The sequence below is a fragment of the Acipenser ruthenus genome, chromosome 34, assembly GCF_902713425.1.
Source record: "Acipenser ruthenus chromosome 34, fAciRut3.2 maternal haplotype, whole genome shotgun sequence".
Lineage (NCBI taxonomy): Eukaryota > Metazoa > Chordata > Actinopteri > Acipenseriformes > Acipenseridae > Acipenser > Acipenser ruthenus.
This window is the reverse complement of record NC_081222.1, coordinates 9,770,077-9,842,165: the sequence shown is the minus strand read 5'-3', so window position 1 is coordinate 9,842,165 and position 72,089 is coordinate 9,770,077. Positions and strand designations below refer to the sequence as shown.

The 72,089-nt window shown below is 44.4% G+C and overlaps 1 long non-coding RNA gene across 1 annotated transcript; it reads left to right on the top strand.

Moving 5' to 3' along the window:
• The first annotated feature begins 30,478 nt into the window (after positions 1–30,478).
• Positions 30,479–57,823, top strand: LOC131705063 (uncharacterized). Its single transcript, XR_009310153.1, has 3 exons — positions 30,479–30,518; positions 43,276–43,314; positions 57,566–57,823. It is a non-coding gene; the product is annotated as an uncharacterized LOC131705063 (long non-coding RNA).
• The last annotated feature ends 14,266 nt before the right edge of the window (positions 57,824–72,089 follow it).

Genomic DNA, 72,089 nt, shown 5'->3' with positions numbered 1-72,089 from the left:
TGATGCAATTGCAGCTTTAGGGCAGAGGGATGTTGAATGAGCTGTTGAAGCGCAGACCCCACATGCGTTAGCTCTTAGACCACCACAAATTCTGTTAAATAGATCTGTGTCAGGTTTAGCCCAATTGATGATGTGATTATCTGCTGCCAATATCGCTGCTGCTTTTGCAGAGAATGCTTTATGATACTCAAAAAACATAGTCCCCCCGTATCTGACAGACAGTTCCACGGTGTAGTATTCGTAGGAGTCCAATTCAGCTCTGCGGTTAGGATATACCGAGCATAACACATCTCTGAATATGGAGAAAGCAAGGACAAACTCCCCTAATGTAAGATTTTTAAGCAGTCTGGGATCTCTGGATTTTAGAGTTACCGCCAATTCTCCACAATCGACTACTCTATGGTCCAAGAATTCCGAAGTCGTCATTAATAGTGAAACAAGATTAATGTCCTTACCTTCGAGAATATTACGTCTGATTTGTGGAGATATAGTGTGACGTCTAGCTGCAGTTGGAGAGGAGGATCCGTATGTAGATGCAGTAGCGAGGTTGTATTTTGGAGGATCTGCTTCGCTGGCTGAAATTAGGGCTGGACCGGAAGAAGTTATAGGCGCCGCTGCAGTGTTTGATGCTGGAATTAATGACAGCGCTGTAGATTGTTTTCCCTGATCCATAATAGACACCCTTTTTTCTAGATCCAACAGTTGAGAACTGACCGAAGATAGAGTATTGGCAAATGGCTGCATAAATGATTTAAACTCGTTAAATATTTGCGAATGTTGGATTTCAATGGCTGGCTGCTGGTTAGCGATGCTAGTTGTGGGGGTGGTTAGGTCTGGAATAGACTGCCTGCTGTCTGTTTTAGGACGCTGAATGGCTGGGCGCGGCTGGTTATGTTTTTTCGGAGGAAAGACTGGTTCTGCTGAGACTGAATTGCAATAGAGAGTAAAAAGAGACTCTCTATCACTCCCTGCTGGAATCGCATTACCATTTTTAAGGAGAGTTTTTATCAATTTATTCATGGGCCAGTCCTTCCAAAACAATTGATCCGGAGGGGCGTCCTGAGGCTGAAGACGCTTGGATTGGCGCAGATTCGATGTTTGGGTGGCAGGAACGGTAGGCAACATTTGAACTGGAACCTGGTCGAGAGCCTGATCAGATGTAACTGAAATACCAGAAGGGGAGAAAAAACAGAGACTGGATGGACCCTGGATTGAAGCTGGAGAAGAATAATCTGGTTATGACAGAAAATCCTGGGAATCCTCTGAATCCGATGACAACTGCTGTAAGTACTCCATTACTGAGGTATACAAAAGTTGATGGGTCTTGAAATCGCTTAGGTTTATGCCAAAATGAAAAAAACACAAGACAGCTAGGTAGAGGTGACTAATGTTTAAATAAAGTAGATTTAATTGATGACAGCAAATGATAGGTTGTTGGTGCCTAGCTCCGCCCCTGAACCCCACATATAGGTTAACATTTAATTGAAATTATCAGTCACAGCCTGCATTCTCTTTATTGTGCATTTACACAACGCTTCCTTGAGTTTCACCTGATGAAAATGCAGTCAAAGCAAAGAGAATGAGACCAGCGTATGGCGCGCCATTTGTGCCAAAACTATCCAGCCATTAATTTGTCCATTTGTTTGTCAATTCAATTGTCAATTCATGAATTGGTCAATTTGTCCAGCAATCCATCCACAAATTTGTCAATTCATACAGTAATTCATAAACGTATTTGTTAATTCATCTAACCAGACAAACTTCCAACTGTCAATCTGGCACTGTGCCGAAAACACTGCAACCTTTCTAGCCAATGGGAACAAACACTAATATTTTAACCAATGAAAATCCAGACTCACTAAAAACTTTCAGCCAATAATTTTGCAGTTTATTAGAAGGGCGTTTCAGAAGATATTCTATTGAGCAAGATACTCGACTCCGCTGATTTTCAATGGAGACTTCCATCTCACTGTGCGCAAAGCATGGTGGTATGTACACCTTATTCACGCCAGACTCTAAACGAGGCTTGGAGTGCAGCTGCTAGCTTCCGGCTGCTGATGTCTCCAACTGCAGTGGAGAGAAGTTATGGTGTTGCACTGTTGTGTTCCGTTTTGTGGTTCTGATTTAAGAAATAACCCAGTGCACATTGCCCTTTTTAGATGTTAAAACTCCAGATTCTGTACTATGCTGTATTATTTAATTGTATATATATATATATATATATATATATATATATATATATATATATATATATATATATATATATATATTTTCTGAAGAGAAATCTCAACTTATTCTTAAACTACAGATTCTTCATTATAGTCACAAATTTGATTACATTTCAGTTATACTGTCCAGGAGCCAATTTAGCATTTCCAATCAGTCCTAATCAATAGATAAGTAAGTTGCAGAAGCTTGAGATTATGCATGGGTACTAAAGGGAATGTGTCTTGTGGGATGCAATGCCCAGTTTGTATTAAAAAAATGTATATGACGCACCGAGTGTACTAAAAGAGTCTTTATTAAGCACAACTGAACAAAATTACAAAAACGCTTAGTAACGCGAGTTAACAAAAAATATGCTTGAGTTACACAATACTTGATTAGAAAGGAGATCCTTAACGTTACATTAACTCCAAATAAACTGTACAGGAATAACAGAAAGAGGGACGTTTGATTCTTGTTTTTAAAATGTCTTTATTACCTTCTTATTATTATACTTACACTTGTTCTACACAAAACACTGAATGTGCTAATAGAGCAGCGGATTAGTATACAACTGAACAGAATCTTAATAATGGGATTAATAACTGAACAGAACTAAGCCTAGGTTTTCTGAACCCTGTAAGGTGATTCATTCTTTTTCATTGACCGGAACGCCTTATCCCTAACGCTACAAACATCAATTTTAATTAAAGTAAACGTTCTCTAATTAAAACTGAGAGATCTAAACATATTTTATGAATCTAGTATAGGTTAGTAGCTTATTCACTTTCCGATCACAAATACGCTTGCTAATTTACCTTCTACTTCATGAATATAACCCTCGATCCAATTGCTGTACCCTTTCCGCTGTATGTTTTTTGGAATCCTCGCATTATTATCTGCCCAATTATCAATTTCTTCAACTTATTTGAGGAACACATATTGTAGAATACTTTAATAACGCGTGTCCTACTTAGTTTGTAATGTATAGGACACCGTACTTTATACTGGATACATACGGGTACTGAGAGACTAAATAAATAAATAAATAAATAAATAAATATTGCGAATGACTGCATACAGTATAATTGAAACCTGCTATAGAGAACGAAAATAAATCACAAACTAACAATAATGGCAGACGGATTTCACAGACCAGATGCTCTTGTTTTAGGTGGTATCATTGCGGAAAATTGTCGAGTTTTTGAACTGGAATATGACATTTTCATAGCGGCGGCACTCAGTGACAAACCCGCTAGAACGCAAGCGAACATACTTCTCAATCTTGCGAGGCCTGAGGCTATTGAACGAGAACGTTCCTTTGTTTATGCTCCAGCGGTACTAGCTGAAAATGGCACAGAAATTATCATACCTGCTGAATCCAGGGAAGATCCTATATGTCTCTGTGGCAGGAATGGCTGACTGGTCTGACGTCACGGCAGAAGAAGGGACAACAAAATCAAAAAGGTATTGTGCAGTGGCGCGGGCGCCGTTTTATTTAAAGCAACCAAAAATAAAATAAATATTTAAACAAAAGAACACTTGCTCACAGAGCAAAATAAAAGGGTAAACAAAAACAAATCACGAACACAAAATCCAAAATAAATAAACCATGAACCATACAGGTCAGGCTGGGCAGTCGCTGTCACTGTTCCTGTATGCTATGATTTAGTTTCATTTTAAGTAACTCCGTCTCCTCTCACACACTCTCTCCTTCTGACACCCACCCCGAGTGCCGAGAGCTGCAGGCTTTTATTAACAGGTGACCATCTCCCGATTAGCAACAAATTAAACCACTTAATTCATTCGGGAGATGGCCACCTTCTGCACGAGTTTTAATTAATTACTCCTGGCAGAGGACGAGCACCGATCTCGCCTCTGCCAGGACACGTTTTAAAAATAAACAAAACACGGCGCTACGCCATCATAAATATAATACAATAAAACCAAATAAATAATACAAAACACTCTGCACAGGGGCGGAGGGGGAGACCCCGATCTAAAAATAAACAAACAATGTACAGGGCTGCTCGCCCTGTTACATATCCCCCCCCTTGTGCGAAGCACACATGGCCCCAACGGCCACCTCCCCCCTCAGTCTCAATGTCCCGGAAGAGGGGGAAGCAAGTTGTTTCCGGGGGGTGGCCATGGTGGAATCTCCGGCACTCCCCAATTTTTCGTGGCCGGCAGCTCCCTCTTCCGGGGCTCCCTCCACACTCTCTCCTGCCGCGAAAGTGCGGCTGGGGGAGCTGGTCTCCTGACCTTCCCCCTCCTCTTCATGGCCAGCAGTTCCCCTCCGTGGGGCTCTGACCACCCAAACTCCTGCCGCGAAAGTGCGGCTGGGGGATCTGGTCTCCTGACCTCCCCCCCTTTCTTGTTGGCCGGCAGCTCCCCTCCGTGGGGCTCCGACCACATGACCTCTGGCCGCAAAAGTGCGGCTGTGGGAGCTGGTCTCCTGACCCCCCCTTTCTTGATGGCCGGCAGCTCCCCTCCGTGGGGCTCCGACCACAGTGTAGGGACCTCAGGTGAAGCAGGATCCCTGGCGACCCCAGGCGACGGCAGCGGACCCTCGGGAGGCGGCGGCAGCGGCAGCGGACCCTCGGGAGGCGACGGCAGCGGACCCTCGGGAGGCGACGGCAGCGGCAGCGGACCCTCGGGAGGCGACGGCAGCGGACCCTCGGGAGGCGACGGCAGCGGACCCTCGGGAGGCGACGGCAGCGGACCCTCGGGAGGCGACGGCAGCGGACCCTCGGGAGGCGACGCAGGACCGGCAGCAACCCTAGGAGATGCAAGGGAGACACAGGCGACCCTAGGCGATGCCGACGGCGGGAGGGGAGCCCCTGGCCATGAAGGCGGCAGCAGGAGCTCCACTTCTCCCAATGGTGGTGGTGGAGGTAGAGGTAGCTCCTGCTCCTCTCCTCCTGACGGTAAAGGCGGCAGGGGCTCCTCCTCTTCTGGCGGCCAAGGCGGCAGGGGCTCCTCCCCTTCTGGCGGCCAAGGCTCCTCCCCTTCTGGCTGCCAAGGCAGCAGGGGCTCCTCCCCTTCAGGCGGCCAAGGCGGCAGGGACTCCTCCCCTTCAGGCGGCCAAGGCGGCAGGGCTTCCTCCCCATCAGGCGGCCAAGGCGGCAGGGCTTCCTCCCCTTCAGGCGGCCAAGGCGGCAGGGTTTCCTCCCCTTCAGGCTGCGAAGGTGGCAGGGCTTCCTCCCCTTCAGGCGGCCAAGGCGGCAGGGCTTCCTCCCCTTCAGGCGGCCAAGGCGGCAGGGCTTCCTCCCCTTCAGGCGGCCAAGGCGGCAGGGCTTCCTCCCCTTCAGGCGGCCAAGGCGGCAGGGCTTCCTCCCCTTCAGGCGGCCAAGGCGGCAGGGCTTCCTCCCCTTCAGGCGGCCAAGGCGGCAGGGCTTCCTCCCCTTCAGGCTGCAACAGGGAAACCAGCAGGCATGTTCCCTCTGCTGGCGGTGGTGGTGGGAGCGACATGTCGTCCTCCCATGGAGACGGAGGTGGCACCAGCAGGTATTCTCCCTCTGCTGGTGGTGGGAGCGACACGTCGTTCTCCCACGGCGGTGGAACCAGCAGGTATGCTCCCTCTGCTGGCGGAGGTGGGAGCGACACACAGTCCTCCCACGGAGACGGAGGTGGAACCAGCAGGAATGCTCCCTCTGCTGGCGGAGGTGGGAGCGACTCACAGTCCTCCCAGGGCGGTGGAGGTGGAACCAGCAGGAACTCTCCCTCTGCTGGCGGAGGTGGGAGCGACTCACAGTCCTCCCAGGGCGGTGGAGGTGGAACCAGCAGGAACTCTCCCTCTGCTGGAGGAGGTGGAAGCGACTCACAGTCCTCCCAGGGCGGTGGAGGTGGAACCAGCAGGAATGCTCCCTCTGCTGGCGGAGGTGGGAGCGACTCACAGTCCTCCCATGGAGATGGAGGCGGCACCAGCAGGTATTCCCCCTCTGCTGGCAGGTACCTGGGCTGTGGACCTTCGGCCTTCCCCTTCTTGGGCCGTGGACGCACTGACTCCCCCCTCTCGGGACGTGGACGCACCGACTCCCCCCTCTCGGGCCGTGGACGCACCGACTCCCCCCTCTCGGTCCGTGGACGCACCGACTCCTCCCTTTTAGGCGCAGGACGTTCGGGCTCCTCCCTTTTAGGCGCAGGACGTTCGGGCTCCTCCCTTTTAGGCGCAGGACGTTCGGGCTCCTCCCACTCAGGCGCAGGACGTTCGGGCTCCTCCCATTCCAGGTCCGTGTTCCCTCTCTGCCGCCTCCTCCTCACCTTCCGCGCTCTCCCCTCTCGCTCCTGGTAGACCCAGTCGACCATCTGGGTCATCCTCTCCAAGGCCTCTATGAGCCCTGGATATCCTCTGGTGATGGCTTTTTCCTGAACTTCTGGCTCCAGCCTAACGAAGTCCAAGAGGATATCCAGGTTGCTGTCCCCCAGCAGATGTCTCCCCTCTGTTTTTAACCACAGCGGGGCGCTGGGGTCCCTCAGCCAGCTCTCATACCTCTCCATCCTTCTCTGGAGAGGTGGCCTCTGTGGAGCACTTTCCCTCCGGTAGTGCCTCACCTCTGTGAAGTGCAGGCACCACGAAGCTTCCTCCCACCTCTTTCCTCCCATCTTCCTTCCTCCTCTTCACTCCACACAATCAAAAAAATGAAAAAAAACGAAAAAGCTGCAGTACCCTACTTCTGCCTGCGTCCTGGAGGCGCTGCGATCCCACGCAGGACACCACGTGTGGCAGGAATGGCTGACTGGTCTGACGTCACGGCAGAAGAAGGGACAACAAAATCAAAAAGGTATTGTGCAGTGGCTCGGGCGCCGTTTTATTTAAAGCAACCAAAAATAAAATAAATATTTAAACAAAAGAACACTTGCTCACAGAGCAAAATAAAAGGGTAAACAAAAACAAATCACGAACACAAAATCCAAAATAAATAAACCATGAACCATACAGGTCAGGCTGGGCAGTCGCTGTCACTGTTCCTGTATGCTATGATTTAGTTTCGTTTTAAGTAACTCCGTCTCCTCTCACACACTCTCTCCTTCTGACACCCACCCCGAGTGCCGAGAGCTGCAGGCTTTTATTAACAGGTGACCATCTCCCGATTAGCAACAAATTAAACCACTCAATTCATTCGGGAGATGGCCACCTTCTGCACGAGTTTTAATTAATTACTCCTGGCAGAGGACGAGCACCGATCTCGCCTCTGCCAGGACACGTTTTAAAAATAAACAAAACACGGCGCTACGCCGTCATAAATATAATACAATAAAACTAAATAAATAATACAAAACACTCTGCACAGGGGCGGAGGGGGAGACCCCGATCTAAAAATAAACAAACAATGTACAGGGCTGCTCGCCCTGTTACAGTCTCAAAAACAAGTTTCGTGAGCTCTGCAATCCACAAACAAACATAACAATGGAGAGTCATAAATTCAATACACACAGTCAAAAAACAAGGAGAAACAATTGAAGCATATGTGAGTGACCTGCCAAATAAAGCAAAAAGCTGCAATTTCAGCCATCTCCAAGAGGAATTAATCAGAGATAGACTTGTTTGTGGAATCATCAGTGATAGTGTCAGAAAAATACACCTATGTGAAAACGACCTCACTTCAGCAAAGGCAATAAGGGTATGTCAAGTAAATGAGCTTACTGAACAGCACTCCAAAACACTGGCAACTCCAAAGCACACCTCAACCAATGTTGATAGTGTACAGCATAAAGATACAAGATATATAAATGAAATGAAACAAGGCCAAAGCCAGAGCAAGAGCGGTATACACCAAAAATCCATTGTAAACTGCAACAACTGTGGAGGCAGCCACCCTGCAAAACGAGACAATTGCCTAGCATATAGACAGCAGTGCCACACATGCAAGAAATGGAATCATTTCAAAAAATGCTGCAGATCTTCGCAGTATACACAGAAACACACAAAAGGCCAAAGATCTGTCAACCAGCTGGAACCAGTGTATCTCTCAAGTGACAGTGATGGGTCATTTTATGTTGATGGATTGGAATCAAATAATAACAAAGATAAAAATGAAATCAAATTAAAATTAATGGCAATCCTATCGAACTGAAAGCGGACACAGGTGCAAAATGCAATGTGATGTCAATAGACACATACCAACATGTAAAAAGCACAGAAAATCTGAACACAGCGAAGACCACAAAACTCATTGCATATGGAGGCAATGTGATCCACACTGCAGGCACAGCTTTCCTCAAGTGCCACACCACAGAACTATCGTACACATTGCTGTTTCATGTAGTTGAGAGAAATGTGCAGCCACTACTTGGTCTACCAGATTGTCTTCGCATGGACTTGATAACTCTAAACAAAGAAATCCACCAGATAGACTTTAACCAAGATTCCAGTCTGTCTCAGATCATTTTTTTCAGATTACACTGATCTCTTTGATGACAAACTAGGCAAACTTCCAGTCACATACTCAATGAAGGTAGATTCAAATGAAATGCCTGTCGTGAGACCACCATGCAGAATCACGCAGAATCCCGGTGGCAATGCAGAACAAGTAAAAGCTGAACTGGACAGAATGACGCTTTTAGGCGTGATCACTCCCATCTCTGAGCCTACAGAATGGGTCTTATCAATGGTGGCAACACACAAGGAAAGCTCTGATGACATACGCATCTGCATCGATCCACAGGACCTCAAAAAAGCACTAAAACGTCCATACCACCCCATGCGTACTGTTGAGGAAGTTGCAGCACAAATGCCAAATGCAAGTTTTCTCTGTGCTGGATGCAAAGAGCTCTTTCTGGCAAATAACTCTGGACAACGCGTCTTCATTGTGCACAACATTGAACACTCCTTTTGGGAGGTACAGATTCCTCAGAATGCCTTTTGGAATCAATTCTGCATCTGAAGTATTTCATCATGCCATGGAACAAATTTTTGCAGGATATCCATGTGCAATCATTGTTGATGACATCATTGTTGGAGGAAATGGTGTCAAAGAACACGATGAAAATTTAAAGACAAATACTAGACCATGCACGCAAAGTCAATCTAAAACTCAACCCTCTTAAGTGCAAGTTCAGACTGAAACAAGTTGGCTACGTTGGGCATCTGTTTACAAATGAGGGTCTGAAGCCAGACCCAGCAAAGATCAAAGCAATTAACGAGATGCCTGCTCCAGAAAACACTACAGCTCTCCAACGCTTTCTGGGAATGACAAACTACCTAGGAAAATTTATTCCAAATTTCAGCAACATTTCAGCTCCATTACGTCAGCTAACACAGGGAGACACAGAATGATGCTGGTTGTGGCAACACCAAGAAGCTTTTGACTCACTGAAAGCGAGTATAACCAGCCCACCAGTTCTCAAGTACTACAATGTTAAAAAACCTGTTAACATTTTTTAACGTTAATAAAAATGTTAAAAAACACTTGCAATGCATCACAGTATGGTCTTGGTGCAGCATGCCTTCAGGAATGTAAACCAATTGCCTACGCCTCCCACACACTCACACAAACAGAGACCCGTTACACTCAGATCAAAAAGGAACTTGTAGCATTTGTCTTTGCCTGTTTCAATTTCTATGACTACATCTATGGAAAACCAGTGACCATTGAAACCGACCATCAAACACTGGTTACAATTAAGAACAAACCACTTCACACTGCACCAGCACGTCTGCAGCGCATGATGCTCAAACTGCAGAAATTCAATATAAATCTAATCTACAAGAAAGGAAAAGAACTATACCTTGCTGATACACTGTCGCGTGCTCCAAAAAAAAAGTACTTCACAGCACAATGATGAGCAAGACGAATTTGAAGTCATGACAGTTACACACATCTCGTCTACTAGACTCAAGGAACTGCGTGAACACACAGCTGCAGACATGACACTCCAGAAGCTGCCAGACACAATCATGCATGGATGGCCCAGTCAATACTTTCCATACAGAGAAGAGCTCACAGTTGACAATGGAATTGTCAGGAAAGGTCTCAGAACAATCATACCTAAATCACTGCAAACAGAATACATCTTAATACCACAGAGAGGACATCCCGGTACAGAAGCAACGAAATGCAGAGCTCGAAATATTGTCTTCTGGCCATCAATGGCTAAGGACATTGATAGAATAACATCAACTTGCTGTGTGTGCAACAGCTCAAAACCACACCAACAGAAAGAGCCATTAAAATTATACCCTGTGCCAGATCTGCCTTGGTCCACAGTGGCAACGGATATTTTCAAATGGAACAGTCATCACTACCTTGTGCTAGTCGACTCGTACTCGGGATGGTTCGAGACAGATGCACTCCGTGATTTTACATCTCACACAACAATCAAGAAATTGAAGCAACACTTTTCAGTACATGGCACACCTCACAAAGTAATCTAATGGAACTCAATTCACAGCACTTCAAAGAGTTTGCTGAAACTTGGGACTTTGAACATACCACCAGCAGCCCTGAATACCCACAAGTGAATGGTCTGGCAGAGCGAGCTGTTCGCAGTGCAAAACAACACTTAGAAAAGTCTAAAAGAGATGGAAGCGACCTGCTTCTCAACCTTCTCAATCTTCACACTGTGCCTCGTGATTTAACTTTAGGTTCACCAGCACAACGTTTAATGTCAAGAAGAACACGTACAGAGTCTTCTCAAACCATCATCTAAGAATACCTCCACAGTGAAATCGCAACTGACCAAGAAACGTCGGAGACAAAAGCTGCACTACGACAAATCAAGTAAGCCTCTGAAACCACTGAAAGACAGGCAAGTAGTCAGACTACAAACTCCACAGGGATACAACCAATTAGGAATCTTAAAGACAACCTGCAAGGAGCCCAGGTCATACATAATTGAAACCGAAGGAAAGGAATACAGGAGAAATCGAAGACACATCATACCTGTAGCCGAACCAACTCCAGACACTCCAGAGCAAGAAGACACTTCACAGCAAAACCACAGCATGCCTGAACAAGAGGAAGCACAATCTACAACTAAAAGTACAATCATTGCACAAAGTCCAACTCAGCCAGTCTCCAGACTGTCTCAGTCTCCATACAAAACACGATCAGGCAGAATCTCCAAGCCAAACCCAAAATATATGGACTAATAGAGCTATGTAGCTGTACATACAGTTACCTGGAACTATTTCTATATCTGAGTTACATGATTGCTGTAAATACTGACATGATCAAAATCATCAAGATCAGGTGTATTATTATGCCAATATGATCTGTTTGTTGTTCAGGTATGATCACTATTGGTATTGATGCATTGTGCTCAAGAGAGCACTAATTAAAGAAGGGAGATTTAAAATACTTTAATGACGCGTGTCCTACTTAGTTTGTAATGTATAGGACACCGTACTTTATACTGGATACATACGGGTACTGAGAGACTTGTTGGTTGTTATGCTTTAGACTGGAGTAAAGACGTTCATGTTAATAAAATATAAACTTGTCTAACTAAACTAAACTGCCTTGCCACACATCATTCAACACATATTGAAGACTTTGTCCACATGGTGATATTATCAGAGGCTGCGGCGGCCATGACAGTTGCTTGCACACCAAGCCTCGTTTTCAACCAAACATGGCCGCTGCGTGAATAAGGCGTATACAGAGAGCTTGGCAAAAAAAAAAAAAAATTCTATGGAGAGTCAATGGAGGTGTAAGAAATTTTTCTGGTTTTCGCCATGTTAAAAAAATACATCAAACTTTTGAAGTAGATTTCACATTTGCCCAAGGCCTTTGAAGAAAACGGCAACATTAGCAAATTATGAAAATATGTAATTATTATGAAAAATGCCGTTCGGTGGCGCATGCGCGGAAACATCGGTATTCAATCATGTAACAGTCTGTTAACACCAGTTACTTTAGAAATACCTAACATTATAACATTAAATACACTATGTAACACAATTTTGTTCCTGGGTAGTAAGTGCCTCAAAAGTATAGAAAATGGCTATTATTCCCCACAAACTTTGCTTTTGTGACCAGGACAGTGATATTTTGAAATTTACCTATTTCCAATGAGAAAACGGGTGAATTTGTGTCTTTTCGTTCACATAAAGTCAGAAAAAAACAACATATGAATCCAAATTAACATGTATTGATACTAAAGTAATACAAAAATGACTACAAAAGATTTAGAAGTGAGTAGTTTTTCGAGATTTACGATTATACTGTAAATCACCTTCACGAATCAGCCCCCAAATGTAGTCTCCCATCATGTTCTCATTATACTGTCCTTGGTAGCGGCGTTCAAAGTCCAGTATATCCTGGTGGAAGCGCTTGCCTTGCTCCTCCGAGTACGCTCCCATGTTCTCCTTGAATTTATCAAGATGAGCATCAAGGATATGGACTTTGAGGGACATCCTACAGCCCATTGTGCCGTAGTTCTTCACCAGAGTCTCAACCAGCTCCACATAGTTTTCGGCCTTGTGATTGCCCAGGAAGCCCCGAACCACTGCGACAAAGCTGTTCCAAGCCGCTTTCTCCTTACTAGTGAGCTTCTTGGGGAATTCATTGCACTCCAGGATCTTCTTTATCTGTGGTCCGACGAAGACACTGGCTTTGACCTTTGCCTCAGACAGCTTAGGGAAGAAGTCTTGAAGGTACTTGAAGGCTGCCGACTCCTTATCTAGAGCTCTGACAAATTGTTTCATAAGACCCAATTTGATGTGCAGTGGTGGCATCAGCACCTTCCGGGGGTCCACCAGTGGCTCCCACTTGACGTTGTTCCTCCCCACAGAGAACTCGGTCCGCTGTGGCCAGTCCCGCCTGTGGTAGTGCGCCTTGGTGTCCCTGCTGTCCCAAAGGCAAAGATAGCAGGGAAACTTGGTAAAACCGCCTTGGAGACCCATCAGGAATGCCACCATTTTGAAGTCTCCTATGACCTCCCAGCCGTACTCATCATACTTGAAGGCGTCCAGCAAGGTCTTGATGCTGTAATCCTCTTTGAGGTGCACCGAGTGAGCCAGGGGAAGAGACGGGTACTTGTTACCATTATGGAGCAGCACGGCTATGAGGCTCCTGGATGAGCTGTCAATGAAGAGGCGCCACTCATTCTGGTTACAGGCGATTCCGATTGCCTCGAACAGACTGGTCACATTGTGGCAGAAGCAGAGCCCATCTTGACGGGTGAAGAAGCTGGAAAAAGGTTGGTGACGCTTCCTCTGATCTGCGACTTGCAGACTTTCATCCAACAAGTTCCACTGCTTGAGCCTAGACGTCAAAAGCTCGGCATTGGACTTGGTGAGACCAAGATCTCTAATCAAGTCGTTGAGGTCTTTTTGGTTGGGGTAGTATGGGTTTCTCTCCTCAGCTCCATCTCTGAAATTGTCATCTGGATCTACAACGTCTTCCTTGCTCTCTGACTTGCTGCTCTCTTCTGAAGACGGCTGCTCTCTCTCCGGAGGAGTGGGTACGGGGAGCTCATGGCAGTGTGGCACCGGGGCGATGGATGAAGGAATGTCCGGATACGTGATAGCAGGTGCATTCTTGCCAGTCCGACATTTGGAAGGGTCCACCATGCAGAAGTAGCAGTTGCTTGAGTGGTCAGTGGGTTCCTGCCAAATTCTTGGGATAGCGAACTTCATGGCTCTCTTTTCCCCTCTGTACCATCCTACAAAAATACATTTACTTCACCCAGCACTGAATCTATCTGGAATGTTCTGGAAAATAGGTAAATTTCAGAATATCACTGTCCTGGTCACAAAAGCAAAGTTTGTGGGAAATAATAGCCATTTTCTATACTTTTGAGGCATAAGCAATTAGGAAATAACACTTACTACCCAGGAACCAAAAAAAAAAAAAAAAATTGTTACACGGTGATATTATCAAGACACAGCAATATAGTACGGTAAACAAACTACCGGTAGCTACTTGGACAAAGTAGGTTAAAAAAATGTAATGTTCATCCGTATATTTGGTATAAAATGATTCACAAATAATTAACATACACAAAAATAGTAATAAAATATATCCGATACGATACAGCTTTTAAATTTCTGGTTACCCGCTTCTGAAAGCTGTCAGAAGATATTATCATCGATGACATGTGCGATCAGCAGTAACTGTATTTACTGCGCATGCGCCGCGGACCGTGCTCAGAAAACAGCATTTTTCATAATAATTACATATTGTCATAATTTGCTAATGTTGCCGTTTTCTTCAAAAAGGCCTTGGGCAAATGTGAAATCTACTTCAAACGGTTCATGCGTTTTTTTAACATGGCAAAAACCAGCAACATTTCTTACTCCTCCATTGACTCTCCATAGAATCTTTTTTGCCCAGCTCTCTGTATATACCATCATGCTTTGCGTGCAGTGAGACGGAAGTCTCCATTGAAAATCAGGGGAGTCGAGTATCTTGTTCAATAGAATATCTTTTGAAACAGCCTTTCTAATAAACTGCAAAATAATTTACTGAAGCAGTTTTGAGTGAGGCTGGATTTTCATTGGGAGTGTGTGCTCCCATTAGCTAGAAAGGTTGCTGTGTTTTTGGCACAGTGCCAGATTGATAGTTGGAAGTTTGTCTGTTTGTTGGGAAGTTTGCAGGGAAATTTGTCTGGTTAATTGGAAATTTGTAGGTCTGTACTGCCTTTCGTATTAATTAATTGACAAATTAATTAGTGAATTATTAGATTAACAAATACGTTTATGAATTACTGTATGAGTTGAGGAATTTATGGACGAATTGCTGGACAAATTGACCAATGCATGAATTGACAAACGAATTGACAAACAAATTGACAAATTAATGGCTGGATAGTTTTGGCACAAATGGCGCTCCATACCAGTGACTGTAATGTAAAAGTTAATCATTCGTTTTAGATGCTGTGATGATTGTTTTTTTTTAATCTGTGATGTAGTTGCTTTTTTCAATCTGTGATGTAGTTGCTTTTGTGCATTTTCATTTGCAAGTGAACTGTGACATTAGGGACTTATCAAGCACTATATTCTGCAATTATGAATACTGACTTTGGATACTGTTTTAGTTCTGGAAACTGGTGTTTCTTTTAATCTTTTGCTAAATTGCATTGCCTTTTATGTTTTACGTCGTTCTGTGCATGGGTAACATTTTAATTTAATTTTGCTGTTGGGTCGCTAATGGGGAATTTTATATACTGCTGCAATACGTACCGGATTTAAGAGTAGGTACTGTATTACACTCCACGTGTCATCTCTTTTGGCATATGATTTTCAGAATCATATCTTTTTAAATTAAAATACTTCTGTTAAAAATTTAGTACTGTACCAACAAAACCAACTACAGTACATCGAAACACAGTCCTTTCAGTTACTGTATTTGACATTGTATCTTTTTTGTGTTCCCTGAAAAAATGGACATGTTTTTGTCTTTTACTGCTGTGTTATTTCCCCAACTCATGCGCTAACAAATTTCAATGACAGAATCAATGAAATACCCCTCCTGATGAAAAATAAAACTAACAGGAGAACTGTCTTCAAATACTTAAACATTCGAGACAGATTGCTGTAAATATCCTGCCTTGACCCTGCTGAATCAAATCTTCCATGAACGATCTACCATCCTCATGAACAGTCTCTTGTGATGTGTCAGATATAAGAAAAAAATAAGAAAAAGAAAACAGCAACAGTGCCAAAGAAAAGAAGAAAACACACTTTAATATACGTCTCCCTGCACAGTTCCTCAAACCCAAGACATATTTTTTCTTTCCATATGAAATGTGTTTGTGTATTTGTGTAGGGCAGGGGGTTGTGGTTACAACGTGCTCACCTACATACACGTCAAATCAGATGAAATGATCAGATATGCGTCACACTCGTTTATTCGTCACTGAAGTCAAAATGTTGTCGGGTCGGATATGTGAGTGCTGACTGTAAAAACGTGGATGGGTTGTACAAAAAATTAAAAACAAGTTCTGTTCTGTTTTGTTTTTAAGATTCCTTTGCTGCTGTGGTTGTATTTAGGAAATTAACACGATATGACAAACCAGACTCCAGTGATCTCGACTTCAGACCCCGGCCCTTGGGGATCCCTGATGAGTTACCCATCGTTGCATGCTACTGGTTTGAAAATAACTGTAATCAACAACTATGTGACTGTGAGGAAAACGAGAAGTCTGTGAAGAAGCTTGTTCACTTAATAAAAGGAGACCTGCAAACAGTAAGAAGCTTCAAATATAATTGTCATTCTTTATTGTTTGATAGGTCTGTGTTTAGGAGCTGCTCTGCTGTTCTAGCTGCCTGATATTACATTGTCTGATCTGCTTACTCTATCTTTGGCTAGGTGAGTTTAGATACAAAGGTAATTGGAAAGGGGCTCAGGAGGCTGAGAAATAAAGAATATATAATATATCCTGTTTAAATGCCAGACAGAAAGCAGAGTGACATTTCTTTTATTGACTACTTTCATGCAATCTGGCTGGCTGTTGTACAAGCTAATGTGCACAGATTCGGGCTGCTTTTCTGTAACATGCTAATCAGACACTAGTGCTACAGTATGTAGATCTTCTCTGTAACTGAGCTGCAGTGACTCACTCAATCGAGGTGTGATAAATACTGCACTGGAAATTGAACACAGCTACTGTAGAATATCAAGTAATATAATTGTAATTCTCATGATGAAATGTACAATATGTTTCTGTAAAAACTTCTGTAAGTTAGTGGGTGTTATCCTGTATAGTTAAGGATCAGCAGGCTAAAGGAAGGGTCCTGATGGTGTTGAAGACTGAAGAGAAGTTCTCACACAACAAAATTCCAAAAACGTTTTTTATTTATTTGAAAAAAATCTTCACAAAACAGAGAGAGCTCCTCAGGACCACAGCTGGTGTGGTTTAAAAGCAAGGGACAGTCAAAACTATTTACAGGCAAAACAGAAGACAAACAAAACCAAAAAATAAAATTAATAAATGACTAAATTAATAAATGCATAGAGCATGCATTCAAACTGGCCTGTAAGAAAAAAAAAACTCACAACACCCTTACAGCAGCAATAGCGCCCAGTCCTATTCCTGTCCATCAATGGGCACGCACCCCTGCAAGTCTAAATACCAGGGTGGACACACGCGTGCACACGTTCTTTCTCATGACCGCACTCAGCCCTCAGCCATGCAGCCAACATTACGAGAAGCTGCCACTCAAAAAAAAAAAGAAACTTAACTTTTAAAACACTGCAGAAAACATTGGACAGTCTTTACCAAAATAGAGATCTAGCATTTCATATCAATGCTACCCTTTTCCCATGCAATATCCCATGGTCTTCATTTTTGTTAAAACACTCAACTTTTTCCCTTTTTTGTTTCCTTTAGAAGGACACGGCCAGAAGGTCCCCCAGCCTCTTCTCAGTGTAAGTACTATTAGGTTTCATTTGCGCTTTACTAATACTGCTCCAAGTAGAGTCACAGCACCCTACAGCAGCAATAGTGCCCAGTCCTTTACGGTAAGAATATTATACCCATCACACCAAATAATATAGTTTTATAATTTTGTAAGTGAACGTCAGCATTTACATTCCAATGATTAGTTTTTGTAGGATATTTATAAGTCAGTATAATGCCAGTGTGTTGCATTTGGTAAGTGCAGACCGGTTTGGGAAAGATGCTCTTCTGAGGATTCCTCAGGGAAGTATGAAGTAGAGGTGTGTGACGTACTGGAGTTTAATGGCACATTTGAGGGAGTATGCACCAAGGTCTGGGTGCAATCCACCTGCAACATGTCATACAGAAGCTTATGAATTCAGAACCTTGCCAGGGACCTACTTCACTCAAAGAGTTTGCTGAGAGAAACGGAGATTAATTTTGCAAAAGATTCATCCTCGTTTTTTTTCTTTTGATGTATCTGTATTTTTTAGCCTGTCTAACAAAGCTTCTTCCACAGGATCTAAACTCTTTCTCTTCTTTTCTAGCTTATTGGGCATCCTGGGAGTCTTGTACAGGTGTGTAATCTAGCTGAGCTACAGATGCACTTTCTGTGTTGCTGCAAATACTTTCACTCTCTTCAGCATTGTCTGGTGGTGATGGGTTCTAAAATAATAATCATAACTTCTTCACAGCATAGGCTACTTGTAATAAAATAATAATCATAAGAAAAAACATTGAAACAAAGGTTTCAAACTTCATTGTTATGTCATAAACTACAGTATATTATTACTTTTAATGCAAACTGAATAATACTGAATAAGACATCAACATGATTGTATCTATCAAAACACATATAACAATAAGTTACCTTCAAGTTCATCTGTGAATGCGTAATTATATATAGCTGTGGCAAAGTGGTAATGATGTGCAGGTGAGTGCAGTGCAGAATAATCACACAGACAGACGTTGGTACAGGTGCAAGGGTGTTTATTTAATTTAATAAATGTCCAGAGCCTCAAGGCAAAACCTGTAAATAATAATAGTGCTGGAAGTGATACAGCGGTGTGTATCACTTCTAATTGTAATCCTACGGGTTTGACCCGCAACCCCAAAGTCCCGTTCCGACACCCACACTAAACACGAACACAAAGACAGTGCGTGATACAAGTGTTAAAAGGTGCAAACACAGAGACAGTTCCGAAAGTGAGACAGGTGAGTGGTGAAGTCCGGGTTTTCGCTGGCCTGCGGCTGCAGCTCCGGATCGTGCTCAGTAATCTTAGTGAGACAACAACACACAAGACACACAGTGTTAGGACACAGACACAAAACACTCACGGTTGCTTTCACGTTTCGGGCTCCTTCTCGGTTATATGTTTTAACCATATGCAAAGGAACAGATCACTCAAGCCATGCCCCCTATTTATACCCTCGCCCATGACCCCGAGGTTAACGAGCGCATCCGCTCCTCCAGTCCTCGGATGCCACGCCGCTTACCGTCTGGGTCACTGAGCTCGGGTGCCATGGCTCCGCCCCCTTCCGAACTGACCGACTTCCATCTACCCTACGGAATAAATTGTCGTGCCATTTCATTAAGGGTACTCTGTTCCTCGTATACCGTGCTCTCACAGGTCGAGAGGGAGATCTAACACTAAGACTCATTCGATCTTTGTCACATATCCCACCGCTCAGAGTGGAGCCGAAGGAACACTCGGCTAAACCTACCTTTCCCATTACTCCCCCCTCCCAGGAAAAATAATCCGCATTTTGGTGGTCTTTCCCCCCACGGTGTACCATATGGTACATGAAGGGCTGCAATGCCAGATACCACCGAGTTATCCGGGCATTGCTGTCCTTCATTGTGCTTAACCACTTGAGTGGGATGTGGTCAGTGACAAGATCAAATGAGTGTCCCAGCAGGTAGTATCTTAAAGAGTGAGTAGCCCATTTAATGGCCAAACACTCTTTTTCGACGACGGAGTAGTTGCGCTCCCGAGGGAGCATTTTTTTACTTATATACAGAACCGATAGACTGCACCCAAACCGACATCCGAAGCATCGGTGTGGAGGATGAATCTCTTAGTGAAGTCTGGAGTGATGAGAGCAGGGGCCTGGCAAAGTCTCTGCTTAACAGTATTAAACGCACCCTGACATTCTTCTGACCATTTAATTAAATTTGGTGCGCTCTTTTTGGTGAGGTCAACTAAGGGATTAACCACTGTGGCATACTCGGGGATAAAGCGGCGGTAATAACCGGCTAACCCCAGTAGCGACCGCACTTGAGCCTTGGTTTTGGGGATTGCCGCGTCTACCAAGGCCTGGACCTTGGAGACAACGGGTTTCACCCTGCCATTCCCCATTACAAATCCCAAATATTGTGTTTCTCTTTTGGGAAACGCACATTTTCGCAAGTTAGCTGTCAGCCGGGCTGCCCTTAGAGACTGAAGGACGGCTGTGATCCTAGCCAAATGCTCTCGCCAGGTGGAGCTGTAAATGACCACATCATCAATATACTCTGCCGCATATTCACGATGTGGGTGTAAAACCTGGTCCATCAGTCTCTGGAAGGCAGCAGGCGCACCATGTAACCCAAACGGCATGGTTGTAAAATGAAACAGCCCCTCTGGTGTTGAAAATGCGGTTTTCTCTCTAGAACTACGAGTTAACGGGATCTGCCAATATCCCTTCGTCAGATCCAGAGTGGAGATGAACCTCGCCGTCCCCAGTCTATCTAGGAGTTCGTCGACCCGAGGCATGGGATACGCATCAAACTTGGCAATAGCGTTTACCTTGCGGAAATCAACGCAGAAGCGGTTGGTGCCGTCCTTTTTGGCCACTATCACAATTGGACTGCACCACTCGCTCCTGGAAGGCTCAATCACCCCAAGTTCGAGCATGTCCCATACCTCTTTGCGAACGCCACTCCGTCGACTTTCCGGGATCCGGTAAGGTCTCTCTCGCACTGTGACACCTGGGGGAGAGATAATGTCATAGTCAGCGAGGTTAGTTCTACCGGGCGTGTTAGAAAAAACATCGCTAAATTCCTCAATTAACCTACGTAGTTCCCGTTGCTGATCAGGAAGTAACTGTTCCCCCATCGAAATGTTCTTTGTGCTAGAGGGTTCTAGCTCGGGCCCTAAATCATCCTCTATATTGCCTGGGGCTATAAATAACACCTCTCTTGCCTGCCAGGGCTTTAATAAATTTATGTGATAAATTTCTTTTTTGTTACGCCGATCGGGCTGTTTAATTTCATAATTCACCTTTCCTATAGCCCGAATCACCTCATATGGCCCTTGCCATTTAGCACATAGTTTGGATTCCGCTGAGGGAAGTAGCAGCATTACCTTGTCTCCAGGTCGAAAAGTTCGGATTAATGCATTTTGATTGTAATGCTGCTGTTGTCGATGCTGAGCCGATCTGAGATTGTCTTGGGCCAAACGACCGACCAAATCTAGGCGATCTCTCAGTAGGAGCACATGCTGCACTACATTTTTGGACGAGCCTTTGTGCTCCTCCCACCCCTCTCTCAACAGATCGAGGATGCCGCGAGGCTGTCGGCCGTACAAGAGCTCGAAGGGGGAGAACCCTGTCGAACTCTGCGGCACCTCTCTCACTGCAAAAAGGAGGTAGGGAAGGAGCGATGCCCAATGTTTTTGCTCCTGATTCACAAATCGTCTCAGCATCGCCTTTAGAGTCTGATTAAAACGTTCCACCAAACCATCCGTCTGTGGATGGTAAACCGACGTTCTGATGGAACGTATTTTTAGTAATTTATATACCTGCTGTAGCGTATTTGACAAGAAATTAGTTCCATGATCAGTCAATATCTCGTTGGGGATCCCTACTCTTGCCATAATCTGCACTAGTTCTTTGGCTATCGCAGCAGCACTAGTGGACCTCAATGGAACTGCCTCTGGGTATCGCGTTGCGTAATCTACCACCACTAATATATGCGTATACCCGGAGTCAGAAGGTAGCAAAGGGCCGACTATGTCCACTGCGATGCGTTCAAAGGGGGTGGAAATAATCGGCAGTGGGACCAAAGGGGCGGGGCGCACTCGACCCGGCGCTACTCTCTGGCAGTCTGGGCATGTGGCTACATATTTCGACACTTCTTTATAAACACCTGGCCAAAAGAATCGAGCCAATATCCGTTCCCTTGTCTTGTCAACTCCGAGGTGCCCCGCAAAAGGGATATCATGCGCCAGCCTCATGACCTCCAGCCGACAAGACGGGGGAACCAATAATTGTGTTACAGGATGTCCTGTGCCCGCGGCCAGGTTTACCCTATATAGTAATTGCCCCTTGATAATGAAGTGTGGAAATACTAGTGCCCCAGCGCCTTCAACATCCTTACCTTCAATGGACCGGACCTGTCCCCGAATGTGCACCAGTGATGGGTCATTGTCCTGCTCCCACACTAGGTTCACATTCGAGTGCCACATGTCCGGTATATTGAGCGGGGCGGGAGTAACATCTGCCCTTGATGGCCCAGTAACCTCGCCCTCTCGGTCACACTGCGTTCCGACCCCCTTCGACTGACGTTTTTCACCGTTATAACAGGCTCCCACCAGCCCCCAGCCTTGTCTCATTAACGCTCCCTCCCATTTCCGCAGCCTTCTCTCTTTGTTTGTTTTTTTCGGCCGGAACAGGGAAGAGAACATTTCCGCTTGAAAGGGAAAACATTACCAATTATTTCCCCTTCTACTTTTTCTGCCACATTTGCGTGTATGGCCGGGACTGCCCTTAATTTCAATAAATCTTTATAGTTGGGCCAGTCCCGACCCAGAATAATGGGATGTGGTAACCTTTCCGCTACCCCAACTACCAGGGAACGTTTCATCGGACCGACCGATAAATATGCTTTTACTGTGGGGTATGTTGCCGTGTCTCCATGGATACAGGAGATCGCCACCTGACCTTGTGGCTGCCACACCATACCGCCCAAGAGAGATGCTCTAATTAAGGTCTGACCACACCCTGTGTCCACTAATGCATGGGTCTTCACATTTCCAAAAATTACCTTAACAATACAAGGCCCCTCCCGACCATTTTTCCCTCGCTTACCCGCTTCAGATGCCAGATTACAGACGGCCACGTCACACTCCATCGCAGATGGGCATGACCTAGCCTGATGTCCCGGCTGGTGGCACCTAAAACAGGTAGGGGGAAAGGAGGGCACAGTATTAAATGGTCTGTCCCGCTGCTGGTATGGCAACGGGGCAGGGGCAGCACCTCTACCCCCGCTGGGGGCCAAACTTGGTCTCCATGGAGAGGAGGCAAGGTCGCCCACTGGGGTTGGTGCTCTCGGAGGTCGTTGACCCGGTCATGGTGGTGGGGCTGATGGAGCAGAGAGAGGAGGTGGGGCTCGGCTGCTCCGTTGAGGTAGCGGGGTGAGTAGCCCGGTCTGGGCGGATACCAGGGAGTCCTCGAAGTCCTCAGCGAGCTTGACTGCCTGTTCCAGGGTGTCGGGGTTGTGGCGCCGTATCCATCCTTGGGTCTCGGCGCCGACCACATGACAAAACTGCTCGATAACGATGGCCTCCCCCATCTGGGCAGTTGTTTTTAGCGCCGGGGTGAGCCAGTGTATCATGTGGTCACAGAGCTTCTGCGCGACCACCCTGGGGCGTACGTTCGGGGACCTCCTGTACTCCCTGAACCTCACTCTGTGCGTTTCCTCCGTAATATTCAGACGGCGGAGAATAGCCAGCTTTACCAGGTCATATTGAGCGGCGTCGTCATCCCCCATTGCCTGGTATGCTGCCTGCGCTTCCCCAATCAGGCAGGGTCCCAGCTGGCTTGCCCAGAACTGTCGGGGCCATGACGCGGTGGTAGCCAGCCGCTCAAATGCCACCAGGTATGCCTCTGGATCATCATCCGCCGTCATTTTATGCGTCCTGGCTTTGGGCGCTATGAAGCCGCGTTCCGCTGATGCTGTGGGAGGTATTGCCAGCCCGACCCTCTCGATCAGCGCAGTGTACCTCTCCTCTCTCCGTCTTTCCTCCACCTCCCGTCTGCTGTCCAGCTGCTCCAGCAGCGCCGACAGTGTTGCGTAGTCCATCCCACTCTGACACCACGTGTGGCAAAGTGGTAATGATGTGCAGGTGAGTGCAGTGCAGAATAATCACACAGACAGACGTTGGTACAGGTGCAAGGGTGTTTATTTAATTTAATAAATGTCCAGAGCCTCAAGGCAAAACCTGTAAATAATAATAGTGCTGGAAGTGATACAGCGGTGTGTATCACTTCTAACTGTAATCCTACGGGTTTGACCCGCAACCCCAAAGTCCCGTTCCGACACCCACACTAAACACGAACACAAAGACAGTGCGTGATACAAGTGTTAAAAGGTGCAAACACAGAGACAGTTCCGAAAGTGAGACAGGTGAGTGGTGAAGTCCGGGTTTTCGCTGGCCTGCGGCTGCAGCTCCGGATCGTGCTCAGTAATCTTAGTGAGACAACAACACACAAGACACACAGTGTTAGGACACAGACACAAAACACTCACGGTCGCTTTCACGTTTCGGGCTCCTTCTCGGTTATATGTTTTAACCATATGCAAAGGAACAGATCACTCAAGCCATGCCCCCTATTTATACCCTCGCCCATGACCCCGAGGTTAACGAGCGCATCCGCTCCTCCAGTCCTCGGATGCCACGCCGCTTACCGTCTGGGTCACTGAGCTCGGGTGCCATGGCTCCGCCCTCTTCCGAACTGACCGACTTCCATCTACCCTACGGAATAAATTGTCGTGCCATTTCATTAAGGGTACTCTGTTCCTCGTATACCGTGCTCTCACAGGTCGAGAGGGAGATCTAACACTAAGACTCATTCGATCTTTGTCACAATAGCCTATATATACAAACTTATAATATGGCAAAAAGCATTATGAAGGATACACGTGCTGCATTCTCATATTCTAACTTTAATAATAGTACTACGGAAATAAATATTTGTTTTTATTGTGTGACAAAGACATGAAAGTGAGATGGGGTAAAGATTCTATCAAGCTAGAATTATTTTCTTTTCATTAATATTTAACGTACTTGTTTATTTATAATTACTACAACACCTTAATTCCTTTTGGCAAGCCTGCATATACTGTACTTGTTTTATTTATTTATTTATTTCAATACAATACCTCATCATCCTGCTCTGGCACATTAAGTCTGCCTCCCTGTGTTTGATAAATTCGGATAGCCAGCTCAAAAGTTCAATATATTTCGGTGTCCCCAGTCTTTCCCCTCATTTTTTTCTTATTTTTAACATGTCTGTCGCGTATATACTTCCACTTCTTCCTACAGAGTTTGGCGTCGTTACCAATATGTGGCAAAGTGGTTAACAGTGTGCAGGTGCAGGTGATCAATAAACAGACAGACGATTATAATTCAGATGCAAGGTTGTTTTAATGGTTTGTAATCCAGTTGCCTGGTGGTGAAACTTTAGTAAATAATAACAATGTTAGCAGGCAATCAGCGGCGTGTGTTGCTCTGTTTCCCAAATAATAAACAGTCCCGTTCTTATTCACCCACACGTAACACAAACAAGTCCACAGTGCGTGCTCGAGTGCTCGTAGTGAATATACAGTCCTAAATGAAACAAAGTGCAGTGATGTTGTCCGGGTTGGTGCTGGCCTTTGGCGACAGCTCTGGATCGTGTTAGCCGTCTAGATCATAAGAACATAAGAAAGTTTACAAACGAGAGGAGGCCATTCAGCCCATCTTGCTTGTTTGGTTGCTAGTAGCTTATTGATCCCAGAATCTCATCAAGCAGCTTCTTGAAGGATCCCAGAGTGTCAGCTTCAACAACATTACTGGGCAGTTGGTTCCAGACCCTAACAATTGTCTGTGTAAAAAAGTGCCTCCTATTTTATGTTCTGAATGCCCCTTTATCTAATCTCCATTTGTGACCCCTGGTCCTTGTTTCTTTTTTCAGGTCAAAAAAGTCCCCTGGGTCGACATTGTCAATACTTTTTAGAATTTTGAATGCTTGAATCAGATCACCGCGTAGTCTTCTTTGTTTAAGACTGAATATTATTATTTATTTCTTAGCAGACGCCCTTATCCAGGGCAACTTACAATTATTTTTTACATACAATGACATTTTTTTTTTTTTTACTTACAATTACCCATTTATATAGTTGAAACAAAATAAAAAAAAACAATTTTCAATTTTTTTAGCCTGTCTGCATACGACATGCCTGGGTTTAAACCCGGGATAATTCTGGTTGCTCTTCTTTGCACTCTTTCTAGAGCAGCAATATCCTTTTTGTAATGAGGTGACCAGAACTGAACACAATATTCTAGGTGAGGTCTTACTAATGCATTGTAAAGTTTTAACATTACTTCCCTTGATTTAAATTCAACACTTCTCACAATATATCCGAGCATCTTGTTGACCTTTTATATAGCTTCCCCACATTGTCTAGATGAAGACATTTCTGAGTCAACATAAACTCCTAGGTCTTTTTCATAGATTCCTTCTTCAATTTCAGTATCTCCCATATGAGATTTATAATGCACATTTTTTATTGCCTGCGTGCTGTACTTTACACTTTTCTCTATTAAATGTCATTTGACATGTGTCTGCCCAGTTCTGAATGCCGTCTAGATCGTTTTGAATGACCTTTGCTGCTGCAACAGTATTTACCACTCCTCCTATTTTTGTGTCGTCTGCAAATTTAACAAGTTTGCTTACGTTGCTTCGACCCTGATTTGTACCGTCACGCATGACCCCTTGGTAAACGATTGCAGTCGCTCCTCCAATCCGAGGCTGCCACATCATTTCCCTTCCATGTCGATGAGCTAGTGCACCAAAGCTCTACCCCCTTTCTAGATGACTGACTTCCTTTTAACCCTAGTAATAAATTGTCAGGCCAAACATTCCAGGGTACTCTGTTCCCATTACTTAGCGCCCTCACAGGTCAGGAGGGAGATTTACCACCAAGAATCATTGTCTTTCTGTCACACAATATTATTAGGAATTTCCTTCCATGAATTATTGCACATTTCACTGTCTTTGTGTTGTTTTAAAGGGGAATCGTATTGATGCCTATACTTACTAACCTCTTCAATTAGCTTTTCTTCAAAATCATCCACGGTTTCTGCTGTGGACGAGGAAGCGCCTCGCATAAAAAGTGCAACATTTTCAACTTAAGGATTTGATGCGTGCGTCTACACCTTGCGCCTCACACATCTCAAGACGCGCACCAATTATTTTTAGAATGTACTGCGAGTAGGTTGCGCGTCTTGGACTCTGAATAGCCCTTAATGCTGCTGCTGCTGTTCTGCTGACCTGTGAGTGCAGACTGTTTATTTATTTCTTATCCAGGGTAACTTACAATTGTTACAAGATATCACATTATCTTGACATACAATTACATTATTTTTTACATATAATTACCCATTTATACAGTTGGGTTTTTACTGGTGCAATCTAGGTAAAGTACCTTGCTCAAGGGTTCAGCAGCAGTGTCTCCCAGCTGGGATTGAACCCACGACCCTCCGGTCAAGAGTTAAGACTTAATAAGAGTTAATAATAATATTCAGTCTTGTGTATATCTTGCTGTTAATTGTATTATTACTTGTACTGTGATTCATGAAATGTATTTGTTTACGACTGTAAGTCGCCCTGGATACGGGCGTCTGCTAAGAAATAAAATAAAATAAATAAATAAAATAGATAAGAGCCCTAACCACTACTCCACACTGCTGCCCCACGCTGCAGACCGGAATGAAACACGAAACCTCTCTGGTAGTCTTTTTAGAGTATTATTAAGAAGAAACAGCATACAAAGTTTACAAACACAAAGTCTAGTTTCAGAGTTGTGAGGCTCTGAACATAACCGTTCACGTGGATTACAGACAGCGTGTACGGGTTCAAGATGGATGGTAGATTCTGAACAAACTACAGACAAAGAAACCCCCTTTTTATACAGATCCTAAAGAAACCCCCCTTGCACATGAGACTCTGGAGACTGACCAGTCATTCTAGAACATCTGGTTCACCTTAAGAGGGTACTTGTTTTTCTCCTGCTTTGTCCTGTCAAACCTCTCACCTTAGCTGCTCCCAGCTAAGTATGTCCAATCCTATCTGTTAAACATATCTACCCCATCCGATACTGGTGTTCCAGGGGACCACAGCCATACAGATCCCTATTCTATATGTGCACCACTGGAGACTTGTGCTCCAGGGGACCATAAGCTTAGCGAGCTGAAAGGCCCTGGCCTTGTAGGAAAGCAGACTGTCCTGTATCTGCAGCCCCTACAACTTGCACCAGGAATACAGACAAAAGAAGAAGCTGCTTCCAACCTTAAACACCTGTCTTCTCCTGGCCCCTCCCTCTGGCTAGCCCATTTTTACAGGTATTCCTTTTCACGTAATTAAAAACAACAAATAACATTGTTATTTCTTTAAATATATATGTAGCCCAAAGCCACCGGGCACAGCAGTTAAAAGGTTTAATGGTGAGACTTGGTGAAGTAGTAATAGCAAAATAGTTATTTATAAAAAGCACACCAAGCAAAAAAAAAAAAAAGTCTGGGTGTTCAAATAGATTGTAAATAAAATAGGTCTGGTCATGAAAGAAAAGTTCAATTTGGCTATCAATACAAAAAGGATGAATTGCATTCACAAGGTGAAATAATAAAGATAAGTCTTGCACATAATTAAACCCATTCCATCAGAGTGAGAGAGAAAGAGAGCAAACAGTGAAAATAAAACAGTAAATCAAATAAACAAAATAGTATCAACAAAAATATAGTGTAATCAAAAATAGTGGTGTAACCACTGTTATATAGCAGTTAACTATTTTTTTCTTCTAGATTCAGAAATAGACTGGCGGAATACTATAGTTTTAATTATTACTAATTTAATTGCAACACACAAGTGGGATTCCTTCTGGTAACAATTTATTATCTTAAAATAGAAAATGGCAGTTGTCAAAAAATAAAATCTATATTCTCATGTGCAGTGTGACGGACTGCTCGGGTGGTGACGTCAGACCAGGAACTAGACAGACAACTGAATGGTGATTGAATGTGCCAATGCGTGGATTTAATTATCAATTAACAAATAAAACCATTGAACAAAATGAAACATTAAAAATAAACGGCACAATGGCAAATGAACAGACAAACAAACAATGACCTCCAACAAGTAGCGGGCTGGTGTAGACCCAGCACCCGTAGCAATTGTTAGTAATTTATTTATGTTTCTCCTGACTCTCTCCCATTCTCTCCACACTGAATACCCAACCCTGAGTGAGTGATTCATGCATCTATATGTACATCTGTGCCAGGATTCAATTACTAATTAATCATTCACTTGCAATCCTCATGTCTAAATACAAATATACATTTCAAATCACTCGTGCTACATAACCCCACATTATGCCCTGTGCACCAATACATATACACCAACAGTAACACGCAACATACAACATATAACACAAATAACACACAGGGGCGGGGCACTCTGCCACATATCCCCCCCCCCACCTCCCACCTCCCCCCCTTTGTGCGCAGCACACATGGCCGACCACCTCCCCGTTAATCCCAAAAGTCCCTGTCATAGTCCTGGGTCAGACACAGAGACCTTAAGGGACCCATGGGCGGCAGTGTTCCCCATACCAATGCTGTCAGCGGAAAGGCTGACAGCTTCCAGGCTGGCTCCACCAGCCGAGTTAATTCCTGCAGCGGAAAAGCTGCTAATGGCACTGCTGTCAGTGGAAAGGCTGCCGGTGTCAGTGCTGTCAGTGGAAAAGTCAACAGCTCCCCCGGCTGGGGCAATTTCTGCAGCGGAAATGCTGCCGGTGGCAGTGCTGTCAGTGGAAATGCTGACAGCTCCAAGACTGGCTCCTCCAGTCGGGGCAATTCCGGCAGTGGAAATGCTGCCATTGGCAACGTTGGCTGCGGTAATGCTGGCAACGGCACTCCTGTCAGCAGACATGCTGATGGAGGTGTGGCAGACTCCAGCAGAGGCCACAGCAAATCCCCGGGGGTCAGCTGCAAACGAGCTCCAGGCGATGACGAACAGGCCTTTCCGGGGGATGGTGAACAGGGCGTTTGTCAAGTAACATGGCATCACAAGCCACTGTTGACATTAGAAATAATTTAAAAGACTTCTTTCAAACAGCAGTGGGAAAGGTTTAATGGCAAGGCGCAGTGATTCAGAGGGGTTTGCAGCAACAATGAAATACTTGCATAATAACAAAGAACTTGAGATGAATCACTTATACTTAACAGTAGTTTTATTTTCAACAATATGTTCATGGATTTTGTTTAAGTAAAATGGGCAGTATAATCCTTGTTTCTGGTATACTTGTTACAAGAAAACAAATATACAAAAATTGCTAATTAACATAAACACGTGAAAAGTCCTGCCCTTATTTTTCTTTTGTTATTTTTTATTTTTAAAGAATCTTTGTCTCAGTGTTAAATAAAACAAAATAAATCAAATCTATCCTTGTGTGAGTGGGGTAACAATATTATACCCAACACACCAAATGATATAGTTTTATAATTTTGTAAGTGAATGTCAACAAGTGGCAGCATTTACATTCCAATGATTCGTTTTTGTAGGATATTTTTAAGTCAGTATAATGCCAATTTGTTGCATGTGGTAAGTGCAGACCGGTTTGGGAAAGATGCTCTTTCGAGGATTCCTCAGGGAAGTATGAAGTAGAGGTGTGTGACGTACTGGAGTTTAATGGCACATTTGAGGGAGTATGCACCAAGGTCTGGGTGCAATCCACCTGCAACATGTCATACAGAAGCTTATGAATTCAGAACCTTGCCAGGGACCTACTTCACTCAAAGAGTTTGCTGAGAGAAACGGAGATTAATTTTGCAAAAGATTCATCCTCGTTTTTTTTCTTTTGATGTATCTGTATTTTTTAGCCTGTCTAACAAAGCTTCTTCCACAGGATCTAAACTCTTTCTCTTCTTTTCTAGCTTATTGGGCATCCCGGGAGTCTTGTACAGGTGCGTAATCTAGCTGAGCTACAGATGCACTTTCTGTGTTGCTGCAAATACTTTCACTCTCTTCAGCATTGTCTGGTGGTGATGGGTTCTAAAATAATAATCATAACTTCTTCACAGCATAGGCTACTTGTAATAAAATAATAATCATAAGAAAAAACATTGGAAACAAAGGTTTCAAACTTCATTGTTATGTCATAAACTACAGTATATTATTACTTTTAACGCAAACTGAATAATACTGAATAAGACATCAACATGATTGTATCTATCAAAACACATATAACAATAAGTTACCTTCAAGTTCATCTGTGAATGCGTAATTATATATAGCCTATATATACAAACTTATAATATGGCAAACAGCATTATGAAGGATACACGTGCTGCATTCTCATATTCTAAGTTTAATAATAGTACTACGGAAATAAATACTTGTGTTTTTATTTTGTGACAAAGACATGAAAGTGAGATGGGGTAAAAAGTCTGTCAAGCTAGAATTATTTTCTGTTCATTAATATTTAACGTACTTGTTTATTTATAATTACTACAACACCTTAATTCCTTTTGGCAAGCCTGCATATACTGTACTTGTTTTATTTATTTATTTATTTATTTCAATACATACCTCATCATCCTGCTCTGGCACCTTAAGTCTGTGTCCCTGGGGCTCCCGAGTGGCGCATCCAGTAAAGGTGCTCCACGTGAGTGCAGGATGCGCTCTATAGCCTGCAAGTCGCAAGTTCGAATCCAGGCTATTCCTTTGCCGATCGAAGACGGGAGCTTCCAAGGGGCGGCGCACAATTGGCCGAGCGTCGCCCGGGGGGAGGGAGGGTTAGGTCGGTCAGGGTGTCCTCGGCTCACCGCGCAGCAGCGACTCCTGTAGTCTGGCCGGGCGCCTGCGGGCTTGCCTGTAAGCTTGCCCGAGAGCTGCGTTGTCCTCCGACGCTGTAGCTCTTGGGTGGCTGCATGGTGAGTCTGCAGTGTGAAAAAAAGCGGTTGGCTTGACGGCACATGCTTCGGAGGACAGCGTGTGTTCATCTTCGCCCTCCCGAGTCAGCATGGGTGGTAGCTGTGAGCCGACAGTAATAAAATAATTGGCCATTCCAAATTGGGAGAAAATAATAAAAAATAACTGGCAACGACTAAATTTATAAAAAAAAAAAAAAAATAAAAAAAAAAAAAAAAAGTCTGTGTCCCTGTGTTTGATAAATTCGGATAGCCAGCTCAAAAGTTCAATATATTTCGGTGTCCCCACTCTTTCCCCTCATTTTTTTTCTTATTTTTAACATGTCTGTCGCGTATATACTTCCACTTCTCCCTACAGACTTTGACGTTGTTATCAATATGTGGCAAAGTGGTTAACAGTGTGCAGGTGCAGGTGATCAGTAAACAGACAGATGATTATAATTCAGATGCAAGGTTGTTTTAATGGTTTGTAATCCAGTTGCCTGATGGCGTAACAAAAGTTAATAATAAACAATGTTAACAGGCAATACAGCGGCATGTATTGCTCTGTTTAAATCCACGGTTGGTTCCCAAATAATAAACAGTCCCGTTCTTATTCACCCACACGTAAAACAAACAAGTCCACAGTGCGAGTGCTCGTAGTGAATATACAGTTGTGACAGGATGGCACAAGGGATGAGGCCCAGAGACAGACTGCAGTTCAAACAAAATACTTTTATTAAATATAAAACCCAAAATAAACAGGCACGAGGGCCAAACAAAAGGTTTTTAAAACACAAACAATAAACACAAAGTAAAACTTACAAAAACAAGGCTTCCAGGCTGAGCTTTGCCTTCACTGGACTGCAAAATTAAAAAACAAAAAAAACAGCACACAAAGAAAAACCACCCTTGCTTCCTCAGCTACCTCTCCCTACTGAGGAGCTGAGGCATCCTTTTATGTCAGGTGGCTGGGTGCTAATTGATTACTAATGACTCCCACCTGACACAATAAACCTGGGCAGGGAGGAGAATTTAACCCCATCTCTGCCAATATTTACAAGGGCAGAGCCCTGCTCTGCCACACACCTCCCCCCACGTACAAAGTACGCAGGCCGCAATCGGCCAAACTCCCCCCCCCCTCCCCCCCGCCACTCCTCCTATTTTTGTGTTGTCTGCAAATTTAACAAGTTTGCTTACTATACCAGAATCTAAATCATTAATGTAGATTAGGAATAGCAGAGGACCTAATACTGATCCCTGTGGTACATCACTGGTTTCCGCGCTCCATTTTGAGGTTTCTCCTCTAATCAGTACTTTCTGTTTTCTACATGTTAACCACTCCCTAATCCATGTGCATGCATTTCCTTGAATCCCTACTGCGTTCAGTTTGAGAATTAATTAATTTTATGCGGGACTTTGTCAAAAGCTTTCTGGAAATCTAAATAAACCATGTTGTATGCTTTGCAATTATCCATTGTCAATGTTGCATCCTCAAAAAAGTCAAGCAGGTTAGTTAGACATGATCTCCCTTTCCTAAAACCATGCTGACTGTCTCCCAGGATATTGTTAATTAACTCCCATATAGGTAATTTTCCATTTTGGATCTTATTATAGTTTCCATAAGTTTACATATAATAGATCAGGCTTATTGGTCTGTAGTTACCTGGTTCGGTTTTGTCTCCCTTTTGTGGATCGGTATTACGTTTGCAATTTTCCAGTCTGTCGGCACAACCCCTGTGTCAAGGGTCTGTTGCATGATCTTGGTTAGTGGTTTATAAATAACTTCTTTCATTTCTTTGAGTACTATTGGGAGGAAAACCAGCATAAGAGCACAAACCATCACAAACCAGCATAAGAGAGAAAAGAACCTCAACGGGCACAAGTTTGGAGTTAAATGGCCAAGAGCTTGTGAGAAAACTGTGTGGGACACAGTAAACACGGATCTCTGTTTTGCGTTGGAAAGGTTAAGTGGAACAGTTGAAAAGAAGCTGGATAAATTTGCGGACATTCGTGGATTTGGCCAATGCATATGATTCAGTGCCACACGAACTTCTTTGGGCAGTATTTGATTTTTTTCAGTGTACCGATGACAATAACAAATTTAGTGAAAGCCTACTTTGGAGATTTGCAATTTAGTTTTTCAACTTCAGAATTCAGCACTACATGGCAATGCCTAGAAGTTGGAATAATGGCAGGATGCACCATTTCTCCACTGGCTTTTACCATGGCAATGGAAGTAATCATTAGGGCATCAAAATGGGTAGTGGGAGGAGAGCGCTTGGCTTCTGGAATGCGACTACCACCAATTCGAGCATACATGGATGACATTATTATTATTATTATTTGTTTATTTAGCAGACGCCTTTATCCAAGGCGACTTTCAGAGACTAGAGTGTGTGAACTATGCATCAGCTGCAGAGTCACTTACAACTACGTCTCACCCGAAAGACGGAGCACAAGGAGGTTAAGTGACTTGCTCAGGGTCACACAATGAGTCAGTGGCTGAGGTGGGATTTGAACCAGGGACCTCCTGGCTACAAGCCCTTTTCTTTAACCACTGGACCACACAGCCTCCTATATGACAACCATGACTACAACAGTAGTCTGCACTAATCGGTTATTGGGCAAATTAACCAATAACATTGAATGGGCACGAATGCAATTCAAGCCCACTAAATCAAGTAGCATCTCTATAATTAAAGATAAAGTAGTAGATAAAAGGTTCTACATTAATGGTGAGGCAATACCAACAGTGTCTGAGAAGCCAGTGAAAAGTCTTGGGAGATGATACGACGGGGATCTAAAGGATACAGTTCGTGTGGGAGAAGTTAGACAGCAGCGCTTTACCGGGCAAACTAAAACTCTGGTGCTTTCAGTTTGGTTTACTGTCGGGGGTACTGTGGCCACTGATTGTGTACGAGGTTTCTTTGACAACAGTAGAGAAGCTGGAATCTTTAATCAGTTCATACGTCAGGAAATGGTTGGGAGTTCCACGCTGCCTCAGCAGAGTGGGACTTTATGGTAAAGGAATACTGCAGCTACTAGTCTCCGATCTAACTGAGGAGATTAAGTGTGCCAAGGTCCAACTGGAAATTACATTAGTAGAGTCACGCGACAAATGCGTAAGGGAGGCAGCACCTGTGTTGAAAACTGGAAGAAAGTGGGTGGCAAAGAAAGCCGTGGAAGATGCAATGGCTGCCCTTTGAATCGGTGATGTCATGGTGCAAGTTCAAAATGGAACTCAGTTCAGCACCTACATGGTACAAGGCAGCCCCAGCTTAACGGAGGAAGCTGGTAGTCAATGAGGTGCAAAAGCAGGAGGAGAGGATGATGTGCGTAAAGGCCATTTCCCAGGCCATGCAGGGAGAATGGATGAGATGGGAGAGTGTGGAACAACGCAAGATTGGTTGGCAAGACCTATGGACAATGGAACAGAGCAGGATCAGTTTCCTCATCAGGTCAACATATGATGTTCTCCCATCACCACAGAACCTCAAGCTCTGGGTGGGTAATGTTGGTCAACGGCTTATTTTTCCACCTGAGATTGCCACCACTAACCTTCGACCAGATATTGTCTTGTGGTCTGGATCAGCATGCCTTGTGCACCTGGTAGAGTTACCAGTGCCATAGGAAGATGCTGTAGATGAGGCGTATGAGAGAAAGAAACTGCAGTATGCTCAACTAGCCGCTGAAGCGGATGGAGAGCCTGAGTTTACCCAGTGGAGGCACACTCTACAACGCAGTTTCTCAGAGACATCAGAATAAGTGGACAAGTGTTGCGTTGCACAGTGAAAAACTTATCTGAAGCAGTAGAGAGGAGCAGCAACTGGCTGTGGTTGAGACGGAAAGATTCTGGTTGGGGATCTCAAGCACAATAGAAAGAAAGAAACGATGATGTACGGGTAAGTAAGCTGGGTTGAGTTGAGTGAGGGACGGAGGGTGATGATGCTGGGACACCAGAATCACCATCGAGCCTTCTTGAGGTGTCGTGGGCTAGTCGACGAAACACAGAGGATGGAAGGTGCCCACTTGAAGACCCCAGAAATGTACCCCACTTAGCTCAATCCAGACGGTTGTCATGCTGATCCACTGGGGAGACCTCACTGTGGTTGATCCCCGGAGCCAGCATCGCAGCCGTTGTGTGTGCTGATGCGCTGGGGAGGCAAAATAAGCTGATCCCTGGAGCCAGTATTACACATCAGCCATCAATACCAGACAGAAGGATATCTACATCATCAAATGGAAAGAAACGCAAATGGATGGAGACGCAGATGGATCACATTAGTTTACTGTAAAGCTTAGCTGGTGCTTACCTTGGCGAGAGCTGATTTCAAATCAACATGAAGTTTTAACATCTACTCTCGTGAAATGGAAATCTCTTCTTCCTTGCTGCTGTGGCAACCTGAGAAGCGGAGACTTCTGGAACAGGAACGGAATCTAGCTGACCTACAGATGTACTTTCTGTATTGCTGCAAATACTTTCACTCTCTTCAGTGTTGTCTGGTGGTGCTGGGTTCTAAAATAATAATCATAACTTCACAGCATAGGCTACTTGTAATAAAATAATAATCAAAAGAAAAAACATTGTTAACAAAAGTTTTCAAACTTCATTGTTATGTCATAAAGTACAGTATATTATTACTTTTAACTCAAACTGAATAATACTGAATAAGACATTAACATGACTGTATCTATCAAAACACATATAACAATAAGTTACCTTCAAGTTCATCTGGGAATGCGTAATTATATTTAGCTTATATATACAAACTTATAATATGTCAAACAGCATTATGAAAGATACACGTGACGCATTATCATATTCTAAGTTAAGTAATATTACTACCAGAGGTGCCGTCACAGATAAAAAAAAAAGTGGGGGGGCCACGAGACCGATGTTGGACCAATAAACTTGTGCATAAAGACCCTTAAATTTATATGTTGCAAAACACAAGGGCAGCTCTTACTGCTAGTAACATTCTATAAAGAGCTCAATGTAAAGCACCTGACTTTATCATGAGCTTCTGTTACTACAGCTGAGGTATGACATACAGGAGGGTAAAATCACAAATCTGCATATCCTTCCACTGTAGTAACATACCCATAACTATCACTTATCAAAGTAGGCGTCTGAGAAACAAAATAGCTACATTAACTTGTTGATAATTCACAGAACAAAACTTGGCAAGAAATACATTTTTTGCCAAATAAAACAATTAAACCCTGGCATAATTTTCTCAACCACCTGGCTGAGCAAACAGACAAGGGTTTAAAAGTACTCAGCAAGAAGAGTGAATGTTTTCTATTGCTGTTCTGCTGCTGGTCAAGCGTGACAGGATCTGTAAGAAGTTGTATGTAAAATGGTCCGTACTGGGAATGCACATCATTAAACTGTAATAATATCTGCAGGAATACATGACGCATATTCCTACCCAAGTGACTTGCCTTAAAAATGGCACTTGTGCCGACTTAAACACAATTAACATCCAGATTGACTGAATGAGCCTTTCTTTTAACTCCAGCAAATGATGCGTTGCACACTTAAAATATTTGAACTCAAAGTTTGTGTTGAAAGAGTCATATTTCTAGCTAAAGTAGGTTATTTAAAAAAAAAAGTTTAAAGTTTCATTTTACACAAAACTGGACGCACTTATCTAAATAAACAGATTACCGCAGGCTTGTTTCTTAACAGTAAAACAAACGTGGTCATGCAAACCCTTACAAGCTATGTGTAAATCTGAATCGATAAGTATTTGCTTCTCACAATGATATCAATTATTTTAATTATAGACTACAGAAAAAAAAATTACCTGATTAAATAAACTCTGGTGTGTATCCACTGCAGATCCATGCAGATCGGTACTGCCGATTAAATCTGGCCAAATCCAGCTAAGAAACTGTTGTTCCCTCCTGTTTTCCTTTCCCATAGCCATAGAAAGTGTGTTCAAATTTAAATTAACCACCGTTTAAGAAACAAATGTGTTAATACACAACAGTGCCACGTCACCACACTGAGGACATAAAAAAAAAAAAAAAAATTAGCAGCTTTATTTTTTCAGAGTAAAAGTACAGGGGCCAAACTATATACTTCCCCCCCCACCCCCGTCAGAAAAGTGCAGGGGCCATGGCCCCCCGGGTGGCAGTGCTCCGGATTACTATAAATATACATATTTGTGTTTTAATTTTGTGACAGAGAAATGAAAGCTAGATGGGGTAAAGATTATATCAAGCTAGAATTATTTTCTGTTCATGAATTTAACATATTTGTTTATTTATTATTATTACTCCTACTCCTTAATAACTTATGGCAAGCATGCATATACTGTACTTGTTTTATTTATTTATTTCAACACATGCCTCATCATCCTGCTCTGGCACATTTAAATCTGTCTCCCTGTGTTTGATAAATTCGGATAGGCAGCTCAAAAGTTCAATATATTTTGGTGTTCTCCTACTTCCACCAGTGTCCCCACTCTTTCCCCTCATTTTTTTCTTATTTTTAACATGTCTGTCGCGTATATACTTCCACTTCTCCCTACAGAGTTTGGCGTTGTTACCAATATGTGGCAAAGTGGTTAACAGTGTGCAGGTGCAGGTGATCAATAAACAGACAGACGATTATAATTCAGATGCAAGGTTGTTTTAATGGTTTGTAATCCAGTTGCCTGGTGGTGACACAGCAGTAAATAATAACAATGTTAACAGGCAATACAGCGGCGTGTGTTGCTCTGTTTCCCAAATAATAAACAGTCCCGTTCTTATTCACCCACACGTAACACAAACAAGTCCACAGTGCGTGCTCGAGTGCTCGTAGTGAATATACAGTCCTTAATGAAACAAAGTGCAGTGATGTTGTCCAGGTTGGTGCTGGCCTTTGGCGACAGCTCTGGATCGTGTTAGCCGTCTAGATCATAAGAACATAAGAAAGTTTACAAACGAGAGGAGGCCATTCAGCCCATCTTGCTCGTTTGGTTGTTAGTAGCTTATTGATCCCAGAATCTCATCAAGCAGCTTCTTGAAGGATCCCAGGGTGTCAGCTTCAACAACATTACTGGGCAGTTGGTTCCAGACCCTCACAATTGTCTGTGTAAAAAAGTGCCTCCTATTTTATGTTCTGAATGCCCCTTTATCTAATCTCCATTTGTGACCCCTGGTCCTTGTTTCTTTTTTCAGGACAAAAAAGTCCCCTGGGTCGACATTGTCAATACCTTTTAGAATTTTGAATGCTTGAATCAGATCACGCGTAGTCTTCTTTGTTCAAGACTGAATATTATTATTATTTATTTCTTAGCAGACGCCCTTATCCAGGGCGACTTACAATTATTTTTTACATACAATGACATTTTTTTTTTTTAACGTACAATTACCCATTTATATAGTTGGGTTTTTACTGGAGTAATCTAGGTAAAGTACCTTGCTCGAGCCCATTTATATAGGGTACAGCAGCAGTGCCCCCCCCCCCCCTTGGGATTGAACCCACAACCCTCTGGTCAAGTGTCCAGAGCCCTAACCACTACTCCACACTGCTGCTCCGAAATAGAGCAAGAGAAGGAGGAAAAGAAACAAAATAAAAAAAAAACAATATTCAATTTTTTTAGCCTGTATGCATACGACATGCCTGGGTTTAAACCCGGGATAATTCTGGTTGCTCTTCTTTGCACTCTTTCTAGAGCAGCAATATCCTTTTTGTAACAAGGTGACCAGAACTGAACACAATATTCTAGGTGAGGTCTTACTAATGCATTGTAAAGTTTTAACATTACTTCCCTTGATTTAAATTCAACACTTCTCACAATATATCCGAGCATCTTGTTGACCTTTTATATAGCTTCCCCACATTGTCTAGATGAAGACATTTCTGAGTCAACATAAACTCCTAGGTCTTTTTCATAGATTCCTTCTTCAATTTCAGTAGCTCCCATATGAGATTTATAATGCACATTTTTTATTGCCTGCGTGCTGTACTTTACACTTTTCTCTATTAAATGTCATTTGCCGTGTGTCTGCCCAGTACTGAATGCCGTCTAGATCGTTTTGAATGACCTTTGCTGCTGCGACAGTATTTGCCACTCCTCCTATTTTTGTGTCGTCTGCAAATTTAACAAGTTTGCTTATGTTGCTTCGACCCTGATTTGTACCGTTATGCATGACCCCTTGGTAAACTATTGCAGCCGCTCCTCCAATCCCAGCTACCACATCATTTCCCTTGTCGATGAGTTAGTGCACCAAAGCTCCATGCCCTTTTTAGATGACTGACTTCCTTTTAACCCTAGGAATAAATTATCAGGCCAAACAGTCCAGGGTACTCTGTTCCCATTACTTAGCGCCCTCACAGGTCAGGAGGGAGATTTAATACCAAGAATCATTATCTTTCTGTCACACAATATTATTAGAAATGTCCTTCCATGAATTATTGCACATTTCACTGTCTTTGTGTTGTTTTTAAGAGGAATCGTATAGATGCCTATACTTTCTAACCTCCTCAATTAGCTTTTCTTCAAAATCATCCACGGTTTCTGCTGTGGACGAGGAAGCGCCTTGCATAAAAAGTGCAACATTTTCAACTTAAGGATTTGATGCGCGCGTCTACACCTTGCGCCTCACACATCTCAAGACGCGCACCAATTATTTTTAGAATGTACCGCGAGTAGGTTGCGCGTCCTGGACTATGAATAGCCCTTAATGCTGCTGCTGGCCTGCTGACCTGTGAGTGCAGACTGTTTATTTATTTCTTATCCAGGGGAACTTACAATTGTTACAAGATATCACGTTATTTTTACATACAATTACATTATTTTTTACATATAATTACTCATTTATACAGTTGGGTTTTTACTGGTGCAATCTAGGTAAAGTACCTTGCTCAAGGGTACAGCAGCAGTGTCTCCCAGCTGGGATTGAACCCACGACCCTCCGGTCAAGAGTTAAGACTTAATAAGAGTTAATAATAATATTTAGTCTTTTGTATATCTTGCTGTTAATTGTATTATTACTTGTACTGTGATTCATGAAATGTATTTGTTTACGACTGTAAGTCGCCCTGGATACGGGCGTCTGCTAAGAAATAAAATAAAATAAATAAATAAAATAGATAAGAGCCCTAACCACTACTCCACACTGCTGCCCCACGCTGCAGACCGGGATGAAACACGAAACCTCTCTGGTTGTCTTTTTAGAGTTTTATTAAGAAGAAACAGCATACAAAGTTTACAAACACAAAGTCTAGTTTCAGAGTTGTGAGGCTCTGAACATAACAGTTCACGTGGATTACAGACAGCGTGTACGGGTTCAAGATGGATGGTAGATTCTGAACAAACTACAGACAAAGAAACCCCCTTTTTATACAGATCCTAAAGGAACCCCCCATGCACATGAGACTCTGGAGACTGACCAGTCTTTCTAGAACATCTGGTTCACCTTAAGAGGGTACTTGTTTTTCTCCTGCTTTGTCCTGTTAAACCTCTCACCTTAGCTGCTCCCAGCTAAGTATGTCCAATCCTATCTGTTAAACATATCTACCCCATCCGATACTGGTGTTCCAGGGGACCCCAGCCATACAGATCCCTATTCTATATGTGCACCACTGGAGACTTGTGCTCCAGGGGACCATAAGCTTAACGAGCTGAAAGGCCCTGGCCTTGTAGGAAAGCAGACTCTCCTGTATCTGCAGCCCCTATAACTTCCACCAGGAATACAGACAAAAGAAGAAGCTGCTTCCAATCTTAAACACCTGTCTTCTCCTGGCCCCTCCCTTTGGCTAGCCCATTTTTACAGGTATTCTTTTTCACGTAATTAAAAACAACAAATAACATTGTTATTTCTTTAAATATATATGTAGCCCAAAGCCACCGGGCACAGCAGTTAAAAGGTTTAATGGTGAGACTTGGTGAAGTAGTAATAGCAAAATAGTTATTTATTAAAAGCACACCAGGCAAAAAGAAAAAAAAGTCTGGGTTTTCAAATAGATTGTAAATAAAATAGGTCTGGTGTGGCAGGATGACAGAGGTTTGAGGCTCAGAGACAGTGGAAGGGGCAAAATAATGATCTTTATTAAACAAAAAAATAGTCAAATAAATAGGCACAAGGGCCCAAACAACAGGTTTAAACAAAATACAGAAATGTAGGCTGGGCATTCGCCTTCTCTACAGTTTCTTTCCTCAAAAACTAAAACAGCACAGCACACCAACAAACAAACTCACCCCAAAACTCTCTCCCTAACAAAGGGTTTCAGCTGTCTTTTATAGTCTGTGGCTGGAGACAAATTAACTAATAATTAACAATTAAACACTTAAGGCTCCAGCCACATTCTCACATGTATTTTACAGGGAGGAATTTAACCCCCAATCCAAAACAAACCAAGAATCACAAAAACATAATGAAAACAGTAAAAATAACAACAATAACAAAACACAAATTTATAGGGGCGAGCTAGCACCCCATCACATCTGGTCATGAAAGAAAAGTTCAATTTGGTTATCAATACAAAAAGGATGAATTGCATTCACAAGGTGAAATAATAAAGATAGGTCTTGCACATAATTAACCCCATTCCATCATATGTTCCATCAACGGAAAGGCTGACAGCTTCCAGGCTGGCTCCACCAGCCGAGTTAATTCCTGCAGCGGAAAAGCTGCTAAGGGCACTGCTGTCAGCGGAAATGCTGCCGGTGGCAGTGCTGTCAGTGGAAATGCTGACAGCTCCAAGACTGGCTCCTCCAGTCGGGGCAATTCCGGCAGTGGAAATGCTGCCATTGGCAGCGTTGGCTGCGGTAATGCTGGCAACGGCACTGCTGTCAGCAGACGTGCTGATGGAGGTGTGGCAGACTCCAGCAGAGGCCACAGCAAATCCCCGGGGGTCAGCTGCAAACGACCTCCAGGCGATGATGAACAGACCTTTCCAGGGGATGGTTAACAGGGCGTTTGTCAAGTAACATGGCATCACAAGCCACTGTTGACATTAGAAATAATTTAAAAGACTTCTTTCAAACACCAGTGGGAAAGGTTTAATGGCAAGACGCAGTGATTCAGTGGGGTTAGCAGCAACAATGAAATAATTGCATAATAACAAAGAAAACTTGAGATGAATCACTTATACTTAACAGTAGTTTTATTTTCAACAATATGTTCATGGATTTTATTTAAGTAAAATGGGCAGTATAATCCTTGTTTCTGGTATACTTGTAACAAGAAAACAAATATACAAAAATTGCTAATTAACATAAACACGTGAAAAGTCCTGCCCTTATTTTTCTTTTGTTATTTTTTATTTTTAAAGAATCTTTGTCTCAGTGTTAAATAAAACAAAATAAATCAAATCTATCCTTGTGTGAGTGGGGTAACAATATTATACCCAACACACCAAATGATATAGTTTTATAATTTTGTAAGTGAATGTCAACAAGTGGCAGCATTTACATTCCAATGATTCGTTTTTGTAGGATATTTTTAAGTCAGTATAATGCCAATTTGTTGCATTTGGTAAGTGCAGACCGGTTTGGGAAAGATGCTCTTTCGAGGATTCCTCAGGGAAGTATGAAGTAGAGGTGTGTGACGTACTGGAGTTTAATGGCATTTTTGAGGGAGTATGCGCCAAGGTCTTGGTACAATCCATCTGCAACATGTCATACAGAAGCTGATGAATTCAGAACCTTGCCAGGGACCTACTTCACTCCGGGAGTTAGCTGAGAGAAACTGAGATGAATTTTGCAAAAGATTTATCCTCGATTATTTTCTTTTGATGTATCTATATTTATTAGCCTGTCTAGCAAAGCTTCTTCCACAGGATCTAAACTCTTTCTCTTCTTCCTAGCTGGTGGTCCTACCTGGGACTCAGAGACCGCTTCAACAGGTGCGTAATCCAGCTGACCTACAGATGCACTTTCTGTGTTGCTGCAAATACTTTCACTCTCTTCAGCATTGTCTGGTGGTGATGGGTTCTAAAATAATAGTCATAACTTCTTCACAGCATAGGCTACTTGTAATAAAGTAATAATCATAAGAAAAAACATTGGAAACAAAGGTTTCAGACTTCATTGTTATGTCATAAACTACAGTATATTATTACTTTTAACGTAAACTGAATAATACTGAATAAGACGTTAACATGATTGTATCTATCAAAACACATATAACAATAAGTTACCTTCAAGTTCATCTGTGAATGCGTAATTATATATAGTCTATATATACAAGCTTATAATATGGCAAACAGCATTATGAAGGATACACGTGCTGCATTCTCATATTCTAAGTTTAATAATAGTACTACGGAAATAAATATTTGTTTTTATTTTGTGACAAAGACATGAAAGTGAGATGGGGTAAAGAGTCTGTCAAGCTAGAATTATTTTCTGTTCATGAATATTTAACATACTTGTTTATTTATAATTACTACTACACCTTAATTCCTTTTGGCAAGCCTGCATATACTGTACTTGTTTTATTTATTTATTTATTTCAATACATACCTCATCATCCTGCTCTGGCACATTAAGTCTGTGTCCCTGTGTTTGATAAATTTGGATAGCCAGCTCAAAAGTTCAATATATTTTGGTGTTCTCCTACTTCCACCAGTGTCCCCACTCTTTCCCCTCATTTATTTTCTTATTTTTAACATGTCTGTCGCGTATATACTTCCACTTCTCCCTACAGAGTTTGACGTCGTTACCAATATGTGGCAAAATGGTTAACAGTGTGCAGGTGCAGGTGATCAATAAACAGACAGTCGATTATAATTCAGATACAAGGTTGTTTTAATGGTTTGTAATCCAGTTGCCTGGTGGTGAAACAGCAGTAAATAATAACAATGTTAACAGGCAATACAGCGGCGTGTGTTGCTCTGTTTCCCAAATAATAAACAGTCCCGTTCTTATTCACCCACACGTAACACAAACAAGTCCACAGTGGGTGCTCGAGTGCTCGTAGTGAATATACAGTCCTCAATGAAACAAAGTGCAGTGATGTTGTCCGGGTTGGTGCTGGCCTTTGGCGACAGCTCCAGATCGCGTTAGCCGTCTAGATCATAAGAACATAAGAAAGTTTACAAACGAGAGGAGGCCATTCGGCCCATCTTGCTCGTTCGGTTATTAGTAGCTTATTGATCCCAGAATCTCATCAAGCAGCTTCTTGAAGGATCCCAGAGTGTCAGCTTCAACAACATTACTGGGGAGTTGGTTCCAGACCCTCACAATTGTCTGTGTAAAAAAGTGCCTCCTATTTTCTGTTCTGAATGCCACTTTATCTAATCTCCATTTGTGACCCCTGGTCCTTGTTTCTTTTTTCAGGTCAAAAAAGTCCCCTGGGTCGATATTGTTAATACCTTTTAGAATTTTGAATGCTTGAATCAGATCACCACGTAGTCTTCTTTGTTCAAGACTGAATATTATTATTATTATTATTTATTTCTTAGCAGATGCCCTTACTTATCCAGGGCGACTTACAATTGTTATAAGATATCACATTATTTTTTACATACAATGACATTTTTTTTTTTTTACATACAATTACCCATTTATATAGTTGGGTTTTTACTGGACTAATCTAGGTAAAGTACCTAGCTCGAGCCCATTTATATAGGGTACAGCAGCAGTGCCCCCCCCTTGGGATTGAACCCACAACCCTCTGGTCAAGTGTCCAGAGCCCTAACCACTACTCCACACTGCTGCTCCGAGAGAGAGCAAGAGAAGGAGGAAAAGAACCAAAACAAAATAAAAAAAACAATATTCAATTCTTTTAGCCTGTCTGCATACGACATGCCTTTTAAACCCGGGATAATTCTGGTTGCTCTTCTTTGCACTCTTTCTAGAGCAGTACTATCCTTTTTGTAACAAGGTGACCAGAACTGAACACAATATTCTAGGTGAGGTCTTACTACTGCTTTTTAAAGTTTTAACATTACTTCCCTTGGTTTAAATTCAACACTTCTCCCAATATACCCTAGCATCTTGTTTGTTTTTTTATAGCTTCCCCACATTGTCTAGATGAAGACATTTCCGAGTCAACATAAACTCCTAGGTCTTTTTCATAGATTCCTTCTTCAATTTCAGTATCTCCCATATGATATTTATAATGCACATTTTTTATTGCCTGCGTGCAGTACTTTACACTTTTCTCTATTAAATGTCATTTGCCATGTGTCTGCCCAGTTCTGAACGCTGTCTAGATCATTTTGAATGACCTTTGCTGCTGCGACAGTATTTGCCACTCCTCCTATTTTTGTGTCGTCTGCAAATTTAACAAGTTTGCTTACGTTGACCCCTTGGTAAACGATTGCAGCCGCTCCTCCAATCCCAGCTGCCACATCATTTCCCTTGTCGATGTGTTAGTGCACCAAAGCTCCACGCCCTTTTTAGATGACTGACTTCCTTTTAACCCTAGTAATAAATTGTCAGGCCAAACAGTCCAGGGTACTCTGTTCCCATTACTTATTATTATTATTATTTATTTATTAGCAGACGCCCTTATCCAGGGCGACTTACAACTGTTACAAGATATCACATTATTTTTACATACAATTACCCATGTTACAGTTGGGTTTTTACTGGAGCAATGTAGGTAAAGTACCTTGCTCAAGGGTACAGCAGCAGTGTCCCCACCGGGGATTGAACCCACAACCCTCCGGTCAAGAGTCCAGAGCCCTAACCACTACTCCACACTGCTGCCCGATCTTAGCGCCCTCACAGGTCGGGAGGGAGATTTAATACCAAGAATCATTGTCTTTCTGTCACACAATATTATTAGGAATTTCCTTCCATGAATTATTGCACATTTCACTGTCTTTGTGTTGTTTTTAAGAGGAATCGTATAGATGCCTATACTTCCTAACCTCCTCAATTAGCTTTTCTTCAAAATCATCCACGGTTTCTGCTGTGGACAAGGAAGCGCCTCGCATAAAAAGTGCAACATTTTTGATGCGCGCATCTACACCTTGCGCCTCACACATCTCAAGACGCGCACCAATTATTTTTAGAATGTACCGCGAGTAGGTTGCGCGTCCTGGACTATGAGTAGCCCTTAACCCTTTGCGGTCCTATGTCAGACCTGGTCCGACATTGCAATTTTCCCTTTCCGGTCCAATATCGGAACCTGTCCAACATCATCAAAAAGACGTAAAAAACAGGTCTCTAGTTGTTTTTTCTCTGAAAAAAGCCGAGTCAGACCGATAGGAGCCGAGAGAAGCCGAAAATTGAAAATTAAATTGGCGTATCTCATGAATACAGATAGCCCCGACACCACATAGATAACACGGACATAAACAAACAAAATAGCTGCTTCTGCATCCAGCGCTCAAAGAATATCACAGACATTTGCAGAGCTTTTTTTAGATGTTATAGTAATAAAATAATGACTTGGATCGCATTATTGAGGAGTTTGCTGATAAAACGAGTGATAAGGAGATGATTTATTGGTATGTACTATTATTAATAAGTATGTGAAAAATATAGCGAACAAGGGGTGGGGCGGGGCTGGCGATGCAGTACTGAGTGTCCTGTTGATATGCAGTGCCTTTTAAACCTGTTTTACTGTGAAAAAAAAAACTTTTAAACAGCACGTCTAAAATAAACTGCACGTGTGAAAATAAATTGACGCACCTGAGACGCGATGAATAAATGGACCGCAAAGGGTTAATGCTGCTGCTGCTCTGTGAGTGCAGACTGTTTATTTATTTCTTAGCAGATGACCTTATCCAGGGTGACTTACAATTGTTACAAGATATCATATTATTTTTACATACAATTACATCATTTCTTACACATTATTTTTACATATAATAACCCATTATAGAGTTTTTACTCGAGCAATCTAGGTAAAGTACCTTGCTCAAGGGTACAGCAGCAGTGTTCCCCACCTGGGATTGAACCCACGACCCTCTGGTTAAGAGTCCAGAGCCCTAACCACTATTCCACACTGCTGCCCCACGCTGCAGACTGGGATGAAACATGAAACCTCTCTGGCTGTCTTTATTAACAGAAGTTTTATTAACAGAAACAGCATACAAAGTTTACGAACACAAAGTCTAGTTTCAGAGTTGTGAGGCTCTGAACATAACAGTTCACGTGGATTACAGACAGCGTGTACGGGTTCAAGATGGATGGTAGATTCTGAACAAACTACAGACAAAGAAACCCCCTTTTTATACAGATCCTAAAGAAACCCCCCTTGCACATGAGACTCTGGAGACTGACAAGTAATTCTAGAACATCTGGTTCACCTTAAGAGGGTACTTGTTTTTCTCCTGCTTTGTCCTGTCAATCCTCTCACCTTAGCTGCTCCCAGCTAAGTATGTCCAATCCTATCTGTTATACATATCTACCCCATCCGATACTGGTGTTCCAGGGGACCACAGTCATACAGATCCCTATTCTATATGTGCACCACTAGAGACTTGTGCCCCAGGGGACCGTAAGCTTAGCGAGCTGAAAAGCCCTGGCCTTGTAGGAAAGCAGACTGTCTTGTATCTGCAGCCCCTACAACTTGCACCAGGAATACAGACAAGAGAAGAAGCTGCTTCCAACCTTAAACACCCGTCTTCTCCTGGCCCCTCCCTCTGGCTAGCCCATTTTTACAGGTATTCTTTTTCACGGAATTAAAAACAACAAATAACATTGTTATTTATTTAATTATATATATATATATTAATTATATATATATATATATATATATAGATAGATAGATAGATAGATAGATAGATATATATATATAGATATAGATAAATCTTGCACATTATTAAACCCATTCCATCAGAGTGAGAGAGAAAGAGAGCAAACAATGATAATAAAACAGTAAATCAAATAAACAAAATAGTATCAACAAAAATATAGTGTAAACAAAATTAGTGGTGTAACCACTGTATTATAGCAGTTAACCATTTTTCTTCTAGATTCAGAAATAGACTGGCGGAATACTATAGTTTTAATTATTACTAATTCAATTGCAACACACAAGTGGGATTCTTTCTGGTAACTATTTATAGGTCTTGCACATAATTAACCCCATTCCATCATATGTAAAATAATTAAAATAATTAAATAACAGAGCACCATACAATTAACATGAGGAAACATTTTAACCAACAACAACATTTGAGCAAGGATAATTATAGATGTTGTATTAACAAGTTAACATGATACATAAAAAATTTGTGTAAACAGTTAATCAACAATAAAGTTATTTACACCCAGAAAAAACTATTAGCAATGTTGGTTTGTCACCCTCCAATTAATAAATTAATAAAGTGTAATCGTGCATATCCCTGACACTTTAATACAGATTATTATTTTTATTATTATTTATTTCTTACCAGACACCCTTATCCAGGGCGACTTACAATCGTAAGCAAATACATTTCAAGTGTTACAGTACAAGTAATACAATAAGAGCAAGATAAATACAATGACTTTGGTTCAAGCAAGTACAAGTGTGACAAAATACAATTTAATAATACAGTAGATAACAGTGACAGTGATAGTTACATCAAGATATGATTAAATACAAAATACTACAGATTAAACACTTGGCAGATTACAGTACTCTGAAGTACAGGATTAAATGCAGTAAAATAGGGGGCGGATAAGAGCAAATAAAGCGCATTTAAGGAAGGGTGATAGTGTCCCAAGGGAAAAACAGAGGAGTTCTACAGGTGCTGTCTGAAGTGGTGAGTCTTAAGGAGGCGCCGGAATGTGGTCAGGGACTGGGCGGTCCTGACATATGTAGGTAGGTCATTCCACCACTGCAGAGCGAGGGTGGAGAAGGAGCGGGCTCTGGAGGCAGGGGAGCGTAGCGGAGGTAGAGCCAGTCTTCTAGTGCAGGCGGAGCGGAGCGGTCGAGTGGGGATGTAGGGAGAGATGAGGGTCTGGAGGTAGCTGGGTGCAGTCTGGTCAAGGCATCTGTAGGCTAGTACAAGAGTCTTGAACTGGATGCGAGCGGTGATCGGTAGCCAGTGGAGTGAGTGGAATAGTGGAGTTGCGTGGGAGAAGCGAGGCAGAGAGAACACCAGGCGGGCAGAGGAGTTCTGGATGATCTGGAGCGGACGGGTGGCGGACACAGGGAGACAAGCCAGGAGGGAGTTGCAGTAGTCTAGGCGAGAGAGTACCAGGGCCTGGACCAGGAGCTGGGTGGCGTAGTTGGTGAGGAAGGGTCGGATTCTTCGGATGTTGCTCAGGAAGAATCGGCAAGTGCGTGCCAGAGTGCTGGGAATAAGAGAGGCAGGGGTCCAGGGTGACTCCGAGGTTCTTAGCGAAGGAAGAGGGAGAGAGTGTGGTAGATTCCAGAGGAACAGAGATAGAGAGAACAGAGGAGGGGGAGGAGGAGGGAAAGAAAGGGAGGTCAGATTTAGAGAGGTTGAGTGTGAGGTGATGCGAGTGCATCCAGGAGGAAATAGCAGACAGACAGGTAGAGATACGGGAGGAGATGGTGGAGTCAGAGGTGGGGAAGGAGAGGAAAATCTGAGCATCATCAGCATAGAAATGGTATGAGAAACCATAGGATGCGATGAGGGGGCCCAGGGAGCGGGTGTAGAGAGAGAACAGGAGAGGACCCAAGACTGACCCTTGGGGGACTCCTGTTAAGAGAGGGTGAGGTGTGGAGGTTGATCCACGCCAGGTTTCCTGGTAAGTGTGGTTGGAGAGGTAGGAGGAGAACCAGGCCAGAGCAGTGCCAGAGATCCCCAGGTCAGCGAGAGATGATAGTAGAATAGAGTGATCAACAGTGTCAAAGGCAGCAGAGAGGTCGAGGAGAATTAGGACAGAGGAGAGAGAGGCAGCTCGGGCAGACTTAAGTGAGTTGGTGACAGTAGGAGGGCGGTTTCAGTGGAGTGAGCAGAGCAGAAGCCAGATTGGAGAGGGTCGAACAGAGAGTGGTTGGACAGGAAAGCAGAGAACTGGCGGTGTACAGTCCGCTCGAGGGTTTTGGAGAGGAAGGGTAGGAGGGAGACAGGACGGTAGCTCTGGAGGGAGGTGGGGTCGAGGGTAGGTTTTTTGAGGAGGGGAGTGATAGAGGCTTTTTTGAAGGCAGAGGGAAAGAGACCAGAAAGTAGAGAGGTGTTGAGAATGGAGGAGATGAAGGGAAGTAGAGCAGGAGCAGCAGCTTGAAAGAGGTGATTGGGGAGGGGGTCCAGGGCACACGTGGTGGGTTTGAGACCCTGGAGCAGGGAGGAGAGGTCAGAGTCTGAGAGGGGCAAGAAGGTGGAGAAGGAGGGCGAGTTAGTTGGGGATGTAGTGGGTGTAGGGGTTGGAGCAGGAGGGGGTGCGGGGGAGGGAGAGGTGTTAAAGAGTTTGCGGATATCTGAGATTTTAGAAGAGAAGAAGGAGGCAAAGAGATCAGGGGAGATAGAGAAGGGAGGAGGAGGGGGGAGGGTTTAGGAGGGAGGAGAAGGTAGAGAATAGTTTACGTGGGTTGTTAGTGGAGGCTTGGATTACAGATTGGAAATAAGTACATTTAGCAGAGGAGAGAGTAGAGGAGAAGGAGGAGAGGAGAGTGCTGTAAAGGTCTAGGGCAGCAGGGAGTTTGGTTCTCTTCCATTTCTTTTCAGCAGATCGCAGTGTGATTCTTGCTCAGCGGAGCGCAGAGGAGAGTCAGGGTTGGGGAGGGGAGGGGCGAGCAGGTCGGGAGGTGAGGGGACAGAGGGAGTCGAGGGGGAAGGTGAGGGAGGAGAAGAGGGTGGAGGTAGCAGAGTCTACGGAGAGTTGTGAAAAGGAGTCGATAGGAGGGAGGTGAGAGAGAGCAGTGGAGGCAAGGACAGAGGGGGAGAGAGAGCGGAGGTGCGGCGAGAGGTGACAGTGGGGGTAGATGACAGTGGGGGTAGATGATCAGATAAACACGGAACATGAAAGACAAAAGAGCATCACTTTCAATTAGTTGCAGCATTTAACAAGTAATAAGCACGCTATAAAGACAAATATAATCAAGCAGCCATGTTATTGTAAGCCAAAAATCACGCAGGAGGAAAGCTTTAGATAAGCAGACTAAGTAACGTTGACGGACAAAATGTAGAAAAAACCCCTCATTGTTGACAGTCTGTAAAAAGTTCATGACTCAGTGTTAATCCCGCGTAGATCAAGCATAAAACAAAACAGTCCCTGTCTTCATAAATGATCACAAATATAGGGTTCCCTCATGTATATCAGGCCCGGGTTGTAACAACTCTGGGTTGGCTTTTATTCTAATACAATTGCTCAGAGAAATAGTTTTTTATTAACAAGTAATAAAATTGTTTCTCAAAAAGATAGGTGTCAGAATTATTGGCACCCCTAAAGATTCTTATAAATAAAATCAAACAAAATTAAGTCTGCATTAGCATTCTACTTCTTTAACCCTTTGCAGTACATTTATTAAGTGCGCGTCAGGCATGTCAGGTCCAATTTATTTTCACACGCGCAGTTAATTTTAGACACGCTGTTTAAAATGTATTTTTTTCCACAGTCAAATGGGTTTAAAAGGCCCTGCATAACAACAAAGCACTTACTAGGCATCTCCAGCCCCGCCCCACCCTTTCGTTCGCTATAGCTTTCACCTATGTAAGAAATAAATAATAATAATAATAATAGTCGTACATACCGATCAATCATCTCCTGATCACTCGTTTTATCACCAAACTCCTCAATAATGCGATCCAAGTCATTATTTTATTACTATAACATCGCAAAAAACTTGATTGACCTGGCTGTGTGGCATGGAGCATTGTCCTGCTGGAAAAACCAATCCTCAGAGTTGGGGAACATTATCAGAGCAGAAGGAAGCAAGTTTTCTTCCAGGACAACCTTGTACTTGGCTTGATTCATGCCAAAGCTGCCCGATTCCAGCCTTGCTGAAGTACCCCCAGATCATCACCGATCCTCCACCACATTTCACAGTGGGTGCGAGACACTGTGGCTTGTAGGCCTCTCCAGGTCTCCGTCTAACCATTAGACGACCAGGTGTTGGGCAAAGCTGAAAATTTGACTCATCTGGGGGTGCTTCAGCAAGGCTGGAATCGGGCAGATTTGTCTTTGTGAAGGACGTATGAATCAAGCCAAGTACAAGGTTGTCCTGGAAGAAAACTTGCTTCCTTCTGCTCTGACAATGTTCCCCAACTCTGATGATTGGTTTTTCCAGCAGGACAATGTTCCATGCCACACAGCCAGGTCAATCAAGGTGTGGATGGAGGATCACCAGATCAAGACCCTGTCATGGCCAGCCCAATCTCCAGACCTGAACCCCATTGAAAACCTCTGGAATGTGATCAAGAGGAAGATGAATGGTCACAAGCCATCAAACAAAGCCGAGCTGCTTGAATTTTTGCGCCAGGAATGGCATAAAGTCACCCAACATCAATGTGAAAGACTGGTGGAGAGCATGCCAAAACGCATGAAAGCTGTGCTTGAAAATCAGGGTTATTCCACCAAATATTGATTTCTGAACTCTTCCTAAGTTAAAACATTAGTATTGTGTTGTTTAAAAATGAATATGAACTTATTTTCTTTGCATTATTCGAGGTCTGACAACACTGCATCTTTTTTGTTATTTTGACCAGTTGTCATTTTCTGCAAATAAATGCTCTAAATGACAATATTTTTATTTGGAATTTGGGAGAAATGTTGTCAGTAGTTTATAGAATAAAACAAAAATGTTCATTTTACCCAAACACATACCTATAAATAGTAAAACCAGAGAAACTGATAATTTTGCAGTGGTCTCTTTTTCTCCAGCGCTGTATATATATATATATATATATATATATATATATATATATATATATATATATATATATATATATACAGTGCCTCTAGAAAGCCTACACCCCCTTGAACTTTTTTCACATTTTCTTGTGTCAGTGCCTCAGAGTTTCATGCATTTAAATCTACACACCATACTCCACATTGTTGAGGGGAAAGAGTTTTTATTGAGAAAAAAATGATATATTAGAAATACAAAACTGAAAGATCATAATTGGATAAGTCTCCACCCCCTTGAGTTAATACTTGGTGGAAGCACCTTTGGCAGCAATTACAGCTGTGAGTCTGTTGGGATAGGTCTCACCAACTTTGCACACCTAGATTAGGCAATATTTGACCATTCTTCTTTACAAAACTTTTCAAGCTCTGTCAAGTTCCTTGGGGAGCGTTGATGGACAGCAATCTTCAAGTCATGCCACAACTTTTCGATTGGATTTAGGTCAGGGCTCTGACTGGGCCACTCAAGGACATTTACCTTTTTGTTCCTTAGCCACTCCAGTGTATCTTTGGCTGTGTGAAAGGTGAACTTCTGTCCCAGTTTCAGCTTTCTTGCAGAGGGCAGCAGGTTTTCCTGAAGGACTTCTCTGTACTTTGTACTATCCTGACAAGTGGCCCAGTCCCTGCCGATGAGAAACATCCCCATAACATGATGCTGCCACCACCATGCTTCACAGTAGGGATGGTGTTCTTTGGGTGATGCGCTGTGTTGGGTTTGTGCCAAACATAACGCTTTGAATTTAGGCCAAAAAGTTCAATTTTAGTTTTGTCAGACCACAAAACTTTTTGCCACAAGGCTACAGAATCTTCTGAGTGTTTTTTTGCATACTTCAAATGGGATTCCAAGTGGGCTTTCTTGAGTAAAATACAGGCCAGATTTGTGGAGTGCTTGGGATATTGTTGTCACATGCACACTTTTGACCAGTCTTGGCCATAAAAGTCTGTAGCTCTTGTAAAGTTTCCATTGACATCTTGGTAGCCTCTCTGATTTCTGATCAGTCTCCTTGCTCGGTCATCCAGTTCGGAGGGACGGCATGATCTAGGTAGGGTCTTGGTGGTGTCATACACCTTCCACTTCTTAATAATCGTCTTGACCGTGCTCCAAGGGATATTCAAGGCCTTTGATATTTTTTATACCCATCCCCTGATCTGTGCTTTTCAACAACTTTGTCCTGGTGTTCTTTTGAAAGCTCCTTGGTGCTCATTATCGAGTCTTTGCTTTGAAGGAGATTGGTTACACTTAAGCTAATATAGAATTGCTATTACAAGGGGGGTGGACACTTATCCAACCAAGCTATTTCAGTTTTTATTTTTAATTAATTTTCTACACGTTTCTAGAATATTTAAGTAAGTAAGCTGGGCTGAGTTGAGTGGGGAACGGAGACGGGGGATGCTGGATTGCCAGAATCACTGTCAAGCCCTCGTGGGCTAGTCAACGAAACACAAGGATGGAAGGTGCCCACTTGAAGACCCCAGAGATGCACCCTACTTAGCCCAATCCAGACGATTGTCATGCTGATGCACTGGGGAGACCGCACTGTGGTTGATCCCCGGAGCCAGCATCGCAGCCATTGTGTGTGCTGATGTGCTAGGGAGGCAAAATAAGCTGATTCCTGGATGTGTAGATCAATGAAATAAAACTATTTTAATGCATTTTAATTCCAGGCTATAAGGCAACAAAAGGTGAAAATTTTGAAAGGGGGTGTAGACTTTCTATAGGCACTGTGTAATATATATATATATATATATATATATATATATATATATATATATATATATATATATATATATAGTGACCAAGCTGGCTGTACCTTTGGGTTTGTGCCCCTTTAAAAACGTGACCCAGAGATAAAAACTTTGATTTTAAATGTTTCTGCTCACTTTTGTTCACAACACAAACAAACAAACAAAAACCTAGCCCTCACTGAGCACTCACTACACACATATGCAGGTCCCTGTCTAACGTGCAGGACAGCTTAGCTGTTTACCTGACATATAACACCAAAACAAAACACTTCATTACAATTTTTTTTCAAACCAAATGTAGGTTTCAAACAGACCTTTACGACTTTCCATTGGGCTCTTCACTCAACAGCAGCAGCCTAGAGCAGACTGACTGCTTCCCTTTTATACCCTGCACCTGGCTCTAATTTTCAGTAATTGCCAAGTGCAGGTGATAATAATTAAACAAAACAATAAAACAATTTAATTAAACAAAAGCAATTACCTTGGCAGGGAGGCTTTAACTCTGTACCTGCCATAAAACAAAACATTTTTATATTGCAAGGCCCCTTGTCCTGCTACATCCATTACAATATATATACACTACCGTTCAAAAGTTTGGGGTCACTTAGAAATTTCCTTGTTTTCGAAAGAAAAGCAAATTTTTTGTCCATTAAAATAACATCAAATTGATCAGAAATACATTGTAGACATTGTTAATGTTGTAAATGACTATTGTAGCTGGAAACGGCTGATTTGTAATGGATTATCTACATAGGCGTACAGAGGCCCATTATCAGCAACCATCAGTCCTGTGTTGCAATGACACGTTGTGTTTGCTAATCCAAGTTTATCATTTTAAAAGGCTAATTGATCATTAGAAAACCCTTTTGCAATTATGTTAGCACAGCTGAAAACTGTTGTGCTGATTAAAGAAGCAATAAAACTGGCCTTCTTTACACTAGTTGAGTATCTGGAGCATCAGCAATTGTGGGTTCGATTACAGGCTCAAAATGGCCAGAAACAAAGAACTTTCTTCTGAAACTCGTCAGTCTATTCTTGTTCTGAGAAATGAAGGCTATTCCATGCGAGAAATTGCCAAGAAACTGAAGATCTCGTACAACGCTGTGTACTACTCCCTTCACAGAACAGCACAAACTGGCTGTAACCAGAATAGAAAGAGGAGTGGGAGGCCCCGGTGCACAACTGAGCAAGAGGACAAATACATTAGAGTGTCTAGTTTGAGAAACAGACGCCTCACAGGTCCTCAACTGGCAGCTTCATTAAATAGTACCCGCAAAACACCAGTCTCAACGTCAACAGTGAAGAGGCGACTCCGGGATGCTGGCCTTCTAGGTAGAGTTGCAAAGAAAAAGCCATATCTCAGACTGGCCAATAAAAAGAAAAGATTAAGATGGGCAAAAGAACACAGACACTGGACAGAGGAAGATTGGAAAAAAGTGTTATGGACAGACGAATCTAAGTTTGAGGTGTTCGGATCACAAAGAAGAACATTCGTGAGACGCAGACCAAATGAAAAGATGCTGGATGAGTGCTTGACGCCATCTGTCAAGCATGGTGGAGGCAATGTGATGGTCTGGGGGTGCTTTGGTGGTGGTAAAGTGGGAGATTTGTACAGGGTAAAAGGGATCTTGAAGAAGGAAGGCTATCACTCCATTTTGCAACGCCATGCCATACCCTGTGGACGGTGCTTGATTGGAGCCAATTTCCTCCTACAACAGGACAGTGACCCAAAGCACAGCTCCAAACTATGCAAGAACTATTTAGGGAAGAAGCAGTCAGCTGGTATTCTGTCTATAATGGAGTGGCCAGCACAGTCAACGGATCTCAACCCTATTGAGCTGTTGTGGGAGCGGCTTGACCGTATGGTACGTAAGAAGTGCCCATCAAGCCAATCCAACTTGTGGGAGGTGCTTCAGGAAGCATGGGGTGAAATCTTTTCAGATTACCTCAACAAATTGACAACTAGAATGCCAAAGGTCTGCAAGGCTGTAATTGCTGCAAATGGAGGATTCTTTGACGAAAGCAAAGTTTGAAGGACACAATTATTATTTCAATTAAAAATCATTATTTCTAACCTTGTCAATGACTATATTTCCTATTCATTTTGCTATATTTCCTATTCAAACTCATTTCATGTATGTTTTCATGGAAAACAAGGAAATTTCTAAGTGACCCCAAACTTTTGAACGGTAGTGTGTATATATATATATATATATATATATATATATATATATATATATATATATATATATATATATATATACAGCACGATCGTTTCTAATACCGTTCATCATTTTATGAATTACATTTATTTTTTTACCCAGTAAAATACTTTGGAATGCAATAATAATAATAATAATAATAATAATAATAATAATAATAATAATAATAATAATAATGACAATTAAACTGCCCTCTTTTTAAGTAAATTGTGACAAGGTAAAGCGATCCTGTTCTGCAATTCAACCTCCCAGCCAAATCGGCAGATGATTAGAGCACTGCTGACTGGGGGGCGTTCCCTTGTGTATATCAGGCCTGGGTTGTAACAACTCTGGGTTGGTTTGTGTAATGAGACGAGCACACTGCTTGCACGGGTGCTTGTTAAAAGAGGACTCTAACACTCTGTGTGGACTTTTTATCAAATAGATCCAGAGAGAGAGAGAGAGAGAAAACCCAGCGGGATGCTGACTCTTACCATGGAGTGAAGCCCTCCAGGAAGCTTTAAAAACTTTAACACAGTCTTCTTTTGTTTATTGTAAGTCCTTAGTTAGTGGTTCTCTTACGTTTAAGACTTTTTAATTTAACCAAACCGAATACCAGTGTTGGTAGGAGGGGAGGGTTTTCTTGGAGTTATTTTAGTGATTTATGTAAAGAAAATACGATCTTTAAAGGAACTTTGATTTATCAAAATAAGAAGAAATTTATAAAGAAATGTGTGAACAGAAAGCCTGTGGAATTATGAAGATTTGATTTGTGATTGTGAAAGATAATAAACATAAAATAAGAGAACTTTCCAGAAACTCAATACTGCCTCAAGTGGTTTTATTTGGTAGTGCATCCACACACCCACTGTCTGTGACATACATGTTTGTTTACAAATTACTTTTCTTTTAAGAAAAAAATGTAATAATATTACAGGCTGCTATGAATCTTGCCATGGATGAGAATGTGGCAAAATTTCGTTCTTACAAAATATTACAAATATGGGTGTGACTATGGGCTACATTGTGTTAAAAATATTTACTGTAACATAAACACTACTAACTAATTGAAAGGGATTGTGGGGGGGTCATAATTTAGCAGCAGTAGGCTCTCTGGTGCTAAACTTTCAAAACAGTTTAGTGCCAATTTTCTAAATTATCTGCACCCCTGACACTGTAGCTCAGCTCATCATGTCGGCCCCTCGCAATATGAGTCCTATGAAAATGCTGCAGAACATGCATGAAAACAGATGAGCAGACAGATCATTCCAGTGACAGGTGCTTCTCGGGAGTGCAGCTTTGCCAAATTGATCAAGACATATTTACGCTCAACGAGGACTCAAAAAAGATTGTCAAATTTGGCTGTACTGTCAAATGAGAGTGAAGCTGTCAAGAATTTAGAATAGTCAGATTTGATAAAGGACTTTGCTGGTGCTAAAGCTAGGGAAATATCTTTGTAATTTTGCAACCAAAGACTGGATAGAAAAGTGGTCACTGACTGAGGGCAACGATGCCGACACATCCCAGGGGCAAAGGACCCAGAGAACAAAAACACATACGAGGGTTATGACTCAGGGAGCCGCCCCTCAGGAGGAAGTCAGTCCCGGTAGACCGGGATACTAAAGGAGATGAGAGAGAGGTACCCAGTATCTGAGACTTCTGTAAAGGGGCGCTCGTTAAACCCCCCGATTAGCTGAGACTTCACGCTGCCTGGGATGTGAAATAAGGACAAAGCATGGAGGTTAGTATGGGACTCAAGAATGAGTGGCCACGTCCCGAAAGAAAGGCAGAATATAGAACAGAACCTCGAGTGAGGTGAGATAAGCGCAGGAGCTGTGAAAGGACAGAGTGTGGCTGGGGGTCTGCTCTCACTCTCATGGTGAGAATCCCACTGAAAGTAAGGGAGGCGGATGCCTAGCCCTGAGGTCAGGGAAGTGAGGATGGACCCCCGGCACCTCACGAAATCTCCCACACCGTGAGACAAACAAAAGACAGCACATGTCAGCGCATAACATAAACAAAAGACCAGAAGGACAAAACGGGACAAACAGAGAAATGGTTAGTGATTGTAGAGTGTGACTATGTGTATACCTACCTCTCAGTGGAGAGGAAAAAACCCTGAGGCTGATTGGGGGGAAAACCTCTGGTGGACCCAGCGGACAGGAAGCCCCCAGTCCGGGCATACTAGCGATTTTAAAATGGGTTGCAACTATATTGGAGGGAGATGAATGACCATAGGAATCCACTGCAGAAGAGGACCAGCGCCCCATGGTCTTGATCAGGCTGGCCCTTGCGGCATAGGCGGCTGCACCTATATGGAATAAATGGGGTGTATAAAGCTGAGGAGGGAGGAGAGGTGGGTTGAGAACCAGTGACGAGTGATAATAGAGCGAGAAGAATCGATGAATAGTGGGTTTGGGTGGGGCAGGGTTTCCTGCTGGAGAGATATCTTGACATTTTTGGGGGTTCGGGGAAGCAGACGGGACCAGCTGACGGAACTTGGATACCTGCAGGCGAGAGAGAGCATCAGCATCGTTATTATGGGTACCAGGACGATGCCGGGCTTGTATTAAGAAGTTAAGCGATACGGAAGACCATATGAGACGACGGAGCAAGCACATAATGAGGGGGGAAGAAGAACGTCCTTTGTTAATGATGTGCACTGTGGGTTTGTTATCACTGAAGAAAAGGATTGATTTCCTTGACCACTGGTGACCCCAGAGGAGAGTGACCACTACGATTGAATATATTTCTAGGAGAGCGGTGGATTTCTCTTGAGGGGGAAGGAACTGAATTTCAGGGGTCCAATTGCTGGAGAACCATTCTGATGCGAGGAACCCGCCGAATCCAATGGATGAGACGTCAGTGAAGAGGGCAAGATCATGAGGGGCTGAAATGAAGTCATAATAAAATAGAGAGAGAGACCATTCCAGTTAGTAAGGAGGTTGATCCACAACTTTATATCTTTTCTGGCTTTGGCTGAGATGTTCACGTGGGAATTCATATTCTTGGCAGTTAATAAGAGGGCTAGAAGACGTGAGATAAATGTTCTGCCCTGAGGAATGATGCAGATGGCGAAATTAAAATTACGCTTCCAGAGGAGATCTGGAAAGTGTTAATTAATGAGAGAATATGTCATGGGTAGGGTGACCTGAGATAACCTAGCTAGTGTACCGCTGTAGCTGACGACTATGCCACATTGTTTTTGGTAAGGCAAGGACCTTAGTAACTGAACAGTTATTTCGTTCCACCGTGTAGGTTCTTTGTTCCCTGGGTTCCCACACACACACAATGGAATGGTGTCTGGTAAAACACATTTTATTGTTCTCAACAGGGTAAAAAGTGTTAAAACCAAACCACACAGTAATACTAAAAATAAGCTAAAACTTCAATAAGGGAGTGCCAAAAAAAGAACAACAAAAAACCCTCCTGTTGGTCACAGTCTCAGAAAAAAGAAAAAAGTTCATGCACATGGACAATTACTGTTCGACAAAACAAACAAGGAAAAATAAATAGTCCAGGGGTGGTAGACCCCACACACCCGGGGCTTCCCCCCGACTCGCTTGGTCCATTTCTGTTTCCTCCCACCAATGCGGGAACCACCATCCCCTGCTGGATCTCTTCACTGCCAATCAGCTGCCGCCGCCGAAGGACCGGAGACAGGAGAGCGGGGCAAAGAAAAGGGCCATCAGGAACTGACACACAGGTAAGTAAACTACACCTTCCACCCCAAAGTTCTGGTCACTTCCCCTCGACTGGTCTCTGGCCCCGCGTTTCTCTCCTCTCTCTCGTCACGCTCCCTGGACCTCGTCCCGATTCCATCTGCCGCCATTGGACCCGACCTGTAAGCTGGACTCCAGAGCTAAAGGCAAGGTAGGTAAACCACTAGAGACCTCAAGCACACTCTGACAGGGGTGCAGGGGGCCAGCCAGTACAGGTAAGCAGTATATACAAAACAGTTAACACGGAACTTGACGATTGATTGTCCTTTCCCCTCTTCTAGAGATCAAGGAAAATGATTCGCCCCTATCAAAGATCTGTGGGGGGCCCAAAGGTCCTGGACTAACACTGGGACCCTGAGCAGTTACACCTGTCCCTTGCTCCACAAACTAAACAAAAAAAGAAACAATTGTCCAAAAATAAATCACTATTTGTTGTAGATCCAAAAAAAAGTGTTTGTAAAATCCTTGAATGGAAGAATTATTGTCACCCAATGCACAGAGAGTAAAAAACACACCAAAAACAAGTCAAAATAATACAAGCAACCACCCTGTATTGTCCCGACACAACAAAAGAAACAAGAATAAAAAGCTCCAAACCTGTTCCTAAATGTGCTGGTCCATCCCCACAACGAAGTTCTTGTTGCCAAATAGTCGTTTCCCAAAATATTCAAAAACAGTAAATCTTCCTCAGTATATTTTCCTCTCCTGCTTCTTCCTGTCTTCTGTGTTCCTCCTCTGCTCTCAAATCCAGCCCCTTATATAGTTCTGCCTGGACCGCTATTGGCTGTGGCGCTAACCAGGCAGGACATCCAGTTGCTGGGGAGAAAATGCTCTACCCCCAGTCAGCCACAGCCAGATAAAAACAACTGGGGGTTGAGATGAGCAGATTCCAGTAAAAAATTTAAAAAAAAAACAGTACACAAAAACCCATTTAACCCTTTGCGGTCCAATTATTAAACGCGTGTCAGGCATGTCAGGTCCAATTTATCTTCACACGCGCAGTTAATTTTAGACGCGCTGTTTAAAAGTATTTTTTTCCACAGTCAAACGGGTTTAAAAGGCCCTGCATATCAACAAAGCACTCACTAGGCATCTCCAGCCCCGCCCCACCCTTTCGTTCGCTATAGCTTTCACCTATGTAAGAAATAAATAATAATAATAATAATAGTCGTACATACCGATCAATCATCTCCTGATCACTCGTTTTATCACCAAACTCCTCAATAATGCTATCCAAGTCATTATTTTATTACTATAACACCTCAAAAAAGCTCTGCAAATGTCCGTGTTCTCTGTGCACTGACGCACTGATCAGCCAGCTTGTTTACTTATGACCGCCCCGTTATCTGATACCAGGGCCATGTATGACTATTCATGAGATACGCCTTTTTTTTTCGACTTGTCTCGGCTCCTGTCGCTCCCACTTGGCCACTGAATGGTTTTCTTGGCTTTTATGAAGAAAAAACAACTAGAAACCCGTTTTTTTGCGTTTCTATAATGATGTCGGACAGGGACCTGATAGGAATAATTGCAATGTTGGACCAGGTCCGACAATGGACCTGATAGGAATAATTGCAATGTTGGACCAGGTCCGACAATGGAACGCAAAGGGTTAAAATTTGCCACTTATGACAAATATGTTGGAGTTGGAGGAATTTCACAGTATCGAGGGTAATGCAGAGGAATTCCAGAGTTGGCAGTGCCGATGGTTTTCTCTTCAGAAAGAGGGACACCGACTGAGAAGAAGAGGGTCTTAAGCTGATTAACCCTTAGCGGTACATTTATTCAGGTGCGTCAGATCCAATTTATTTTTACACGTGCAGTTTTAGACGCGCTGTTTAAAAGTATTTTTTTTTCACAGTAAAACAGGTTTAAAAGGCACTGCATATCAACAGGACACCTCCTCTTCAACATCTACATGCTTCCCTTGGGTCATCTCATCTGCCACCACAGGCTCATGTTTCACTCCTATGTGGATGACACCCAGCTCTACTTAAAACTCGACCCTGGATGTCCCTCTGCCATGGTCCGGCTCTCAGCTTGCATTCAAGACATCGAGGCCTGGATGTCTGCCAATTTTCTTCAGCTCAACACTAACAAATCCTGAAGTCCTAGTAGGATCTAAAACTCAACTTAAGAATCTAATATAGCTGCCCTGAACCTAGAAACTGTCTGCTGTTGCCTTCCCTCCCTGTATGAAGCCTTGGTGTACTTCTGGAATGCAACCTGTCCTTTTGATACCCACATCTCCTCTGTGGTCAAATGTTCCTTCTTCCACCTTTGCAACATCTCCAAAGTCCGTCCATACCTTTCCCTTCCGGATGCAGATATACTCTGTCATGCATTCGTCTCCTCTCAACTCGACTACTGCAACTCTCTCTATGGTGCTCTTCTGTCATGCACCATCAACCGATTGCAGCTAGTTCAGAATGCCGCCGCCAGGATCCTTACCAGATGTAAAAAACGTGAACACATCTCTTCTTGCCCAACTGCACTGGCTACCTGTAAGGTTCAGAATTACTTTCAGAATTCTCCTGCTCATCTACAATGCCCTTCATCACACAGGTCCAGAGTATCTCTTCAACCTGCTGACCCACTATATCCATGCTCTTTAAGCCTGACATGTGTTATTAGCTGTTGTGTCTTTGCTACTTCTGTTTTTTCACTGTATCCTACGATTCTATAGTGTATATATGCATCTTCAATGTTTAGAATTTTCTAATCCTAGCCTTGTATTTTGCATTGTTTTTCACTGTATTGTATGTGTGGGCCAGTGGTTAAAGAAAAGGGCTTGTAACCAGGTCCCCAGTTCAAATCCCACCTCAGCCACTGACTCATTGTGTGACCCTGAGCAAGTCCCTTAACCTTCTTGTGCTCCGTCTTTCAGGTGAGACGTAATTGTAAGTGACTCTGCAGCTGATGCATAGTTCACACACCCTAGTCTCTGTAAGTCGCCTTGGATAAAGGCGTCTGCTAAATAAACAAATAATAATAATAATAATTGTTTTCACTGTTTCTTGTAAAGTGCTTTGTGATGGTGGTTCACTATAAAAGGCGATACATAAAATAAAGATTGATTGATTGAATAACTGCAGCACAGTCTGAATAGCTCCCTGTAGCTTTGTATCCCCCTTGTGGGGTACTGCAAGCTATAGCATTAACTCCACTGTACTGTGCTGGGAATCTGAGATCCATTTACTGTGCTCCATTAGTTGGCTCTCAGATGCCCAATACTGGCAGATGGCTCGATGGCGCTGGCTCCTTCTTTCATAGACACTTTGGTTGATCTAGCCTTAAATTATGTTTTAGTTAAGGTTTGAACGATGGTACTGTTTAAAGTCGATTTTACAACCAGCTCAAAAGGGGGGTAAAACTAATTGACTTGAATGTTGTATAAGGCAATCTTTTGTCAAATACTCTGTTAGACAATAGTATATGGAATCAAAACTGACTCATTAAAAACATGATGAAACACAGTATGAGTTTAAAAGAAACACATACCTTTAATTTAGCAAAATATAATCAATTAGAAGATGATGTCACATATTAAGAACATCTCTCATATATAACACATATAAAAAGAATAATGTTTGCATGCACATATGACAGTAGTGTTTTTAGATTATATTATAAACCAAGATCCTGGGTACCTTGGTTCACTTGACTTTTCAGATAAAAGAGGGGCTCGGAGGAAAACAAGGAATGAGATCATAGGTTTGGAGTTGGACAAATGTGAAGTTTTGAATTTATTGGTACATTACTCCCATTAATTCTGAAAAGTTGGTCCGGATCTTTTGAAAACTATTATTTGTAAAAGGGATAAGAGCTGTCTCAACAGATTAATGATTGGATTTTATTGAGGCGTCCAATGTATCCCAATGAGATGAAAAACCTATATAACTCCTAAGTAATTACAATGGAGTACCACACTCATCCCAGACAGGGTAATGTGGTCCATTATCTGCAGACCTACACAATTGAGCTGATTGAACTCAGTTACATTTACCTGGTGAAGACAGTCATATTCCTTTACGATTTATATTAAAGGGTAAGCATTAATCAATTATTATTTTATCTCACATTATTATTATTATTTATTTATTTCTTAGCAGACGCCCTTATCCAGGGCGACTTACAATTGTTACAAGATATCACATTATTTTTTACATACAATTACCGATTTATACAGTAGGGTTTTTACTGGAGCAATCTAGGTAAAGTACCTTACTCAAGGGTACAAGCCTATTTAAGGGCCGGTAACAAACTGCGCCGGCTGCCCAAAGGCAGCCGGTGAAAAGATTAAGTTTGGCACCCCCTAATCAAAAGGGGGTGCCAACAAAAAACCGGCCATTAACTAACCCAGTGTTTTTTTTTTGTTTGTTTTTTTCCCCTAAATTAAATGTTCAAAACAAAGGGAGGGGGTGGCACAGAGCACGCCACCCAGAGCCCACTGGTCGACAAAAGCCGTCATGTCGCCAGTGGACTCCGCGTCGGCGTGCTCCACGTCGGAGAAGTGACGCAGGACCTCTCCTGACGCAAGCGCTTCGTGTAGCACCCTCCATCCCAGGTCCCCAGCACCTCTGGGGACCAGCGGGGAGTACAAAGCCTCCCACTGGGGACTCTCGCCCTCCGGGGGTTGGAGGGGCTCCTGCCAAGTGGTGTCTCGGCGGGAGACGAGGGCGAGGAAATGGAGGGTGTGGAGCGCCATCGCGAACAGGTTCCTCCTCGACGCGGAACGAAGGGGGTTCGAGGAGAACTGCGAGATCCTGCTCAGGTGATTCTCGAGGGGAGGCTGAGGGGGAGCCCGATCCTTTGGTTTGATCAGCAGGACCGGAGAGCCGGGGGTAGGGAGGGACGATGGCTCCCCGGTCCTGAGGACCCCCTCGAGATACCCGACAGAGTCTGGGTGCAAAGCTGCTTTGCACTCCCGGATCGCTCGGCGGGCCGTTCTGAGGGTCCCCCGAGTCGCCCTGGCGACCAGCGACTCAGGAGTCAGCCACGCCAAGCGTTGGTCGTCCAGGAGATCGCAGACTCTGGTCACCTTGGCCGAGATCAACAGGCTCCGCACCGCGGGGGATTCCAACGCCTGCGCACCTAGATGGGGGTTGTGCAGCAGGGGCTCCAGAAGGAATTCCTCCCCCTCGTTCGGAACAGCGTCTCGGCCGATGTCGAACATGCTCCGGGTCTTGAGCAGGTCCCTGTAAAAGACCGGCAGCTCGGAGAGACGGATCCCCGGGAGGTCGAGCCAGAACAGCTGCCGGTCGTAGCCCAAGCGGTGCAGCTGGCGCAGGAAGAGGGAGGCCAGCGCGCACCACTGCGGGGCCGGGTCTGCGTACAGGTATCTCTGCAGGGTCTGGAGGCGGAAGGTGTGCACCTGAGTCCTGATGCACACCAACCATTGTCCCCCCTCGGCCAGAGGGAGGCTCAGCACCCCCGCAGAGACCCAATGCTTTCAGGCCCAGAAGAAGTCCGTCAGCTTCCTCTGGACCCTGGCCATAAACTCAGGGGGCGGGCTCAGGACGGTGAGTCGATGCCAGAGCATCGATGCCACCAGTTGGTTGATGACCAGAGCCCTGCCCCTGAAGGAAAGCACTTTCAGCAGACCCGACCACGACCTCAGTCTCGCAGCAACCTTGTCCTCCAACTCCACCCAGTTGGCTGCGACCGACATCTCCGCGGGGCTCAGGTGGACTCCCAGGTATTTGAAGCTGTCCACGCTCCACTGGAATTGCTGGAGCGCGGCAGGGAGGGAGTCCACCCGCCAGGGGCCTACCAACAACCCGGAGCATTTGGTCCAGTTGATCCTGGCAGAGGACGCGGCAGAGTAAACGCTCTGGCAGCTCCGCATCCTCTCCAGATCGACCGGATCGGAGGCCACTAGGAGCACGTCGTCGGCGTAAGCCGACAGGACCACCCTCGTGTCCGGCGCGCCGAGCGCCATCCCCGTAAGCCTCCTGCGAAGGAGGCAGAGGAAGGGCTCGATGCACAGCGCGTACAGTTGTCCGGACAGAGGGCAGCCTTGACGTACTCCTCTCCTGAAGGCGAGGGGCGCGGTCAGGGACCAGTTCACCTTCAAAAGGCACCCGGCAGAGGCATACAGCATTCGGAAGAGGCCGACGAACTTCGGCCCGAATCCGAATGCTCGCAGGGTTCCAAAGAGATACTCGTGATCCACCCGGTCGAACGCCTTCTCTTGGTCGAGGGACAAGAAGGCGACCGACCGACCGGTCCCCTTGCAGTAGTGCAGCAGGTCCCGAACCAGGAAGATGTTGTCGAAGATCGTCCAGTTCGGGACCGTGTAGGACTGGTCGGGGTGGATCACGTCTGTCAGCACGGACTTGAGCCTCAGGGAGGCGGCCTTGGCCACGATTTTGTAGTCTGTGCACAGCAGTGAGACCGAGCGCCAGTTCTTCAGGCAGCGGAGATCCCCCTTCTTGGGCAGCAGCGTGATCACCGCTCGCCTCATCGAAAGGGGCATCTCCCCGGTCTCGTAGGCTTCCGCCAGGACCCGCGCAAAGGCGGGCCCCAGCAAGTCCCAAAACATTCTGAAGAACTCCACGGTCAGCCCGTCGATGCCCGGCGATTTGTTGTAGGGCATCAGACTAAGAGCACCAGAGAGCTCGGCCAGGGTCAGTCGGCCCTCAAACTCTTCCCTGACGCCCTCGCCGACCGTGGGAAGCCCGTCCCAAAGAACCCTGCACGCGTCGGAGTCGACAGGATCCGGAGAGAAGAGGTCAGAGTAAAAGGCTCTGGCCCTCTCGTTCACGCTCTCCGGATCCATCAGAAGGGAGCCGTCGTCTGCCAGAAGGCAGGTGATGTTCCTGCGGTCTCCCTTCTTTTTTTCCAACGCGTAGAAGAAGTGTGTGCCGCGGTCCATCTCCCGAAAGGAACTGGATCCGCGAGCGCACAAACGCCCCCCGGGACCGCTGGAGCTGCATTTCCCGCAGGGTGCTCTTCTTCTCTTCGTACGCGCTCTGCTCGAGTGGGTCCCCGCGAGCCAGGCGGCTCTCCAGATCGAGCAGCTCCCTTTCCAGCCGCTCGATCGGTGAGTCCCTCCGCCTGCTCGCGCCCCTCGTGTACTCCTGACAGAAGATCTTGATCTGCGCTTTCCCCACGTCCCACCACTGACGCCACGTGGGGAAGCGAGATCGTCTGCCGTGCCAGACCGTCCAAAAGTCCCGGAAAGACTGCTCAAAGCGCTCGTCCTCCAACAAGGCGTTGTTAAAGTGCCAGTAGGCGGAGGCGTGCCCGACTGGCACCAGGGCCACCGCCACGGCCACCAGGTTGTGGTCCGTGAACGGCGCCGGCCTTATGTCGGAGGAGCGAACGCAGTGAGCGTGGTTCCTGGTGACGTAGAACCTGTCGATCCGGGACTGAGACACCCGCCCCTCCCTCACCCTGGTGAAGGTGAAGGCGGGGACGTCCGGGTGATGCCAACGCCAGATGTCGACCAGAGAGAGCTGAGCGGTCAGCTCTCTCAGTGCTGCTGACGAGAGAGGGTAGTGTTCTTGTCCTCCCACCCTGAGGGTGCAGTTGAAATCACCCCCGAGGACCACGCACTCGTCGGCGCCGATGTTGTTCATGTAGGTCGACATCCGGCGAAAGAACTGGACCCTCGCCGGACCCGTGGACGGCGCGTACACGTTCACCAGGTGAACGATACTGACGCCGTCCCGGATCCGGTGGTGTAACAGACGGCCCGGCTCGACGTCGAGTACCGTGGGAAGAAAGGACCCGGAGAAGAGCGTCGCCACCCCACAGGAGGTGCCGGTGAGATGGCTGAACGACACTCTCCCCCCCCCACTCCAGAAGCCAGTTGGCTTCCGTCTCTGGAGTCGTGTGGGTTTCCTGTAGGAAGCACACAGAGTAACCCCCTTTTTTCAGGAAGGAGATTACCTGGGCCCTGCGGAAAGGGTCCCTACACCCGTTGACGTTCACGGTACCGATGTGATACATGATCCTCTGTCAGGAGTTGTTGGTGACGCTCACGGGAGATCCTGAGTTCTCCCAAAGCTCACCAACTGGTCATGTAACTTGCGGGCCCGAATGTGCACGTTCGAGCCCGAAGTTTTATTGGCGTGGCTGGCCCTGAGGAAGGACCTCACAGAGGTTAGGATCCTCTGGAAGTCCCCCCATTTGTCCAGGGCCAGCTGTACCTTGTCCCTGCGGTGGACGGTGGCCTCCAAGAACTCCAGGAGATCCGCCGCAGGGATGTCAGGGAGAGAGACGGACGGAACCTCCGAGCCCACGCTGCCCGTGGACTCGGTATCCTCCTCCCTCTCCCTCAGCTCTCCATCGCCCCCCTCGCGATGGTAAAGCACAACGCACTCCCGTTGGTGGGTGAGCGCGGTGCGCCTTATCTTGAGCTTCACTGGTCCTCCCTGCGCCCCACCCCCAGGGGACGCGATGGGAGAGACCGGCGGAGGAACCCTCGCGGGGACCGTCTGCACCCTCGATTTCGGGGGCGCAGACGGTCGCTCGACGTACGCCGCCGAGCCGGACGGTCTCGTCGTCCCCGCTCTGGGTCCCTCCTTTGAGGTCCGAGGCACGGTCTCATGCCCGTCCTCTTCCCTCGAAGGAAGGGGACCCATAGAGAAAGGGGATACACCCTTTCGGGTCCTTCCCCTTCCCCCGCATCAGTCACCGGGACCGCCTCGGGCGATGCCCCCCCCGACGGACGCAGCCCTCGTCGCCGCCGGAAAGGGAAGCCCGAGGCGGTTGTTGTTTCAGAGGCTCCTCCCGCGCCCCCTCTGTGACTGGAACCGGTCCCTCGGTGCTGGGTCGGGGACCGGTTTCTTGGCCCCGTTGCACTTCGGGGAGGGGATCTACCATGAGGGCACCACCTTCTGCCCTCTCTGGTTCTTCCCCTCCCTTCCGCGCTCCGGAGACCAATGTATACGCGGGCTCCGCAGAGCCCGCTTCTGCCTCAGGGGCCGCCGCGGCACAAGGGCCGGAACCCCCGTCGCCGCAAGAGAGGGAAGTCTGAGGCAGATCTTGTTCTTGGGGGGGCTCTTCTCCTCCCTCCGACCCCTCCGCGGGGGTCGCCTGCATGGGCTCAGCTTTATCCGCGGAGCCCACGCCTGCCTCGGGAGCTGTTTCCACCGCCCCCTCCTCGGCAACACAGGGTTCAGGACCCGTGTCGCCGTCGGAGGAAGGCGGTGCCAGAGGCAGCTGCTCTTTCGGGGGTCCCTCCTGCGCCCCCGCTGCGGCCGGCCCCTCGATCGTACAGTCGGGGCCAGTTTCTGAGGTTTTCAGTGTGACGGGGAGGGGATCTACCCGAAGGGCTTCTTTTGCCCTCACGGGTTCCTCCCTCCCCTTTGGCCTCTCGGCGGGGGCCTCTTCCATGGGCTCCGCTGATTCCGCGGAGCCCCGGACCGCCTCGGGGGATGGATCCTTCTCCCCCTCTGTGGCAGCGCGAGGACCGGGGCCCTTGTTGCTGGTTTCTAGGGGCCCTCTATCGCCCCCCCGGGGACCCTCACCAAGAGGCCAAGACGTGTGCACTTGACACACCGCCAGATGGTGCGGCCGTGGGCGACCGCGGTCCACTCGGCGGCCTTCTCCCCCGGCGCGCTTTCAGGAGGCGCGGAGGGTCTGGCCACCTCGGGGGCCTTCTCTCCCTTTCCCCCCTGAGATGTTCCTGGGGGGGCGGGTGCTTTTTTGACCCCCTCTACGGGCCTTTTTGAGGGCCCCGGGGGCGAGGTGGACTCGGAGGGGCGCGGTGCGGGCGCGGGTGGTTTTGCGCCCTGCTGGAGCTTGGGGCACCTCTTTTTCTGGTGCCCCAGCTCCTTGCAGTGGTAGCACCGCACCTCCTCCGAGGAATAAAAGATGACATAATTGGTCCCCTCGAAGGGGACCACAAAACTGCCCTCCATGGTCACCTGACGGTGGAAGGACAGGATGTGGCGGAGGGGTTGGTCCTTGCACCCTAGGGGGATGGGGTGGATGCCCGATTTTAACTCCCCTAGGGCCTGAAGATGGGGCTTCAGGAGGTTGTCCTTCAAGAAAGGCGGGACATTCGAGAGGACGACCCTGCTGCCCAACCCCTCCAAGGGTTCTATGGGGATGTGTATCCCCCCGACCGCGAGACCCCTCTCAATAGCCGTGTGCGTGGCGGCCTCAGAATTTAAAAAGAAGACGGCCTTGCCGTACATCTTTGAGGCCGCCACGATGGTCGATGGTCCGACCACCTTGGCCATGACTTTCACCATGGCCTCTACTGAGAGGGTATCTCAGAGGAGGCACCTGACCCCGTGCCTCCTGGTCAAGTTTTTAAAGGGGGCTGCAGCCTCCCCTGCAGCCACCTTTGCCCATTTTTGAGGGGCCTGTGGAGCCTGTCCACTCATTTTTTTAATGTATTTATTTGTTTGTTTGTTTGTTTGTTTATTAATTATTATTTTACATAAATAAAGAAAACAAAATAATACACCCACCCCTGCACTTCAATAGTGCAGAGGCAGATAAAAATTAAAACAAACAAACAAAAAATTATTTATTTATTTTTAAAACAAAGAAATAAAATAAATTACACACAAACAAACACAAACCCCTGCACTCCAATAGCACAGGGGCAAAATAAAAATGAAACAAACAGAAAAGTTTTTTTTTTTTTTTTTTTTTTAATAAACAAATAAATACGAATTTGCACACCCCAGCACTCCAATAGTGCAGGGGTAAAAGAAAAATTCAAAAATAAATCAAATTCTAAAACTAAACAATAGCTTTAAACTTAAAAGAAAATCAAAAAACCAGACAAACTAAGGGCAAACAAAGGAGCACATGGCCTGTGCTCCTTGCCTGCCCTTCCCCCACTCTGCACAAGGCAGAAGCAGGGGATTAAAACAAAATGATTTTTTAAAACAAAAACTAAAACAGTGTAATGATTAAAAATGATTTTAAAACAAACTAAAGAAAGTGCTCTTTAATATAAAATTAAAAAGCAAAGAAAAGAAACAAGTTTAAATGAAATAAAAATTAAAAGAACTAAACAAACAAAGGAAAAAACAAGCCAAAATGGCTGCCCTCCTACACTTGCAAACAAAGCAAGTGTAGGAGAACAAAAGAAAAAAAGAAATAAAATGTGTTTTAAAACAATAAATAAGTTTTTATTAACAAAAAAGGTGCCCTGCTGCTTTAGAAATAAAATTAAGAACAAAGATTTGAAAATAAAAAGATGAAAACACTGTTTTATAAAGTTTGAGCAGGAGGTCTCGTCACACACGTCTGCTCTCGCTCAAGGGTACAGCCTAT